The sequence below is a fragment of the Clarias gariepinus genome, chromosome 6 (assembly GCF_024256425.1).
Source record: "Clarias gariepinus isolate MV-2021 ecotype Netherlands chromosome 6, CGAR_prim_01v2, whole genome shotgun sequence".
NCBI classification, from domain to species: Eukaryota; Metazoa; Chordata; class Actinopteri; order Siluriformes; family Clariidae; genus Clarias; species Clarias gariepinus.
The window spans coordinates 19,133,548-19,205,636 of NC_071105.1; the positions used below are offsets into that span (position 1 = coordinate 19,133,548).

The following is a 72,089-nucleotide window of genomic DNA, read 5'->3' on the forward strand; positions in this document are numbered from 1 at the left end:
GGAGCTAAAAGAACCTACACACAAAATACCATTCCATGATTCGATGCAATTTCTGCCAATTTTGTTGTAGATTAGTTACCAAATAATAAAGCTCTTATTATTAACCATAGGTGTTTCTTGTAAATGTAGATGCCTCTAAAAGGTTTGAGGAATGGGCAAGTCTTGAATTCAAATATTGACTGGGGTGGAATTATCTTATTAATAGTCACAACCGTCAAATTAGAAAATACCATCCACATTAAACACACACATCGAACCTCTGTAGTCTATGTAACTATGGACTGTGGTGATTGCCATTGTATTTATTCCCATTTTAGGACCGTTCAACATGCGCCTGTGCATTCACACTCTATGGTCGATTAGCGCAATCTGAGGTGTGAATCCAACCCGTACCCTGGAGGTGTGGATGGCAGTGTTAACCACTAAATCTGTAACAACTATCCCATTCTAACATCAGTGGGATACAAACATCAGCAGGATCAATAATACTACATTTTAGTCAGTAAAACTGGTTGTGTCTTAGAATGAAGTGCTAGTAAAGCTAATCTGACAGGATTTACAAATAGATGTTTAACTATAAAAAAAAAGAGCCCGAAGAGAATCGAGCCCGAACCCTGGAGGTGAAGGCGGCAGTGCTAATCACTACCCCACCATGGAGTTTGTAGATTAATAAAGTATATTTGGAAGATTAAGGCGTTTATTGCTTTTTATGAATATTTAATTTGCTTTGTGATTAAAATGTATAATAACAATTTGGTAGGATAATATCTGGTATATAATAATAATAATAATAATAATAATAATAAAAATCACCCTTGTGGCATTTATATATTTTTTAGGCTAAGAAATATTTAAAGGAGCTTTAACGGAGTATTAAGCTACATGTGCTAACTATCGCCAGTGATTTCTGTGCTCTTGACATCTTAGTCCTGCATGTCACATCTCCTCACTGACGGACTTAAAAAGTAGTAAATTTCCTGCCAGGTCAGACTTTTGCCACTTCCCACTCTTCACCCTAACCCTAACCCTCTCCTCAGTGCGCACAGCTGATTATTTGGCATCTCCTGAGTGAGGAGCGGCTCTCCCGCCTTCAGCGCGTTCACATTCAAGTAGCTTCTGCTCCACTTCGGCTCGAGACACGCACGCGCGCACACACACACACACGAACACGCTCCGTGATGAAGAAGTGGCCGAGTGAAAAGCGACTGTTGGTTTTCCAGGAGATCTGTGTGTCTTTGCTGTGCGACTCGCGGAGCTCTGCGGTGTGCTGAGAAAGAGAGAGCAGAAGTCGTCTCCCAGTCTATATCTATGAAGTGCAGAACTCCAGAGCCAGCGCAACATGAGAAAACCCAAAATCAACAGCATGGTGCTGGCTGTGTGCCTGGGCTCCTTCATTATGCTCATCTTTTATTTTCAAAGTCACGTGAAACCAGGTGAGTGCTTCTGCCAACTGATTAGTTCTGATTCTGTCCTGTATCAATTAGATTTTTTTTGGGGTTCGGATCCCATTCTGTTCTGTTCTGATTCTGTTCTGTTCTCTGCTGTATTGATTCCGTTTTGTTCAGATTTTATTCAGTTCTGGTTCTGTTCTGTTCCTTATTGGGGTCCGTTTTGTTCTGATTCTATTCTGTTCTACTTTTCCTCTGTATCAATTTAGTTTTCTTTAGATTCTGTTCTGTTCTGTATGGATTCCGTTTTGTTTAGATTCTATACAGTTCTGAATCTGTCCTGTTCTCTGCTGCATTGATTCCATTTTGTTCAGATTTTATTCAGTTCTGATTCTATTCTGTTCTATGCTGTATCGATTCTGTTTTATTCAGATTCTATTCAGTTCTGATTTGGTTCTGTTCTGTGCTCTATTGATTTTGATTTGTTCAGATTCTATTCAGTTCTGATTCTGTTCTGTTCTGTATTGATTCCATTTTGTTCAGATTCTATTCAGTTCTGATTCTGTTCTGTGCTGTATTAATTCCGTTTTGTTCAGATTCTTTTCAGTTTTTATTCTGTTATGTTTTATATATAGATTCCAATTTGTTCAAAATCTATTCAGTTCTGTTCTGATTCTGTTCTAACCCTGAGCCAGTTCTGTTCTGTTCTGGGGGCCTGGTAAGACCATATTTTACCATTGATGGCCCTTCCATGAACATTTCTCTTCTCTGTCACCTGTATTGGAACAATTGAATATATTGAATTTGCATTAGAGTATGTTTTAGTCTGTTGAACTAAACCCTTCATTCTGTATATGTTTTTTTTATTATTCTTAAGTAAAAATAAATTAAAATAGGCTAAGATTATGTGGCACTGAACATTAATTGGGCATTTATTAGACTAGACACACAACACATCACTAGATTCTAACATGGAAACTTCTGGGGTTGAAGCCTGCTGTTTGCTTGTGTGTGTGTGTGTGTGTGTGTGTGTGTGTGTGTGTGTGTGTGTGTGTGTGTGTGTGTGTGTGTGTATATACAACATTAATATACATGATATATACTGTAATTCCTTTATTTCAAGTTGGCCTCTCTCAACTCTTCTGTCAACGCTTTCCCTTTCCCGTCTCTCAACTCTCACCCTTCTGCAGCCTTTTTACAATGAGAGCTTTCAGACAGGACTAAACATTTTCAAATTAGCCAGCATCACGGCTGTGCATGTGGACTCATTATGATCCAGCTGCCTGTAAAGACAAATGGTTTTCAGATGCTTATTGCTGATTAAAAATTATTTCAAATTGTTCGTAATAGTTGCTGGATTTAACTCCTTTAAATTATTAGAAATAAAGATTAGTTAGCTTTTATTTAATTTTATTTTGCCACCGCTGAGTCTGATCTCAATCCGCCTTCGCTTTCAGTGAACTCCTGATTCTGGTGCCAAAGATTTCAACTTGTGTTGCTTGCTTTTAAAATCCCAAAGTTTTGTGAGTGTTTTCCCGTCACCACTGCACCAAGACTAATTATTTCATTCAAAACAACAATGGATCAACATAATGGTATTGTGCTACCAAAACCTCATGCTGTTTGAAGCAAGTCATGGTGAACATCTGGATGGTTTCTCATTTATTGCTGATTTTTTTTGTACTGTTATGTACAGTATGCACTAGCTTCTTTTTTCTACTAATCTGTTTTTATCTCAGTCTTTATCTCTGATATCCTATAGCCACAATGAAATGTTTATTGTCATTAGTGTTATTAAAGACATGCTATTCTAAAAATTTAAAATGCAAACTATTTTTCTTGGTCAATGTATTTATGCAATACAATATTTAAAAAGAGAAATAAAACATACAGGATCCAAAGATCTATGTGACCAAATCAGTTAACTCACACGTAGGCAGCCAGCACCAACTGATCTGCCAGCGTTACCTCGGGCCAAAGCCCTTGGCCAATCTAGGCAACCAGATCCATTTAATTTGACCTACAGCAGCTGATTACTACGTAGGCAGATCAAGCTAAATGTATACAAAATTCCCATGCTCTTCAAACCATTCAGACAGCCATCATGTCATATGGGGCATGGCCATTCTGGAAGAGACACTTTTCATCAAGATGGAAAGGTTAACTAAAACAAAAATATATTTAAAAGATAAGTTAATTGAATCTATGGTGTATGGATTCGGGTGGCACTGTGGCCTCGGACATCCAGCGTGCCCTGTGATTGATTGGCATCCCATCCAGGGTGTACCCTGCCTCGTGCCCTAAGTCAGGACAAAGTTGTATAGACCATAAGTAAGTGTATGGATTCATATACAACTGAAAAAATTACTGTTAACATAATTACTACATAATTTTTGGAGCAAACAAAATCAAACAATAACGATTGTATTTTTCTTATGTTTTATGTATAGGCTCTTACTATTCAGCGGCCACAGTTAACTGTTTACAATATTAACTATATAAGCTCAAAGCTAATGGTTAAAATATAAATAATTTTCAATAACGATTTCCTCAATTTGACGAAACGACAAAGAAAATGTGCAGAATATAATTTCCATTATATATTACATTTCAAATTTAATTAGTTAGACAGCAGATATCCAACAGCAACAATGTGTTCTTAATAACTGATTATATCACATCTACCATCACATCTATTCTCCAGAGAGGGCTAAAGCTAACATGTAGTACCTCCAAGGTACACAAAGCCTTCTCATCTTTTTAACCTTCTGCTTGTGCAAACATCAGAACTCGCTTAAATGAGAACTAGTTCTCGGCCTCCATCTCTACTGCACTATTATGGAACTCACTGTCTAGTTGTGTAGATGACTGACTAAAACTTGTGCCGCTTATTATCCCAGTTAATAAAGAAACTTTTCAGCATGTCAGTAATTACATTCGCAATACAACAACACTGCTTTGTCCATGGCCATCTAACCAAGTTATATTGTCCGAAAATGCACATGGACGGTCGTAAGCTGACTATGTGACATGAAGGGAGTCCGTGAAGCTGTAATTCCAGAGTACTCTGTACACGTCTGCTTTGTGCTACATAGCCTGACCTCTCAATAAAGACCGTTAGATGAAGAGATGAATGGTACTGTAGGGAGGACACATGGAGGTGTTTAGTGTGGAAACTTAATCACTAGTAAACAAAGAGAAACTTGGAAATGTATTCCCTCTACTCTGCAAAAATATTTACATATTAGCAAGTGACAGAATCTTGAACAAGGTCAGATTTATCAAGTATGTCCTAGTATTATATTAAAAATATTTATAGTCATAACTACAGGATAAACTATAAAAAAAGATATATTGTCTGTTAGCAGGTAATGTTCTTAATTTCTTTTTCTTAAAAATGAGCAAAAGGTATTTGCCAATAGAATAAAAATATACTGAAACTACTAAAAGAATATGTGGGTTTAAAAGTCATACCAACTGGTACTAGGAAGTACTAGATAAAGTTGACTATATTAGGACTTCACTTTTTGCCTATCTCTATTGAATTCTAGATAGACCAACACACCTGAAATTTGCATTCTATCTTTCATAAGAGCATGATACATCCTGTGAAATATAAGTTTCTATACACTATGCTGCACTATACACATATAACACTTTGGAGTACTCTAAGTGCTTCAGATCTGAACTCTGTTCGAGCATGACTGGCCTTTTTATCCTCCTTCTTTCCCTGAACTAGGGCACTTTGTGGTGGGGGATGTTATTATTAGTCTTTGCTGTCTAACGCGTTGTGCACCTTCTGGTTCACTGAAGACGATTTGAAATATAGATGTATTTCTGTTTTTTTCAACTGTTCCTTAGTGTTGTAAATAGGTGTTGCTAAAAGCTTTTTTTTTTTGCATAATGTCTCATATGTGACATATGTGATATACACACACCGATCAGTCATAACATTATGACAACTAATGTAATAAGTATGTCTCACCTTTTTTGCTAAAACAGTAGTGCACTTTGTGTTCTGACGCCTTTTTATTGAAACCAGCATTCTATTGAATCAGACTACACACCACAAGTCCTTTGCTCCCCATGTGCATCAAACCTTGGTTTGGGCCAGCCCATGACCCTGTAGCCGGTTCACCAGTTTTTCTTCATTGGGCCACTTTTGGTAGGTCCTGACCTCTGCAGACCTGAAATGCCCCACAAGAGGTGCAGTTCAGCACTTTTAAAAAAATAAGTCGCTTTGACCCAGTCATCTAGCCATCACAATATGGACCTTGTCTCAGAAGCTACAGTTACAATATCTCATTACAATGACACGTGGAAGAAATTAGGGTATATAAGGCAGCAAGTAAAGCCTCTTGTCCATGATGTTGATGTAGAAGTAAAAATATGGGAAAATATAAGGGTTTGAGTGACTTTGAAAAGGGCCAAATTGTGATGGCTAGACGGCAGCAACTCAAAAACTGCAGACCTTGTGGGATGTTTCCAGTCTGCAGTGGTCAGGACCTACCAAACCTACCAGTGAATTGACAATAAACTCATGGACGGCCAAGGATCACTGATGCACATGCGGAGTAAAGGCTAGTGCCCATGTAGTCCGAACCATTAGAAGAGTTACTATACCTCAAATTGCTAGAAAGGCTAATGCTGGTTCTTATAGAAAGGTGTCAGAACACAGAGTGAATTATTGTGTTCCTTGGCTGATCGGTGTGTGTAATATCTTTAGCTAAATTTAAAAAAATGTAAAAATCTGTTAAGAGTTACATGCTTTTTGGTTTACCAACTTTTTTCTTTGTTTGGAATGGCCATTATAAAATAAACTAACATCCAAAAAAAATAAAAAATCCCTGGCATTCCTTACTGGATATAGAGCAGCCCTCAGGCCTCTATTAGCTGTACACGTCTGCAGAGGTCCTTCATTCCCTAAAGGTCTCTATAAAGAACGCCCTTCATAGCTAGCACAGGGACCCACATTATCCTTCTCAAACTCCCTGAAGAAACAGAGAGAGAGAGAGAGAGAGGTGGGGGAAGAGGCAGGATGTTGGTGGAGGGAGGCCACAGTGAAGCTGAATCTAGAATTCTCTCTGTGTGAAAAAGGTGGGCAAAATTTTTTAACAACAACTAAAACATGCAGCCATATCAAGTGCCATGTACATGTGTAGAGGAATGTTGTTTCAGCTAAAGTGAAATTCTCAAGGGACATAATGCTGCAGCAGTTAGCTCTTTCTCTCTCTCTCTCTCTCTCTCTCTCTCCTGCACACACTGCTGCTATTCAGCATCAAAAACACTGGTTTGTGTTTTTGCTCCTCTGCCGCAGTGCTGGATACTGTGTGATCAGGGGATTTATATATAGTGCTGACACTGATGTATAAAATCTTCTTGTGGAAAAGTTTAGAAAAACATGGTACACACAACTTCCACTTTGTGTGAGAAAAAAATTGCACAATGCACACAGTCAAGGTCCCTGGTGACACAGAGGGTTTGGCAGCAAAGAGTTAAATGATCTGATCCCAGGAAAGTGCCACAGGTCAAAAGCATGGTGTTGAACAGTGTACAGGCCTGTGATGGATTTAGGGGAAGTGGAGCTGACAGCCTGATACTCTAAAATGTTGAGCTGGTTATCAGTAGACCATGTTCTGCAGTAAGGGCATACATATCGTGGATTACTTTATGGTTGGAATACTATGAAATAAAAAAAGCCAAAGCAGCAATAAAGAGCTTGTATTTGCAAATTATATCTGTAACCCAAACCAACCTGCTTTTACAAAACCCATGAGACTTTACTTATAATGTATTATAGATTTAAAGATACATATTAACAAGCTTAGAGGCATCACTTTTACCTCTGTTGCTACTCATACAAAGTCAAGCTGATTTTTGCTTGAACCAATCCCATACTTGTTTCAGCTTTTTGCTTTTATTTTCTCATTTTCATTTCTGTCACGTCTGACCTGCTCCTGTTTTGCATCGCCCTAAGCCCAGAAATGTTACACAATGCTGTTATACACACTATTTGCTGGTACATCATGTCCCAAGGTGACAATCCAGTGCGCTACTCTGAGTTCAATGAAGATTTTTTGCTAATTTAACATGCAGCATGAACGCAGCAGTAATGAATTCTCACCCTTTCTCTGTCTCATGTGCAGTAACTGTCTTGTAAACTTTGACCACTAGTGCAACATGGCTTTATTCTAACCGAGTCTTTAATTAGAAATTCAGAGGCTATGATTATGAGCTTGTAGGTCCTTTATAAGTATGCTTTGTGCAATGTTGTGCTCTTTAATTGTTTGCCTCACAGAATAACATAACACGTTCCAGATGTTCAGACTCTGTGCACTTTTGGGCGGAGGCTGCTCTTTCAGACTGTGCTAAGAGCTGATCATTTTTATGTGAAGTACATGCATCAGGCGCTCTATTAAGAACAGCTGTGCAGTTATCCAACCTGCCAATCATGTGCAAAGGATCATGCAGATAGAGGTCAAGAACTTCGGTTCTTTTTTATATCAAACATCAAAATAGTGAAGGAGGAGCGGAGTAAATGTGATCTCAGTGACTTTGAATGTAGCATGGTTGTTGGTACCAGATGGGCTAGTTTGAGCTTTTCAAAAACTGTCAACAGCTCACGCTGATGGTGGTGTAATGGTGTAGGGAATGTTTTCTTGGCACAGATTTCGCCTCTTTAAAACATTGAGCCTAGTTTGAATCTCACAGCCTACATAAGGATTTTCGCTGACCACATGCATCCCTTTATTGCCACAAGTTACTGTATTTGCAGGTGCTAAAGTAGGTGTGGTGTGTTTATTTGGAGCTGTAAATATCATTTCTAAATGACATCTCAAGAGTCTTTACTTGTTGTGTGTTTCAGGCCTTCATTGGCGTGGACAGGGTGAGTGGGTTCAGTGTTCACAGACAAGTGCAGTCCTACTTTGCCAAGTCTCACTGGAACGTGGACACACACAAGCGCACACACGCATACCTACAGAGAGACAGAGAGAGAGGAAGAAAAGACTTTTCTCCTAAGCTACTTTCCTAACTTTGACATACTTTTGGCCACTTCACAGTTTCTCACACTCAGCCATTTTCCAGAAAGTCATTCATTATGTTGAATTATTTAGTACTTACCATACATAAACTGTATAATGATTTATATAGTGATAAGTATATTAATACATTTTTCAAAGTAGAAAAATGAAAAAAAAGTTAGTATAAGGTTGAATTATCACTGTGGAAGCCTGAAATTCTTCATGATCATTATTAATACTCCTTGAACCTTTTTGACTTTAATACATTGGCTAGGTGGTTTACAGAAGGTCCATATAAATTTGGTAGGTATTGCTTTGCTATAACCATCTGTTTGTTCCCACACTCACACAAACGTGTGTCCGTGGCATAGGTGTATATCTCACTGGCTTATCAACCTAGCAAATTTATGAGGGCTACACCGAATGCAATGTAAAGGTGGGCATAACTATTTCATGAACTAACATTGGTCATTCAATTTGCACATGTTGGTGGAGTAACTTTTTCACCATACAAAAGTACTACTTGATCACAAGCGAGGCATTTGTGTCATTGTTGAACCTAACTCTCGAATCCTCCTCGAAAATTCCCTTTGTCGCAGTTGATGATACCTTCACATCTACACTACATGTTTACGTTTACATTCTGCACAAAGACACTTTAATAACCATTGCACAAAGTCACTTTTTTTCTATGCGTATTTGCATACCATCTTTCTCCCAAAAATATAAAAATTTTACACTTTCTTAAATGTTCTTGTACAGTATATTTTTTATTTGTACAGTATATTTCTATTTTCGTACAGCATATTTCTATTTTTAGTTCTATTTTCCTAGTTTAATTTTATTTTTATTTTTTATTAAATTTTTCTATCATATTTCTTTTATTCATATTTGTTACTTATTATAAGCTTTAATTCTCTTTTTAAGGTCACTGGTGGTCGTGTAAGCATTTCACTACATTTTGTACTGTGTATGACTGTGTATGTGACAAATAAAATTAAAATTTGAATTTGATACTGTGCTACAGAATGTTAACAGACATGACACTATTGACGAAAGCAATGTGCAAAGATGGATAAAAAAGTTTAAAGAAGAGGAAACCAGTATTGAAAAAAAAAGCAGACAGTGGGAGACCACCAACTGTGACAAAGGGGATTTTCAAAGAGGATTCGAGAGTTTTGCAAATGCACATTTTTGCATTGCTTTGTTATAGCCCTTGTAATAGATTTGCATGACTACTGCAAAATCGTAAGTTGCACTTTGACTCATTTACAAAAAAGATACAAGTTGAGAGGGCTTATCATTTATATTATTAAAAGAATAGATGCTCTAAAGTTTTTATGTGTCTGGTAAATGTGTTGAACTGAGGAATCTTATTTAATAGCAGTGCCTGTAGGTACAATAACTATAACAATAACCATTACTACTACAGTATACCAGACTTACTCACTCACTCATCTTCTATACCTTGTATATCCTGTATTCAGGGTCGCAGGGGGTCAGGGCATAAGGCAGGGTACAACCTGGACAGGGTGCCAATCCCTTGCAGGGCACACACACATGCACACACTTACACACTATGGGCAATTTGGAAACGGGAATCGAGCCTGGCTGGGAATCGAAACCGGACTCAATCAATCTTGAGATACTTTTATGGTTTACTGATATTTATTTACTTTTTTACATTTTAGAGAGAATATTAACAATATAAATATGTGGGTGTGGGTGGTAAACTTACAATGGGATTTAAAAAGAGAAAAATAATCAGCCATGTTAAACATAGTGTTTAATAGTGAAGCATTGTTATTAGCTTATAAACACGAAAAGAAAAGAGCTTCCTTTCTCCATTTTTACCATTTTCCAACCCTGTTCAATGTCACATTAATGAGAAATCCAGAATTTTCAGAATGCACTGCAGCTATGTTGTGCAGGGACTTGGGTTAGCTGGTTAGTGATCCATGAAGTGCTGCCAGTGGTATTAGCATTAGCGATAATGCTTTAAAATCTCACCTGCGTAAACAAAATATATAGATAATAAGGTGAGAAAGCTGGACAGACTGAAGAACTAAAGTTGTTATAAGTCTTTTTAAGGTTGGGATAAAGCACAAGCTAAAAAAGACAGCAACATTAAGTTTTCACGAAAAAATTATTAACTTACAAAATAAATATACCACTAACGATTACATTAATGCTAAAGATTCATGGTTTAAGAAAGATTTTCTCAGGCTTGTCAAACTTTGTTGTAGATTTGACTTTTGCACAGCAAAGTTTGTCTAAGATGATGCTGAATATTTTCGCATCAGAGACCTCCAGCTGAGTTCATGAGTATGGTATGTGTGCTCAGTATGAGAGGGGTGTATACAGGGTCGAGGTAGAGCAAAGCCAGAAAAGGAATCCATTTACCCTGCAATCCATCAAATTTCAATTTACTCTCTGCTCCATGAAATACTCCCTTCAAGCAGTACAGTGCCTGGCACAGGCTCAAAAACAGGCTGGTATGGGAGGAATGTAGGCAGTGTTTCATTTTGAAAAGTCGCTGGTTAAAATTGATACTAAGTGGCCAGTCAAGCTAAACTTTCCCAGAATACATATTGTTTCAGGTTCAGGTCACACTGGTGTCTGTATGATTGAAGTCTCTGAACAATGAAACACTAATATTAGGTCAGCACCTAGACGTTTCTATGAATACAGACCTTGTTTTCCTCTTTTATCTTTTCTCAGTTCTTAATTTGATCTTAATAGACTTGTGCTTTACTCAGTTACTGTATTTGACCTTAAACACAGCTTTGCACTGTTTAAGTAAGGGGCCAGGGGTAGCTCAGTGGTTAAGGCATTGGATTACGGTTCGGAAGATCCCAGGTTCAAACCCCACAACCACCAAGTTGCCACTGTTGGGCCCTTGAGCAAGGCCCTTAACCCTCAATTGCTCAGATGTGTAATGAGATAAAAATGTAAGTCGCTCTGGATAAGAGCGTCTGCCAAATGCCTAAATGTAAGTTTACAGACAGTTTACAGAAAGACAGTTCCCACAGCTAATCCCGTTATAAATATTGGTAGGTTTGATCTGAGCAGTTTGAAATTTTCAACACAATGAAATATGCCCAGCCAAAAATAAATAAATAAATAAAAGCACTATTTTAATTTAAATCAGTGAATACTTAAAAGCCTTGATTACTTCAGCCATTAATATGTTTTAGCTGATAATGATTCTTTTACCCATAACAGCCTCTCTTTTCCAAAACAGCCATGACAGAAGATGTATCCCCTGGTCATTGAAAAGATGTGTTATTTGTTAAAATATTTAGAAGGTCAAATAATTGTCCTGCGTCAAGCAAAGAAAACAACTAAGGAGATTGCAGAAATTACAGGAATTACAGGTGTTATTAACTGTCCAATGCATTACTAAAATGTGGAAGGATAGTGCTGAACTGTCAAATATAGAAATATAGTAAAAAAAAAAAAAAAAATCTTAAATGCTTTGCAAAGTTGAACTGTGAAAATCACAGCTGTGTTTGATAGTGAAAGTATAAGCAAATTGTGATGAGAACTCTCAGGATTGGGTCTTAACAGCTGTGTGATCATAAACCAGTTCTAGTACAGTTAATTGAACAAAAAAAGCTGTAATGTGCTATGAAGCGTAGAAATTGGATTTTGGATGGTAAAAGGTCATGTGGTCTAATAAGTCCAGATTGACCTTAAACCAGAGCAAGGACCAGGGCAACAAGAAACAGCATTTAAAGTGATTCACTCATTATGCATACAGTACATGCACAGTACATGTACACACAGGAACTGTTCTATGAATAGTACACAGTATATGTCGCTGGAGGCAGTGTTATGATCTTGGGTTGCTTCATTTGGTCAGGTCGAGGCTCAGCTGATGACCTGAATGGTATCACATCAATGGATTTTTATTTTCTGATGGCACAGGCATATTCCAGGACAACAATTCTAAGATTACCTATTTGCCAAGATTCATCAAATAGTGAAAAAGCATCGCAATTCAATGACTTATACATTTTATACAGTAAGACATGAAAGATTTTGTTTACTTTGTTTTTTAGATTAATTTCAGTGAATCATGTGAGCCGGTTAACAGCTCAAATCACGACTGTAATAACCAGTGCAAGTGTAACCCACATGTACAGTAGCTCAAATCCGTATCGGTGGGTTTGGACATTTGTATTAAATAAATACATTTACAAAAAGTATCGCTACATATACAATTCTTTTTGTACAACTGAATATGTGTGTATGCATAGGGTGTATGTATGTATGTATGTACTATACACACATGTAACTATAAATATTTGCATGGAACATCTAAAGGTTTTGCAATTATTCTTGGGTTCATATTGACAATTACAGAAATATTTACAGCATTAAGCAGATGCCCTTATTCTCAGCGACTTACAAAAGTGCTTTGTAGTCTCCATAAAAATGCTCATGCTAGTTCAGTAGAGGGCTAATTTGAATTCATCTTAATCTCAGAATTCATAACCTCCAACTAGAAAAACAACAACAAAAAAATGCCTCAATGGAGTTCCTACTCAGAGGTCAGTATATGAGGCCGTGTAAACATGGTGACCTTTAATTTCCCAAAAGTCTTCATATACAGGGAAAAAGAATACTATTTAGAAAAATCTCTTCAAAAATGTTTTATACTTATTTATAGTATATATACTTAATATTAAGTGTCTTCCTGTAACCATGCTTTGAAATCGTTCTTATAGCTAGATTGGAAGTCATCGCATTTACAATGCATTTAAAGTGCAACTACAGTATGTGTGGAACACCAGATGTGTTAACACGAGCTCATCATGAGTGAGAGAGATGACTTCATGCATGTGTTTACAAAGAAGTGTCAATCATGTAGCAGACATTTTGTAAATAACATAAATGAGACAACTTGTGCGTGTGATTATTGTAGTATTTATTTTAGATCAGTCAAGACATACCAATTAATTGGTTAATTCATGTTGATATGCTTCAGGATTTTAGTTCAAAAAAAGGATAGTCCTTAATGTTTAAACCATCTGCTTTCCATAAACCCATTGTTAAAGCTGGATTATGGTGCGTAGGAAAGTTGTGGGGTTGTAAATTAAAGATAGAAATATTTATGGGCTGTTGCAGATGTTGACACATTAAAACTGAGAAATAAAAACCTTCTCTTCCTTACCCAAATGCACTGATATGGTTAACCATGATATCTGTCACAAGGGGAAAATCATTCTTGACAACTAAAATGGTATAAAGAAGTTTTATTTGCATGGTATTAAGTTTGTAAGGCTTTGCTCCTACAGTACTGGTGGAAAATTTTCTACATTTTGTTGTTTCACACTCAACTTAAAATGGATCCAAATCCTTTTTTCTCCAAGACTTCAACATCCCATTCACATAAGTAATCAGACCCACCACTTAGTATTTGGTTAAAGGACCTTTAGCAGCAAATGACAGCGCAAATCTGCTTGTAAATGATGCTATAAGCTTGGAATATCTTTCTTTTGGAAGTTTCTGCCATTCTTTTTGGCAGAATCATTTGAGCATAACAAGGTTGGATGGGAACAGCTATTTTCAATTCTCTCCAGAGATGCTCTGTGGGTTCAGGTCCAGACTCTGGATGGGCCGTTCCAGGACTTTTACAGAGTTGTTCTACTTCAGGTCATTGTCTGATTACAAGGTAAACCATCACCCCAGGATCAGATCCTGAGCTTTTCAGAGAAGGTTTTTACTCAGAGTTTTTACTGATTAGTCCCTCAGTGTCTTTTGCAAGAAAAAAGAAAAAATCTAAACAGTAAGATGCTGTCATCATCATCACCATCTTGTTTGACTGTAGAGTTAGTTTTAATAGGGTGATACAGAGTGCCTGCTTTCCTCCACTCATGGCATGGGAAATTGATCACACCAGAGAATTTTGCTTCTCGTAGCCTAGAAGTGCTTCAGGTGCTTTTTTTTTTTTTTTTGGCAAACTCCCGGCCAGCTGGCATGTGTCTTATAGTGAGACATGGCTTCTGTCAGGCTGCTCTACAATAGAGGCCGGATTAATAGAGTTTTGCAGTAATGGTTGTCCTTCTGTAAGCCTTTGCAATCTCCACAAGGGAACTCTAGATCTCTTTTACAGTGATCCTTGGGTTCTGAGTTACCTGTCTGTCCGAGGCCTTTGCTCAGTATGGCTAGGTGTCCACATCTTTGCAAGAATTAACACCTATGTAAATGCCAACCAAAAACATTTTTATTAATTTATTGTGGAGTATTGTGTATAGAATTTGAATCCATTGAACAACGAGTGTGGAACAAAACAAAAAATGAAAAACTTGATAGTGTCTGAAAACTCTTTTGGCACTGTAGGTTGTGCTAAAACTGGTTTGGGGATCTTGTTTGGGAATCTTGTACATGTGATTATTCTAGTATTGAATTTGGATCAATTACTGTAACTTGTACACATTAATTGGTTAATTTTTGTTGGCATGCTACTGTAGAAGAATACAGTTGAAATCTAAAAGCATCTGCTTCCCCTGTATTTAATTGGATTATGGGGCATAGGAAAATTGTGGCATTTTAAATTCAAGGTACAAATATTTATGGGCTGCTGCAGATGTTCACAAATGAAAAAAGGGAGAGGAAATGTATTGAACACATGCTTGTGAATAAAGTTTGTGTATTGACCAAAGAGCGTAATTAGTACAGTATCATTGTTTCCATGACTCCATTCTCTCCAGCACCAAGGTAACTAACCTTTTTCAAATTAATACCTCTCGCATGCATGTGTATGTGTGCTGACGTGGATATGTGTGTGTGTTTAAGTGTAGAAAACACACGCATTCTTAATGGCCACATCTGTATGAGTGTGTTGACGTGGTTTTGAGACTAACACAGTCTGAGAGTGACTGATTATCTGTGTTCAGTCTAAGGGATAGTATCCTCTTACATACAAAGCACACGTTCAGACAGTGTTAGTTATTGTAGCATGTTAAGGGACAAACAGAATTGCTTATTGTTAAGAGAATGTTTATATAATTTGTAAGCCAGTCTCCGGATGAGCAATTTTAAATGAGGATGGGTTTATTTTTGTGTACGTCTTTCCATTCCGATCGTTAATTTCTTCAGCTCTCTGGTCTACTTTAGCTATTTGTTTATAAAGTCTTGCTTTTCTTTCTTTCTTTGATATTAGCACAGGACAGTGGGCAAGCCAGAGGACCCAGAAAGTCAGTGAGGAGTCCACTCGAAGCTCTCTATACTACTGACCCTGTGAGTATCAATCACACAACACAGCTGACTGACATGGCGCTTTATCGTCTGCCACAGAGAAATTTAAATTAAAATCCAGAAGGGATAAAAGCACATCTGTTAAAGCTTCTGCTATCTAAATTGGGCAGATGAAAAATGTATTTGCTTTTCTAATACAAAGTACATGAAGAGAGATCTGTCCGGGATCAGGGATCAATCATATATTTTTTCATGATTATTTCCAATGAACCAGACTTCATGTAGTATTTGTGCATTTTTAGTGTTTCTTATTTAATAATATTATTAATTCAATCCAATAAAAAAATGAGCGAAACCAAACACCATTGATTCTTCTATCAACAATATTTAATTATAGAGACTAGAGAACCAAGCAGTAATGTGCCGATTCCAAGATCCACAAACATTATAAACACCAAGGCTGACTACACAATCATGCAAGAAGTACAAGGGATGTTCAAGTCAAACTGGCACTTTTGATTGTACAGTGTAACAGACCTACTGTGGTAGTAAAACTACCTTGATTTCTCAGTAGCTACACTGATTTCTACACTAGTGCTTGGATACCATCAAGTTAGAAAGTTTTCTCAGTATTCCAGAGCCATGATCGGGCTGCCTATTTCACGTCTAAAACTCCAATAATGGCCCAAACATGTGGAAATGACTTGGTGTAAGGTCAGGGTTGTTTGTGGATGTGGAGTAAGGTCAGGATTTTATGTGGAAGTGAAATTGTAACCAGCTGAGTTCCTGTAATGTGCAAGTGGTGCGGTAGGCAGTATGAGGATCTGCATTGTCCTGCTAAAACAGAACGCCTTTGGTTGTTTTTTCCTGAGACACTAGCTGAATTTTCATGGCAATGACTACACATGTACAGCTTTCTTTAAATGTTTAAAACATTCAAATGTTTTACTAAGTCTTTCATACAGTAACTGTGCTGTGCTTGAAATTTCCTGTAAATGTCAGTTGGTTTTACACCTTATTCACAAGAAATTTCATCAGTGACCAGTTACTCGAATTAATTTTCCACTTGATAATTTGTTCTACTAGTGACGTGACTTGAATGCCCTTGTACTGTAAATAGACACCCTTTGGGTAAAATGTATTCAACAAAAAACATGGCACATACCTCTTTTGGTATTTTTTGTGCAAGTAGGATTAAGCTACATGGATTAGGGATACATTATGAAAAATTTGTTGATGTTTTCTTAGAGGCTTTAAGAGCAACATCTTACTTTGGCATAGAATGAGATGGTTGTTCTCGGTAAAGACATCTTTCAGACCTCCCAAGTTGACCACCGAAAGTTGACGTTTTACCTTTTTCTTCAAATTAAACTTTTGTGTTAACAGTTGGAATGGGTATTTCAGGATTCTAATGTCTGGGACAGCTACGTCTGTTTTAAAATAAAAATGTCTTTGTTTATGATACACAGTAAAAATAAATAGAATTAAAAGAATTTTAGTTTTGGACATGGTTCAGATAAAAAGTTTATTAATAGGCCTTGGGAAATTATTGCACAAATGCCTTAAAGATGATATGTACACACTATGAATCAGCTTACACACACATACTAGGATACAGGAATAGAATTCAGCAAATGCAGAAGATTTACAATGCTGTAGTCAAAATGTAATTCATCAAATTTTATGTTTGATTAATAGAAATGTGCCATTCAAGGAAATCAGGAAATCGATTCGAATTTCCTATAACTAACAGATATCACTAAACATGATAAATGCAACGGGATGATGAACAAAACATGCATATTGTGTTAAGTTCTTGTTGCTCTACTTTGGGGCATCAGGAGCCCAGCAGGTTACGGCTCTGGATTACTGGTCAGTGGTTCAAGCCCAGATTTCACCAGACTGCAATTGTAAGCCCTTGAGCAAGGCCCTTAACCCTGTCTGCAAAGTTTAATGTATATTTTACAAATACAGGTTCAACATAGAGTATATTAAATTATTTTGAAAGTAACAGGAACATAATAATTACATGGGAATGTACTGTATAGCAGAGACATTTAGTGACACTTATTTTACATGCTTATGATATTTATACATTAAGGATACACTCACATTACATTTTAACGTTTTTTAAAAAGCTTTAATGTGCAAGTTTTTTCATGCCTGCTACCTTTGTAATACACTGGCCTAAACCTGACAAAACCACGTGTGTATATAATATATACACTAACATACTAATATATATATATATATATATTAGTAAAATATAATTATCATCTACATGTCATTTGCAATTGCCAAAGCTGGCATGGCCCGTTCCCTCCTCTTTCTTTATTGAAGCTGCTTCATTTGAGTGGGAGCTGTGCTGCATTCTCAGGTTTCACACTAAACCTTAATAAACGTCTTTTAACAGCAAGCTCATCTGTGTGTTCAGGCCAGACGGCGCGTGAGGGAAATGCTTTTTCCACGTGGCCACATTTTTTTCCTCCACCTTTATGTAGGGAATGAACAGCTCTTTCACATCATAGCACACGCTGTTGAGAGGCAAAAAAAATAAAATAAAACAGACACATGGATGTGTGCGAGGGTCACTGAAACAGCATTGGTGTGTTGGGATTCAGTAGGCTCCAAATAGCCACAAAGAAAAAAAGAGCAAGACTGAAGAAGAAAGTGAGCATAAACCTTTTAAACCCACCAATTTAAGATATATAAACCCACCAATTCAAATAATGAAGCACATCTCACATATAATGAAAGACACTGTTTAATTTTGACTTAGGTGCTGTTATTCTGTAAAGTGTATAGATTGGTTTCCTATAAAAAGCCCTGTGGTGAAATTGTAACTGGGAAAAAGGTAATATTGCTGCTAACCTAGGCATTTCCTAACAATTATGACTGTCACCACATTTTAAATGTGAAATGTTTTCAGTTTACTGCAACCCAGACAGCTGCACAGTAAATAACAGCCTTGGGTTAGTTTTCCTGTCTTTGCTTAGAACAGGCAGGTAAATACGTGCTCCCAGTGTGCATCTGGTAATGAGGAAAAACACATCTGACTCAGTGGGTAAATGGAAAATTACTCAGCGCATGAGTTTAATATTGCAACACCATTGAGAGAAAGAAGGCTTTCTCTCCTGTCTTCTGTGCTGCTTCAGAATTAAATTTCAAAGAAATTTCATTTCTTCTAAACACTTAATGGCACGACTATATGGATTTACTGTTGCTTTTTTATGTAGAATACTTAAAATGCTACAATAAAGATTTAACATATCACAAGTTTACATATGATTTATTAAATCTGCATGATTTGCAAACAAATAATCGGTTATTTAATTCAATTCAATTCAATTTTATTTATATAGTGCTTTTAACAATGGTCATTGCCTCAAGGCAGCTTCACAAAAATAAAAGAAATTCATTTAAAAAAAAAAATAAATAAATAAATATATATATATATATATATATATATATATATATAATTGTGTATGTGTGAGAAAATTGTGTCTAGATAATAATGAAATGAATGAATGAAATGTCTCTGATGAACAAGCCAAGGGTGACGGCGACAGTGGCAAGGAAAAACTCCCTGAGATGGCAATAGGAAGAAACCTTGAGAGGAACCAGACTCAATCAGGGAACCCATCCTCATTTGGGTGATAACAGATAGAGATGATATAACACCATGTGTGTTATGCAGCTGAAAGTACAATATAACAGAAATTCTTTAAATTAACATGAAGTCCAGTTCAACATAGGGATGAGTCAGTAGGCGCTACAAAAACCCTTTTGTAGTTTTTAATATTCTGGGAAATTACAAGAAGTCCAGAGTTTTGTGATCTTAAGGAGCGTGGCAGATTCTAGCGTTTCAGAAGACTGGTTAGGTATGTGGGAGCTAAACCATTTAAAGCCTTGTATGTAAGTAATACTATTTTGTAATTAATTCTAAACTGAACATGTAGCCAGTGCAGGGACGATAATATTGGGGTTATATGATCATATTTTCTGGATCTGGTGAGAACCCTGGCGGCTGCATTTCGGACCTACTGAAGCTTGTTTATTGAGGATGCAGGACAACCACCTAGTAATGCATTACAATAGTCCAGTCTGGAGGTCATAAATGCATGAACTAGCTTTTCTGCATCAGATACGGATAAGATGCTCCTAAGTTTGGCAATATTTCTAAGATGGAAAAAGGCTGTTTTTGTGATATTGAAAATTACAGTACAGTAGTACTGAGTTCAGTAGTTACAGAGTAATAATGAATAATGTACTGTATACCCAGTAGTTCGAGGACAACTGACCATCAAACTCATATGTGATGTCTGAACATCCTATTCTAGACTTATTATTGCTGTTATAATAATCTGTACTCTTCTGGGAAGCCTTTGCCCATTTTAATGTGGCTGTTGGGATTCAGTTACCAGAGCTTTAGTGAGATCAGACACTGATTGGTTGAGGTGGCCTGAGGTGCAGTCTGTGTTCTAGTGCTAAGTGGGGTTGTTGCGTGTGAAGAAACTCAGGTTGTTTTGTGAACATGGGCATTGTAAAGCTGGAACATGTTTTGGCCTATTCACTCTGTAGACATTCTATATAATTGTGTGCTTTCAACTTTATGGCAGCAGTTTAGGAAAGTACCACATAGACGTTGTATGGTGAGGTGTCCACATAGTTTTGGACATACTGTTTATGATTTGATTTGTTATTGCTTTAAAATGTAATGAATTGATAGAAATCTTTATAAATGTGATTATGGAAACATCATCTGTTCCTCTCTCTCTTTCAGACGGAGTTGTCTCCACTTCAGCTAATGCATCAAAGTCGCCGTGACCTCCTGGAGGATGTGTGCCACTCTTACACTCACAAACGTCGCGTCCTGGTCCCAGAGGACCTCAAGCACCTGATCGTGGATGATCGCCATAGCTTGCTTTACTGCTACGTTCCCAAAGTTGCCTGCACAAATTGGAAACGTGTCCTGATGGTCCTGACAGGTGATTCCCAAAAAGAGCCCCTTCAGATACCTGCCAATGAAGCACATATCCCAGGCACCCTGCGTACTCTGTCTGAGTACTCAATTTCTGAAATCAATCAGCGTCTACGAACCTACCTGAAGTTTGTGTTTGTGCGTGAACCTTTTGAGCGGCTTGTCTCAGCGTACCGCAACAAGTTCACGCTCAGCTACAACACAGCTTTCCATAAGCGTTACGGCACTAAAATAATCCAGCGGCATCGTGCTGAGGCGAGCCCCGAGGCACTGGAGCATGGAAATGATGTCTCATTCTCTGAGTTTGTGCGCTATCTGGTGGACCCAGGCACACAATATGAAGAACCTTTCAACGAGCATTGGGAGCGTGTGCACTCTCTATGTCACCCTTGCCTCATACATTATAACATTCTTGGCAAGTACGAGACGCTGCAGCAGGACTCCAGCTACGTTCTCAAACTGGCTGGTGTAGATGGCGAGGTCACGTTTCCCAGCTCGGCCAAAAGTACACGCACGACAGCAGACATGGTCGCCAGTCACTTTAAGGATATCAGCTCGACCTATCAGAAAAAGCTGTTCAACCTGTACAAGATGGACTTTCTGCTTTTTAATTATTCCATGCCTGCCTACCTGAATTTCACATAAGGCCTGGTGCCTTTTGCTAATATTTAGAGACAAAAAATATATACAGAGTTCTATTTTTGTTCGCACAACTTCATCTGTAAGTACTGAAACTGTTTCGGTGGTTACCGTATGGTATTTTTATTGACAAATGCAGTGGAACTGCATTTTTTTTTCACATGAAGAACATCTCATTTTTGATGGTCTGGAAGTTTTTGTTTTCTCAAGCTGGGGTTTCATCTCTGTTTGTCTGTTTGTTTTCTTTGGATCTTTTAATTTAATTAAGGTTGCATTGAGAGAACACATTAAAGTTCTGCCATTTGAGTTGCAGATAAAAAAAGGTTCATGTTAGGGCCAGGATGATGGATCTCAAAAAAGGCTATGGTCTGTTCCTTCTTGCTACCTAGTAAACTCTGACCTTGCCTTACCATGTGTCCGTCATGTATAGCGAAGAGTTCAGAACTTACCATCGGAGACGAAGGAGATGCACGCTTCCTTCTCTGTTACCAATATTAGACATTATGGACACAGTGTACTGCTTTCTGCTTGTGCCTTGGAAAACTATGCAGGACAAGAGTTACTGTCTGACAGAACAGCTTTACAAACATTTCATGTTAACTAGGAAACAAAACATGAAAATTACAGTTATTTATTATGGCTTTTAATGTTGGAGAATCCATCCATTTCACCTAGTTTAGACTCAACTTTTAACAGTTCTGCTATTACAAATAAACTCAAATAAAGCAGAAAAACTGACTTCTCTTTGCTCACTAAACATTTTGTGTGTGCTGTGTTATGAATGTTATGTTATTTTGTTATAGAAAAATATTTCATATATGCTATATTTAAACATATTCTATGCAGATTAGTTTGATTCAAGAAAAACGAAAAACTTTAGACAAAATAAATAGTATACTGTATATAGGAGAGGGGTTGAAAGCTGCGGATTTGTGCATCAGATTGTGTCGGTGTGTCACAGTAGCAGTGTCTGGGCTCCGACTCTGGTTTCTGACTATGTGAAGTTTAACATGTTTTTCCGAAAGTGTGTCTCTAATTTTCTCCCTCCTACCAAAAACCTACGAGTATGCAACTCTAAATAGCCCATACGTGTAAAATGTGTAATGTCCTGTAAAGTCTACATTCTGACTTGCACCTTGTTTTCATGGGGAAAAAAACCCACAACCTGTATTCATTATATACAATAATATAATAGTTGTTTTGCTCTAAAATAGAGCAAGACAGATCGGGATCTTTTAAAAGTTTTAAAGTATTTGATACAATAGTACAACTATGTGCAAACTATGTGTAACCCAAGGCAAACTTCAAGCTTTCACCAGTGAAAAATCATATCAGTGCAGCTGTTGGCTATGATTCCCAGAATATTACAAAGCCAGCTGAGCTCATGATTTGTTTGAATACCATTTCAGTACACTTAAGACTGATAATACAGCTTTTATTAGATGGCTACACTCTAAGGCTATGCCTTTTTGAGACTGTGGAAGACATTGCAGCATATAGGACAAATACATGTATGTTTTAAAAAAAATAATACAATATAATTTCTTTTGCATAGTCTATGACAGGCAACTTAATTTGTACAATTAAGAAATACATCACAGTGCACAGAAATAGCTTGTTTTTTTAAATCACAAAGTTAATACTAAAGGCCATATTAATTACAGACATTTAAAATTACACTGCAGTGTTTAATCATAAATTATCATTCTACATCCTCACAAGAATATAGTTCTATCTTCTATAGAAGAACAGGTACTGTATAGAAGACAGAATAAGTTTGCTCACAATGTAGCCTGGAAGGTTTTGTTTAGATGTAACGACCATAACATCATATGATGCCTTTACTGCCTTTAATGTTATGCAGTACATGGTCTAAATGAAACACAGCACGTGACAATAATACAATGCAGTCCATAAATCACAGTTTGAGACAGATCATCTCACTTAATTTATAACTAAAACAATGATATTGAAGTTAATGTACAGACATTTCGCTATAATTAGGTCTCAAACTTTTTTGCAGCCAGAGATTCTTTAATCATGAAATCATGGATATTATGTAAAATAATATGTTTGGGTGTATACACTTTGGCCTCTTTTTTATATAGTCTAATAAATGACTTTGACATTGACATTTTAAACCACATTTTGTATGGAAGTCAAGAGACAAACCATCATGTCCTCTAAGTCTGGACTGTTTAATTAGGAAAAACTCTCCACTAAGGCAATCAAATATGAAAATAAATTTGTATCATTGAACTGGAGAGAAAGAATTCGCCATAAAATATCACTGTGGTCTATGGGAGGAGACAAACCATTTAATCACTTAAAAATAATAATAAAAAAAACTTCTTCTTTAAAATGATTTCTGTTTCTCTTTAGCTTGCATATGTTAAAGACATCATAATCAGAATCTGAATAGAACCAGGGAACGGATCGGATCTCAGGCTATTCTGAATGTGAGGGCGAGGAGGCTGGTGCCCAGCAGATCCCCCAGTGCAGTCAGGTAGGGGATGGAGTAATTATCAGGGTCTAGACCACGTTGCCAGATCAGCCACACCAACACATCTGCCACGTACAACAGTATTACTACCTGCAGTAAAAAGGAATGAGAAAGAGGAGAGGTGTGTGCTCCAAGTTTTTTTTGTTATGGCTCAGACACAAATATGCTAATTATGAGCCTGCCTTTTTTTTTCCAGGTACAGTATAATAATATATACTATAAGTAGTATGTATTACACAAGCTAATAATTTTAAAGGGAACTTCACTTTCCTCATAATCATCAAAATCTAAATATTAATCATCTTTCTAGCTGCGCTCTGATGTTCATCCAAAAAGATAAACCAGTACATGCTGCTATAGTTTTTTTTTTTTTTTTAGCTAAGTAATGCACACTTATTTGATTCTTCCATTTTCCCCCACTAGCTAACTTACATCACATCACATTGCTGCATTATTTTCAATTGCTGTTGATAGATCAGTGTAACCCTTGTGCCCTAAGCCTCCTGGGATATAGAATACAGAATATCCTGAATACAGAATAAAGGTATAAAAGATGAGTGAGAGTGAGTGAGATCAGTGTAACAAACACTAAAGAATGTGTCATCGCTACTGTTTTGCATGTACAGTATGAGCACACAGACACCTGTGCTTAGTCTGATTAGTGTACAACCAGATTTTTTCTCTTGACTCATAACCATAGAAGACTTTGGCATCTTCAGAATTTGAATTTCCCATCTCTTGACGATAGTCTGACATTAGACTCTTTTGTTAATTTGTGTATAACTAACACAATTGCACAATGACATAAAAACAAAAGAAAAATCTAATCATTAAAAAATAAAAAAAATACAAAGTTAAAAAACATGTACAGGGTGGGTGAAAAGTAGCTATGCATTAATAATTGGTAATAAATTCCATTCTAATACAAATTTATTGAAACAAATTGTACTTGTACTTTATTACATAGGAAAATAAAGGAAAAATTTTTAAAAATTTCCAACCAATTTCCTTAAACTGCTGGGGATGGAATGCACATCCCTCTTCTAAAGGAAGTTGTTGAAAAAGTGTTTAGACCCTTCTAAATCTATGTCTCCATGTCCTCCAGTGTTGCTAGGCTTTGTCATATACAAAAAATCACATGGAGAAAGATTTGGACTTGGAGGCCATTCATGAGGTCCGTGTCATCCCAGCCAACGTCCTAGAAAATGCTGGTCTAACCACACAGGCACAGTAATAGCAAAATAGGGTGGTGCACTATGGGGTGGTTCTTCAGTTACACTACAAATTCTTAGCCATTAAATAATGCTTAGTTAATTTTCATCCAGCCTGTATATGGTGCTTTGGGCATGTTGTTCAGAACAAACTATAACTTTGTTAAAACCTTAATTAACCTTAAAGTGTTAACTAAAGAAGCAAACTTTAGACATTAATTATGGAGAACACAAATTTTAAACTAAAAGCAATTATCTTGGTAACCATTAAATTTTCTTCATGGTTCAATGGTACTCTTAGCTGAGTGTGTATTAGAAGTTTGTGTTTGCTAGTGGCCCCAGACCTGCAAAAGTGCAGCACACAGGTAGCAGCAGACGAAAGCAGGTGTCATGGCAGTGTGTCCACCCTGTAGCAGCTGGACTGTGTAAAGGAAGAGCAGTTGGCCTGGAACCACTATCAGCAAAAGAACTCTAGCAGATCTGGAGTTTACTGCTAAACACAGATGCAGAGACATACTGTACAGTACAATGGGCACCTTTAATATTTCTGCTTTTTGACTTCACTAGCTTGTGATTAAGACCAGAGCTTTTTAAACCCTAGGTTAGACATTTGACTGGCTTCTGACCTGAGGTGCAAAAGGTCATGCCGGGATGAGGACAACATGTTTTAATGTTTTGGGATGTGACTCCAGGAAGACTGATGCAGTGCAGGTAGGTGGAGATACGGCTAGCCTGAATGCCTACCAGGTTCCCACCTACACCTAAGACAGAGGGAAAAATGATTGTCCAATGGTGGATAAACTGTAAACGAGGCAAGGGATTAATAAAAAATAACTGATTTGTTATCTGACACTAGATCCTGCTGGTTCCAAATCAACTTTTGTTTTTCCTGGTGCAATACACATAATCCATCTAATCTGCTTATTAACAAGCTCTCACTTCACAAGGGAAAAAGGGAAAATATGCAAGACTTAAACAGATTTGAACAAATCATTACCTTCATTAATCATGGGACATCATGTTTTTATGTGAACTCCAAGCTAATCTGTGGATCTGCGCTAATCTAAGTGGCTATAAATGCCATTCATTTAACTTCATGATTTAAAGCATGTCTAATTGCAAGCATAAAAAAGTGTATTTATTTCTGAAGATGATATTGAAGAATGAAGTGGATCAAGTGCAGAGTAAGGAAAGCAGATGGAGTGATGCACACATTATGCATAGTGCTCACTGTACAAGCCTCTGGAGGCAGTGTTATGATCTGGGGGCGCATGCATGGCAAAAAAATCAAGTCAGCTGATGACCTTAGTGTACCGATTGCCATCATCTGGTATCCATCATGATTTACAAAACTTGCACAGTAATAAAAGGAAAACAATAATAATCCAGAACCTGAGAAAGTTTCCAAGATCTATACCTACTGAGTGTTAACTTAAAAGACATACTGTATAAACCGTCATTGAGAGTCTATTCTCATTATTATTAATAGTTGTCTTCAGAATTGTCTAGTGTAGAATTTAGGTGACAGGATGCATCCTTAATTACCTGATCTCCTTTTACATTAACTGGGCTTTGCTTAAGCATGCTCATTTGTTTTCCTACATAATCATGCTTATAATACAGTGCTTATGGGAAAAACTACCTACCATTAATGATGGGCGTGAACACAGCCATGCCTTCAAACTGAGGGTCGCTTACAGTCTTATCCAGAATCAATCCTCCAGCGCTGTAAACACAACAGAAGTTAACCATGCAACCTAGTTTCTGAGTTAATTACCAATGCACTGGTGGCTTATGGATAATCATTAGCTTCATTAGGCCACCTTCTAGGTATTGTATATTTAAAAAAAAATAAAGCGCAAAGTGGATAAAAATTACAACAAAAAATTACTTTAAACTACACATTTAATTTATACTTAGGTTTGTGTAAAAAAAAGAAAAATACAATCACCCTTGAAGAGCAATGTATATGAAGACCACGGCTTTTTTTAATTTACTGCTGCCCATGTGCAGATGTGCAAGTTATTTTGATGTATTTCTAATTGAAAAAATATATATATATATTAAGCATTATAGAAAAAACTAAATCTGGAGACAAGTTATAAAAAATCTGAAATATGATTTTATTTTAGAAAAAAAAAAAAGGTTTGAGATGAAACTTCTACAGTATGTTTAATTGTTTTGGGTGCCTTTAGGTTTTTGATCTCTTGCACTAACATGATCTTCAGTCTCTTTACCACTTCAGCTTATACAGTATAAGGGCTTCTTTTCCTTATTTATTATGTTTCCATTAGTGAGGCTTCTTATATGTAAATCAACCAAAACTGGTGTATTGATAGGATGCTAACTGGAAGTTCATGAATGCCAAATATCTTAAGTTCACCAATAAATAAAAAAATATATAAATTAAAAATATACCTGCTGATAAGCATAGCAGTGATAACAGGTTGCCAGCCTGATTTCAGCACCTCTCTGACTGGTGGACTGCGACGAGCGATGATCACACAGAGAGGGATGAGCAAGAGGAATGCAGCACATATGAGTAGAAGGAAATACCACATATCTGCAAGAAGGGAACAGGAAACTACCAATTACAAGGAGAGTAAACAAAATCAACCGTTATGTTTTATAACTTGAAATGCAATGTGTAAGAGTCTGTGTAGCCATGTCCTACATAATGCAAATGTAAAAAAAAAAATAAAAATCTTTCTTTTTTTTTGTAAACTTCATGTTTGACCAGTATGTTGTAATAGAGTAGGTCACACAGGCTAACCTGTAATATTACTCTGCTGTCCTCTAGTGGTAAATTAGCAGGGATATTGCATGAGTTAATAAAGCTTTACTACGTTTGTCATCTTAATCCCTTAAAGTCATGATATTTTAGTTCATTATTCAGTAACAAAAGCAAAATAACAAAATATTATAACCTTTTTATGTAAGCTAAATGCGTTTGAAGAAGTTGATTTTCTTTTCATTGCTAAAGATCTTCACTAGCTTTCTGACTGACTGTCAGAAAAGCTCTTTAACACACTTTCAGATTTCAGGATGTTGATTATTTTGCCCCACAGAAGACACACCAGCATTGTGATGCATTAGCTGTGCCACGCACTGTGCCAAAACCCAAATGATACCCTGGTAGGAAAGTGTTGAGAGATAGCAGATACCTCTGAACTGGAAGAAGAATCTGCCGATCCCTGCCAGAAGTGAGAGCGTGATGAGGTCACCGAGGCTGGCAGCTATGGGAGTCGCTACATTATCAGGGTTAATGCCCAACTTTCGAGCTCCAACGGTCACCCCCACCATCAGCAACCCTAAACACACAGGCATGAAACTGCGTCTCTGTTCTATACAGAGGTATCAAGTAACGAAGCACAAATACTTCCTTACCTTACTTAAGTAGAAATTTTGGGTAGCGATACTTTACTGGAGTAATTATTTTTCAGCCGACTTTTTACTTCTACTCCTTACATTTTCACGCAATTATCTGTACTTTCTACTCCTTACATTTTAAAAATAGCCTCATTAGTCCTATTTTATTTCAGTTGAAAATTTTATTTTAAAAACATCCGGATAAATCGCACCATCCGGATGGAGCGAATTTGATTGTGGTTGGATGAGAAGTATAAACATACCATTCCGACACCCTATTGGTTGGTACGCGATCCAACCATGGATATATATATATATACAATGTTTTTTTTTATTAATCACTTGGATTAATCATTCATTCTGACAGCACTAATGTTTATTGTAAACAACCATACAAGGATAATTTATACTAAGCCTGCCCTGGGTACACTAATTTTCTTGTATGTTGCCCTCACAGATTCCTGCAGCTAAGCTTGGATGTACATTTACATTCCAATAAAGGTTACAGATGACATGCCTCTGAAGTTTGACTTTTTGCACCATTAAAATACTTATAGGCAACTAGTTATCATATCTTCTTCTCCATAAAACGTGTTAATGCTCAGTAGTACACATATATGGTTCTTTAATGTATTTGCATTGTACTAAAATGCATTCTTTTTCAATTGCCATATACAGTATCCCAAATCACTATGGCCGGTAAAAAATACTACAAAAAACCAACAACACATTTTTTGTGTTAGTGCAGTATATAAGCCCGTGCCACAGCCTAAGCTTTTATCCGTAATGCTTTTTTCCCCCTTACGTTACTTTTACTTTTATAATTTAAGTACTTTTGAAACCAGTACTTTTACACTTTTCCTTGAGTAAAACACTTGAGTTAATACTTCAACTTCTAAAGAAGTCTTTTTAAACCCTAATATCTATACTTCTACTTAAGTAATGAATGTGAATACTTTTGACACCACTGGTTCTATATAAGGTACACCTTGTAAGCTTTTTACCTGCTAAGCTGAGTGTGTAAAAACATGAGCCTATCTCTTACTGCAGCTACATGGGATCCACCTTGCAAAGAGAAAATGAAAGAAGATTGAAGCACACCGTGTGCTCACCCAAAGTAAGAGCAGAGATGAAGGCTGTGACCATACTGCTAGCAGACAGTACAGCAGCCTGACGAAGGTCCACACTGCCCTTAATCAAGGCCCCTAAACTTATTGCAGCCAATGCAGCCAGAAAACCAACAACTATGGCCTGCACCTGCCGGAGAGAGAGAGAGAGAGAGAGAGAGAGAGGGGATGTCAGTCATACTGTAGATTAAGCTTTTGCTTGAAAACATGTTTGGGTGAATGTCCAGAGAGAAAAACCTGGACTAGAGCTAGATTGGTGTACACCATCAAATTCCGCTGCCTGGGATTGTCGAGCTGACCAGTGTTGGCCTGGATGAGGAGGAAATAAAACAGGAAATAGGAGTTAATTTATAAGGTAATTTATGTTACATTATACACTCGTGAAAGAAAATCTTAAGACCAGGGAAAGTATTCACACTTCATACTGGTGGATCGTAACCAGGTTGTAAGTAATTCTTCAAAATGCCAAAAGAGGAAACAAGAGCAAGGGGAAAAGAGCAGCCTGATTATCAGCTGATCAAAAGTTTAAGACCATAGCCTTTAAAAGTTTGAAATATTTGCAAAAATATGGCTATACTGTCACTGTCCTTCAGACAGTCACATTGTCATGATCTCCTGATGGCAAAAGCAAAAAGATTTTCTGGTTTGGAACAAGCAGGATTGCTGAGCTACACAAGCAAGGGCTCTCGCAACGCACCATTGCTGCCGAGGTTGGACGCAGTAAGACAGTTATTTTAAATTTCTTAAAAAGATCCTGAGAGTCATGGGGGAAAAAAATCAAGTGGTAGACCCAAAAAAATGTCACTTGCAATGAGCCGGAGTATCTGACGGGCTGTCCATGAAACCTTGACCATGATTAAGGCCCTTACAGATGCTGACTGCAGCCCAATAAGATGGCATCTGCGAGAGAAGGGCTTAAAGAACAAAAAAAACATCTTTCAAAGTCACGTCTATTCCCACACCACAAACTTGCTCGTTTGGAATTTGCAAGGCAGCACCAAACATGTGACCATAAGTGACCACGTGTGTGCATGTAAAACATCTTTTATTTTGTGTTTGTATGTGTGTTGGTACAGCGCGCGTATACTGTTTATTATAACACACGTGTGTGCGCGTGTAAAGCAAAAGTCTTGTTAGAGAAGTTAAAGATGCATTTTCTCTCTCCTGCTCTGTATCAGCCTGCATTGTCATTGGACACCATGCCCCTTCACACACACACACCTCCTCTCACCTTCACGCACACCCCCTCCTCCCCTCACTTTTACACAAACACACAAACACACAGACACACACTCTCTCTCTCTCTCCCTAATGGAAACACTGCTCTGTCATGATTCTTTTCAAAGCACAATCAAGTGTCATTAACGTTATTCCTTATTAATTTTTTTGTTAATGCATGTGTGTGTGTGTGTGTGTAAAACTAAAATAAGAAAGGAGGAAGCTTTACCATGTAAAACAAGAAGAGGGAGAGGGGGGGTCTAAATCCTCCTCTCCTCTTACTTTACCTTCACACACATATACAGACACACACACACACACACACCACATACACAGTGCCTGCGCGCATTAACAGAAACACTTATCTGTCTTTTAACAGTAAAGTGCAGGTTAATTAGTTTCATTTTTACTTTAGATTTTGTATTAAGTGTTTTTATGTTTTAATTTATTTTTTGGCGCTGTGGAACTAATAATTTAAGTTTCTATTATTTCTTATGGGAAAAGTATTGGAAAGTGTTGAAATATGAATGAATTATGATCATAATCCAAGGTTCCACTGTACTTGTAATATTTTCCTTGGTCTTAAGATTTTTTTCAGGAGTGTATACCATGAAGTAGCAAATATCTAGTGTGTAAATTTGCATTGAATTCCAGCTTGGGTTGTAAACTGATTGCAGAACTGTTTTTTTTTTTTTTTTACTTTTTTACTGTTTTGGCATGAAATGCATAAATTGTTAATTAATTAATTAATTTAATAAATACAGCATGGCATTATGCAATTTTATAGTTCACAGTTCAGTTTACACTTCATTTATTGTGATATTATTATAGAGCAAGTACACAGTCCAGCCAAAAAAAGTCACACACATTAGTATTTTGTTGGGCCAACTTTTGATTTGATTATGTCATCTATTCACTGTGGAATTGTTTTAATAAGTTTATGCAATGTCACAGCATTTATTTAAATCCAGAGTCTCTCCAAAATCTTATATTGATTATGGGAGAGTCAGACTGCTGTATAAAGTCATCTTGAGCACATTTCAAAGATTGGAAAAAGATCTAAAGGGCTAAACTCTATAGTGGCCAATCCATGTGTGAAAGTGATGTCTAAGCTCCCTAAACCTTACAACCTAAACTTTCACAATTTGATAAATCCTAGCATTGTCATCTTGGAATATGCACGTGCCATCAGGAAAGTAAAAATCCACTGATGGTAAAACCTGGTCATTAAGTATATTCTGGTTGTCAGCTGACCTAATTTTTTGGCACATAACATCATTCAACCTAGACATGACACTGCCTCCAAAGGGTTGTACGGTAGGCACTAGGCATGATGGGTGCATCACTTAATTCACCACTCTTCTTACCCTGATACGACCATCAATTTGTAACAGGGTTAAAATTGTTACAACTTGATGGTCGTATCAGGGTAACAAGAGTAACAGGGGGGCCAGGCGTAGCTCAGTGGTTAAGGCATTGGACTACGGTTCAGAAGATCCCAGGTTCAAACCCCACAACCACCAAGTTGCCAATCCCTTGAGCAGGGCCCTTAACCCTCATCTGCTCAGATGTGTAATGAGATAAAACTGTAAGTCGCTCTGGATAAGAGCGTCTGCCAAATGCCCAAATGCAATCTGAGCTCATCAGACCACATGACATTTTTTTTCTAATACTTTTTTCCCTTCGCCTTTTTCTGATAAGCCTTATTGAGAAGTGGTTTTCTTAAGGCTACACAGCTGTTTAGTTCCAATCACTTGAGTTCTCTTCATATTGTGGGTGTGAAAGTGTTCTTACTATCTGGCTGTGAGTTCTTCTGTTCTAATGCGTTTTATAGTTCTCAACCCAATTTTAGTAGTTTTATCCATCTCCTTTGTTTGTTTTCTTCGCTTGACACTGCAATTTTGTCTTTTTGTCTTCTGACTTATTTAAGAAATAAGAAGCTGCTCACTACATCATTTATACATTTAGACAGACACACTTACACATATTAATCACTACAGTAAATCTTTTTGGCAAGGCAGTATGTCATATTTATGGCTTTTATACACTTTTAAAGCTTAAAATTTTCTTATTCTAATGAAAGATAGTTTGCTTCTTTTGGGAAAATAATGTTTAAAATTAGATAATTATATGCCAGTAAAACAATATTATTTCAAGCTTGAAAATAGTACAAATGTCAGGAAATGGGTATAAAAGTACTACAGTAGATATACTACTTTTGCTCGCTAAGTTCAGTTTGCATTGTAATTGTATTTTTGGTAATTATTAATTTAAAAATATATTAATAATATGATTCTTGTGGTGTGTATGTGCCTGTGCTCACTGCTGTAGAAAGTCTGGAAGCTAAAGTCATCTCCAAATTTCCCTTTAAGCCCACTAGTGCAGGAACCAAGATAAAGACTTCAGAGATTTCTTTAAGCATTTCCCAGTGCTGAAACACACAAAGAAACTCAACATCAGTTAACAAAACGAACAAAATGATTTATCCAATAATTCCATGTATACTGTACATTCAGGCACACACAACCACACTCACACACACTTGAGCTGTATTGATGAACATTCCTGCGACACTGAGTCCTGCCGGAAGGTACAGCAGCAGTACCTGAGCAGTGATACATGGCGAACCCTCTGAAACGTGGCCACTGGATGAACATATCAGCCTCCATTTGAACCCTTGCAGCTTCTGTCCTACAAATGTCAGCTCCAGATGCAGAAAAACCCTCATAAATCCAGTCATGCATGTTGTCCCGAGGCAGAACCAGAGTATATAGTGCATAGTATTGTGTCCTTTTATTCACGTCAAGTTTTATGAAATAAGGTTCTTGAGGCATAAATCATAAAGGACTGTGGTGTCATTACAGATGAAACACATAGTCTTTTGCTGGTGCCATATTTTCACTGATCATCGAAAAGGTTCCTAAACAAATATAGAATTAAAAAAAAAAAGCAGTCCACAAGCTGAAAATGAGACACACTTGTTGATTCCCTGTCCTTTACTCCTATTAACTGTTCTGCTGCTCAGCCATTTTCCATCACTTCCTGTTTCAGTGTCATTATATCGGCAGGACAGATTTTGTCTCGATCCGTAGAGGTCATCTCTACGCGTACAAAATATACAGGGCTAAACTTAGAAATCTCCCTCTGTCCCTTCCTCTCTCATATACAATCACACATACAGTACACACACACACTCTTACACTTCACTCCTCAGCAGCCCTGCTACAGACGAACTCCTGTGGATACCACTGCGTTGTCCGAGTCTAAAGAGCATCCTGGTGCGCTGGGAGAGATTGACCCAGAAAGCAGCCAGCTTCTTCTCGGACCATTGTGTTCTCCTTTGCTCAGTGGTCACATTCTGTAGCAGTAGGTCCCCCCTCATCTTCTCTCTCACACAGACACAAGGTGCTGGCAGCTCACAATACGGCAGATCAGAAATCAGGCTTCTTCTTTAACCCCGTGTGTTCATCTAAAGAGCTTGTCTCTGCAGAGTAGGTATTATCTGATTAGTGCTGTCTGATCTGTGGGATAGTCGTGAGACCTGAAGTGACGCAGGTACGAGAATGCTGGGTCTCTGCAGTCTCTCTCTTTCTCTCTGAGTAATTCCAGCCTGATATGGGTTTTTTTTCTTTTTCTTTTTTTTCTGCAGAATTTATTCAGAGACTCTCCCCCTCCTCCCTTCTAAATCAATTTAATGTCTTCTTGTCCTTCATTCTCCTCCTAATTTTTCCACAGACAGGTGTAAAACTACATTTATTTACACACACACTATTTTCTCAACCATCAATGGCCACATAGAACAGACTTAAGTGCATCGCAAATAGTGATGGTTGTTATCTGTCTCTTAAATTCAGAGGACAACCAGAGGACAGGCAGTGAGTCAGCAAATATATGACTCAGTCATGAGGCCAATAACTGTCAGACTCCCCCCCCCCCCCCCATGCAGACATGATGATGCTGCATTAAAGGACTCTATAAACATTTTCTTTTGATCGTAGAGAAATATGCATTATGTTTGCCTTATCCTTATATTTTCGGACTAGTTACACTTTTAATTTGTCTCATTAAATATGCTCTTTTACATCAAATCTTTGTTTTTGAAGTATAAAGTAGTCTACAAAAATATTTATCAATTAAACAGCCAATGAATAAATAAATGAATCAACTAAGTAATTAGTTAATTAATCCATCTGTCCATCGATCCATCCATTATTTTTGTTGATGTTGGATTTAGATTAGAGTTTAGTAATAGTATGAAATAAGCAGCGCTACCATTTTACAGATAGCTAGCTTAGAGCTAGTTAGCAAACTTATGTTTATTGGCTTGTATTAGCAAACATCATGTATTCAAGCTTAATGCTGCTTGTAAAAAAGGTGGCTTGATAAGTTAATGAGTTGGAAAGGAATTTATATACAATAACAGTTAACCCAGATATATGCCTCTAAACACACCCTGGGTAAAAAAAAAAACAGCTGTCAAAACAGACCAAGCCGGTCAAATTCAATAAACTGAACAATAATTGCTCAAGATTTCCTAATTTGTTTCTCTATCTCTATTAATCTGATGTTGCTACAGTTATACAGTATGTAAAGCTTAGTGCCCCCTCCAATTTTATGTTTTTTATGTAAAATCTGATTGTAGCAGATCTTAGTATTAGGCACCTCATCAAACAACATCTCACACGGTATTTTGCAGCATAGCTCATACATCCTCGCACAAATGCACGCAGACCCGGTATATATATATATATAGACCTCAATGAACTAAACAACTTTCGCATTGCAGATTATGGGGGTTTAAAAGGAAGTTAGTTGTTTTGGGTCATCAGCAAAATGCACCAAAATGAATTTGAGACACTTGTCCTAGGGGACTTCTGGAAAGTGGTTGATAACTTCTGTGTGGAATTATATTGAGTGACATTATATTGAGGGACATCATAATTAGTAACATCATAGTTTGATGCTTTCTTTCCAGCATCTGTGGCTTTTTGGAGGTCTTAACATGAAATTCACCCTATTCTACACATGTAAACATAAATGTTAACACTCACACACTCACATCTCTCTCTCTCTCTTTTTCTCTCTCTCTCTCTCTCTCTCTCACACACACACACACACACACACACATACTAACACAGAGCACAAATGTTAACACATACTCACACACCACACACAGTCATGCACAAACACATTTACTCGTCACACATACACTCAAATATTTAGGGCCCAAGCTGACATCAGCCATACAGACATAGTGTGTGAAGTGTGCAAGTTGTACAGTGCACTGGGGCTTTTTGTAGGTCTTAATGTGCTCAAAAAACACACAGGTTGGCGATAACACAATATGCTTGGGCCCGCTCATCATTGCTTGCAACTAATACTTTTTTCGTATTTCTCTGAACAATGCATCTTGGGGTGAATGTGCTGGGACGTCCACTCCTGGGAAGATTAGAAACGTCTTGAATGCATTTCACTTGTGGATAATCTTTCTCACTGTATACTTTAACTACAAATTCTTTGCAATAGTTTTATAACCCTTTTCAGATTGATGTGTAGCAACTACTGTATTGTTTTTCTAGGACCACTGATTTAGTTTCTCCCTCTTGACATTGTGTTCAAACACACCTGGAAGCAGTAAGGTATGCCCAGATGTTTTTCTCTTTTTGTTTTCATTTTTATTAAATAAATAATTGCAAAGTGTTGTTGTACATCTGAGGTTGTATTTGCCTAATACTACGACCTGCTACAATCACATGATTTTTATTATGCTTTTACACAAAAACACAAAATTAAAATAAGGGGTACTAACTTTTGAACATGACTAAAGTTAATGTTTGGCCTGCTAGCCGTCATTGCTGAGGCCCCCTACCCTCTGGTAACACACATACTTACAGTACACACCTTTACACAACCGTTCATATATTACAGGCACTTTGTTAACACCATTTATCCTACACTGCATCCTTTTTGACTCTGTGTTATTTTCTTTAAAATAGTATTTGTTGTTCAATATCAGATATAAAGATAACATACTTAATATGTTATGGTAGCTGATCAGACCTGTAATATCAGGTCTATCAAAAGGAATGCATATTAACAGGAATAAATTATATTTTTTTAAACATAGACTAATATTTATGAAAGTAACCTATTATTTAGATATTTAACCATACTAACATTTGGAACTATATTTTGCAAGATAAAAAAAAATCTGTAATAAAAGTTCTAATCTAATTTTATGGCACAGTAGGCTGACAGAGTCACAGTAGACTAGGTTACATGTCAGGGTGATCATGACATCCAATGCTGTTAAGCAACACCGTAACACTGACGTGTTGCCCACATAGCTCAACTCAGCCTTTATTTTTATAACTTTATATAAGGTTAAAACAGAATAAAATTCATACTGCAATTCATTTCAACAGCAACAAAAAAATATAAATAAGGAAATATAAATTTGTGTCAGTACTAACCTGTATTTCATCCAGCACCATTCCAGCAGTGACTGTTCCTAGTCCAGCAAGCCAAAACGGAACCAGCACCTGCTGAAAAATGACTGAAGAAGTCTCTGCATTCTTCTTGTCAACACAGTTTTTTATATACATTATGCTTCAGGCTTTAAACCAGCTGTATCCCAAAGTCAAGTTGTATTCAGGTAGTTTTTTGTATTCAGCCATTTTTTCTCAAACTTTTTAAAGGTTAGGATCAAGCATAGACCATGACCATATTGCTTATGTAATTGCTCAGCTTTCCGATAATTTCCACTCAAATCGTATTAGCAAAGTCAGAATCCTATAATCCACTAACATCTGGGCATTAGAACACCCTGAGTGCTTTGCCCATGTGTTTTGGACAGCAGTTTGTGATGCACTGGGAAGGGCTTTGCACATGTCCTGTCCTATTCCATTCTTATTGGTCAATAGTCTTTTTGGCATGATTTATAAACCAGAGCTTACAGATGTAAACGATAACCAACAAATACCTGGATAACACCTAAATGTACAGTATTAAGCACGCTTAAAGAGGATGAGCAAAATAAATAAATAAATAAGTAAATAAATAATAAGAAGAATAATAAGAATCATACTGTAGATAAGTAATTTTTCTCCTCATAACTATTTAAAGAAACAACCTATTATTCTTCTACTTATGCTAATATAACCATTAATTGATTGACTGATTGATTGATTAAGTGTCTGGTTATAAAAGAAAGAAAGAAAGAAAGAAAGAAAGAAAAAGAACTCTTCCAAACTCACTGTCAGAAATTACTGCAGCCCCTAATGAATACTTCATTGATGACCAAACACGTCTTGAATGGTTAAAATTAGACACATAAACATACTGTACATTGTAAATTGAGGAAGAAAAGAAGATAAAAATGACAGAGGCAAAGACGTACAGTTTCAGAACTGAACAGCTGATGGTCTGGTTTCTCAGGTTTCAAAATTAAGACAACATAGCCCATTTAAACAAGTTTTTTTTTGTTGTTGTTGCATTTGTTGCCTTAAAAATCCATACATTTCCTCAGAGAAAGGGTTCAGCAAATTTGAATTAATTAATATGATCAGTTTATATTATATTAGGTATATTATTTATTAAAATATTAAATGTTTTATGGAAAAATATAAGACCTATAAGAAAACATAAAAAAAATGTTTATATGTAATATTGTGTAAAGCCATCGCCTATCTGTAAGCTCAAAACAACACTCACTGCATTTTTTAAATATTCCTTTTTGCTTATTTTCATGACCCAGAGACCAGGTGGATTGTTGCCTAGGGTAACCAATTATGCTTTTATAATGACCTGCCAGTCATTTCTGTAAACTTGCACAGCTTTGTCTGATGGAATTGTTTTGTTCCCGCCCTTCCTACTGTATGTGGAGTGTAGCTTAAACATAATATAGTGTGATATAGTAACCATATTAACACTTATGCCTATGCAAAGAACGTAGTGAGCAGAAGTAAAAAATGTCACATGGAAATACAAGTACATGAAAACATTCAAAAAAAAAGTACGGTACTTTATTATTTGCCGCCTCTATATTGCCTATATATTGCTATATCTGTTATATCTATATTGTTGTTATTGTATTAGCAACAATTAAAACAATAATGATCTTAAAATCAGCACACAAACAAATCTGAGAAAATATTAAATTTAATTTATTTCAGTGTGGGCTATGACAGAAATACATCATTGCATTTTCAAATCGCAATGGTAATTACTCATTCACTCACTATCTACACCTCTTATCCTATACAGGCTAGACTGGACTTGAACCCTTGACTCTGGAGGTGCGAGGTCACTCTGCTAACAGCAATGATATTTATATATTATAAAAATCTACAACATTAATAAAAAAATTTGTGATATACATATGTGAATCTTCTCTTTTCGGGTGTAAATTTAAATTAAATCATTTAATTAAATGATGTTTGAATCAGTATTAAAATAAGTGAAAGGAAACATACAAAAGGTTTCATTTAAACTCAGGTGTAATATTATTTTAAATAGCTACTGATTTTATCTTAAGTCAACACTGTTTATCAGTTCAAAACCAGAAAAATTTGCGGTGCAAATATTTAAGGTCACTATTACAATTTACTGATGTTATTTATTTAATGTTAACTGATGTGATCTAGACGAATCAGTACTCAATTGTTACTGATTTTGTCTTCAAATATTCATTAAGTGCCTCTTGACCTGTTGGGAAGTAAAAAGAAACAGAGATAGCGTAATTTTATGAGATCGTAGCAGAACAGATACTGTACATACAGTACTAATTCGTTCATCTTTGTCAAATGCAAACACATGGACACCCATGTCAGCCTTACCCAGATCTTTGCCGAAACCAGACTGCTTGAAACCACCGAAGGGAACGGCCACGTCTGTCTTGTTGTAAGTGTTGACAAAGACAGTTCCAGCTTGAAGCTTCTCACTTACATACAGAGCCTTACTGATGTCCCTTGTGAACACTCCTGATGCCAAGCCATATTCTGTAGCATTGGCTCTTTGCAGCACCCCATCTATATCACTGAAAGGGAAAGAGATTTATTAGAGATCCAGTCCACGGTGGAAAGATGAGAGCTTTTATGATTAGTACTTACCCTTCCTGGAATCTGGAGATGATCATTACAGGGCCGAACGACTCCTCAATAGCGATATACATGTGGTCCTGCACATCAGTGAACACAGTGGGCTCGAAGAAAAAACCTAAAGGAAGTAAAAAGTCCAAACATTTCTTTATGTTAGTGCCAAACCCACAAAAGTTATTTAAAATTGATCTAAAAGACCACTGTGACCTGATCTCTTCTGTATGACATGAAGACCTCTGCTGGCATTGGACATGAAAGACAAGACTATTTAGGGTGGTCCAAAAGTCTGGATCCACAGGCAATTTTTCTTATATAATATATTTTTATTTTAGATCCAAGATGGCTTTAAACAACAGAAATATTATAAAACAGGACTTGAATTTCATCTTTGAGGACATCTGAAGTAGATAGTCTATCAGAATTGGCCCAGAACAACTACACTACAGAAGATAATCGTGTAACTGATTAGAGCTGTCAGCATTAACACTTTAACACAACATAGCCGCAGATCAGCTTGTACATGTACCTGTACAGTACTATGCAAAAGTCTTCCCTTCATTTCTTCATATTAAATTGTAATAAATTATTTTTAAAAAATACAAATTGGCATTCAGCATCACTGGTATACTAATCACTGGTCTGATCACCTCTCATCATCTGTACCTGTTTCGAGACTGGTCAGGTAAACGGACTAGACTAAAAATGAGAGGGAAAAACTTAGAGCCTAGAGATCTATTCTTCAAGAATACATTAAAAATGCAAGAAAGTTTGGCTCTTTGGAAGCGGAATGCAGTATGAAGGAATGATGGGTGGCTCAAGACTTTTGCATTGTACTGTATGTATAAAATACATGTATTTTACCAAAGGCTATTGGCCGATTTCTTTGTTGGCAATTTTAAGAAACAAATGGATCTCACCTATTCATTCTCCTATTCAGTCTGTTTGGGGTGCCAGCTTGGTCTTAGTGACTAATAAAACACATTCTATGGTCCTGCTGTGCATATTCTATCTGAATGAAAGTGAAGTTTGGTAGCAGAATAGACAAAATACCGGAGCAGACCTAGTCCTACACTAAATACAAGTCAGTCTTACAAAAACCATGGAAAATGTGCAGTTGAATAATTGGATTGCATCAGGATTTCAGACTGACTGTTTAATAAAAGGCAGGAAAACAGCTGTATCTATAAAAGAAAATTGTGCAAACAGTGCCAGTGACTTAAGCCTGAATAAAAAATCTCCTGGGTTTTCCTCCTGGCTCTGCTGTGTTTACCATACTGTATTTATGCCTCAAATAATATTTAACAATAAATAGTTTTGGCTTGGGGTGGACATGTAGGACACTGAACTGGGGCAAATGGACATTTCCCATATGTTGTATAATTGCCTGTGATTGGTATGAGACTCACTTACTCAAACACTTTCATACACTTTCATACACTCTTTACCTGGCCGGTTGACTTGTTTCCCGCCACATACAAGTGTAGCTCCCTCTTTCACTCCTCTCTCACAGTACTCCACCAGTTTGTCCAAATGAGCTTTGTGGTTCTGGGGGCCGTGATCAGTGGAGCGATCTAGAGGATCACCAATCTTCATCTTCTTCACCTCTTCAACCTATAAACATATAGCAATCTGCAGCTTAACCTGATTTAAAACACACATCACTGAATCTCTAAGACAGTGGGGAGCCTCAACTTGCACCAGATTTGTTCCAAATGTATATTGTTTTAGCTACTCAAAGCAAAGCCCTAAAAGGAAATTTGCTTTAAGGCATTGTGATTTTTAAGTGTGAATAAATTGCCTAGAACACAATTCAGAACATGTACCCCAATCAGCCACAAGATTACCACGACATATCATTAACACTGATTATCAATTATGTACCAGTAAACTGGTGACAGGATCATGGGCACCCAAGGCTCATCTACGCCTGTGGGGAGCAAAGGCCAGCCTGTCCAATCCGATCCCACAGTAAAGCTAATGTAGCACAAGTTGCTCATTTAATAAAAAAAAAAAAAAAGAGTTAAAGTTAATGCTGGCTATGATAGAAATATAATAGAACACTTAGTGCATCACAGCTTGCTACATTATGTATGGGGCTTAGTAGACCAAGTGTTCAAGGTTGTTGACTTGGCCTCCAAATTCCCCAGATCTCAATCTGATCGAGCATCCATGGGATCTCTGTACACTGATATAGTATGCCTGGCAACCTGGGAATATTATTGGAGTTTGAATTATGTTAAACAGCCAATCAATCAATAATTCAATCAATCAGATAAAATAAAAATTAGATATGTGCTAAATTAAGATTTTTCTGCATAGGAGATATTCCGACACTACTCACTAATTGATTCATACTGTAAACTGACAGTCTGTGATGTTCCTGAATGAAATGTTTAAATAGTGATTTCTCACTGTACACTTTTCAAGGTTAAACGAGTTTGTATTTAAGGTCAATTCATGACAAATCAACAACCTAACTTAATAATTCTAGAGCTGATCCTACAACATAAATTGTGTAACACATTAAAAAACACTTCTACTGTATCTTACCACTCTTTGGACAAACGTATCATGCAGGGATTCTTCCACAAACAGTCTACCCGCAGCGATGCAGTTCTCCCCCTTATTAAAGAATACTGAACTCATCCCCTATACAGGACAAAATATAATGAATGTGTTATGACTTTTGTTCAACTTTTTGTTCTTTCCAAAAAACATAACTCCTTTTAACCAATCTCATAGATGATAAATGTAAAGAGGCACTCTGACCATTCTGACTGCTTTGTCCAGGTCACAGTCACTAAATATAATCAGAGGAGATTTCCCACCCAGCTCCAGAGAAACCTTCTTCACATTACTGATCGCACAGCTGCAAGACACAAACACACACAAACACACAAAATCATAAGCTTAGCAATGTGAGCCGTGTTATTTTTTGCTGAAGGTCAGGGTTCACTGACCTCTTCATGATCTGTTTGCCGATCTCAGTGGAACCAGTGAAGCCCAGTTTGCGCACGTCAGGGTGGTCTGACAAACGCTGACCAACTAGAGCACCTGAAACATGCATATTCATATTGAGACACATTCTTTAATTACAAATCATTTACATTTAGAATACATGCAATATATTGTACAATACAATATACATGACTCCCAATTCTGTAGCTGGCCTAAAAAATATCAATACTGAATGACAAATTGTGCAACTAATGGCAACAACCGAGGTTCATAAATGACCCAAGTCATGCAAACTTATTACCAAACCGTAACTGAAAAACACTGCTCAGTGATAGCAAAAACAAACATGACTTGCAGTTGTACGTAACACGATGTGTGTTGACATATACTATCAAATCAAGTGGGTTAAGATTGTGGGTGGGGAGAGGCGTTGCACAGACGTGCCCACTGTAGCCGCTCAAACTCCGGCCACAGCTTAGTTAATATGTGATCCATTCAGGAGTTACTCTGAATGCTTGTCCACCATACGGGTGGCTCAAACATCTGGATCCATAAAGAAAACATTCATTTTAAAGTATAAATTACAACAAATGCTTTAACTGATGGCCTCTCACTTCACAGAACTTGTGTGTACTCTGATTTCAAGAACATTAAAAATTTCAGAACTTTTATAATTCTGAAACATTTCTTGTAAAAAATGACTTCACATAACCCCAGGGAAAAAGCTTAGAGGTGTGGTTACCATGGTCTGGTTATATATTCTATTGTTAGACTTAAATATATGTTTGATATGAAATGAAAAAATCAAAAATTTCATATAATGATCCATAACATCAATAGGTCCAGGCCTTGAGGCCTGCGTACAGTAAATACAGTAGATAATCATAGCAAACAGCATAAATCACCATGTACAGACCAAAGTCCAGTGTAAAAAACCAAGCCTGATACACTTTAACTGGCTTAAAATAAGATCTGGCAGCAAGAATATTATATAATTATGAATTGCGGTTATAATCGGAATACAAGTGTATTATATAATAGCTTATCATGATATATAAAGTCCCTTAGCTCATCCAAGTGTCTTTGTCTGAAGCTCTAAATTCCTGAGGACAAACAATAAGCGCAGGTTTAGTTTTTTGTTAGTCTATGAGACTTGTCTTTTAAAATCTCAAGGCCATAAAACTAGTGAAAACCATTTAACAGTCCCACTACATTTTACACTATTTCTAGGGGCTGATTATAACTTTTTTTGAATGGGTGGTGGTTGTTTCTCCTTAAATAAGCATGTCAAATTAATAACAAAAACTCACTACCTGTCTAGAACTGCTCTAGAAGCAGCATGACGCATACCTGATCCAGGCAGGATGTTGATCACTCCTTTAGGGAAGCCTGCCCTTGCACTCAATTCTGCAAACTTCACAGCAGTCAAAGGGGTCACCTAGAGTTCAACAGACACAAATCCATCAAACAAGACATATCTTTAACAAGTTTTGACATACAGATATCAGCTGTTAAAAAACACATGAAGTAAAGTGGTTTGATTTCACAGGCCACCATGAGCTCCTCACCTGTGCTGGTTTCAGTACCACAGTGTTTCCAGCTGCCAGACAAGCTGCGGTTTTCCAGGCCAGCATCATTAGAGGATAGTTCCATGGAATCACAATACCACACACTCTAAACACAAACACAATTTAGCGATCTAATTGTTAAAGCTTCTACTGTATACATGTTTTCTATAATGCAGCACAAATGAAGAATAGTGAAATAGAGGGGCTTCACCCTATTGGCTCTTTCTTAGTAAAGGTGAGGTTGCGATTGGGCCGGGCTTGATTGATTGGAATAGTGCAACCCTACAGAGGAATAAGCAAGATGGTTACAAATAGAGAAAAAAAAAAAAACTTTAGTACTAAGACACCAAACCAGTGGCAGACAGGAATAACTACATGCTAACAGCAATTATTAAGCAGACTAATGCGATTATGTTATTGTTATGATGTTTTCTTGCAAGATGTGCATTTTTGCTTTCTCTCTTTAGCTGCAGAGGCTACGACTGACAGGTCTCAACTGTAAAACACCAGAGTAATACATATAGTTAAATGTCCCAGTGATGTTATCATCCATTATGACCAATCCTGGAATGCCTCTGATTCAATCAGATTACTCAATCGGAACTAACTGTACAGTATAAAACTGCAAAACTGCTGTATTAAAGCTAAATCACACTCGACATGGTGCTGTCTTGCTGGATATAGCATGGCTGTGATGCCAGCAGTACAGTACTCCCTCTTGTGTAATATTGCTTAAATAGCTAGTGCTCTTATAGAACAGTTTTTTAATAATGTGCTATTATCCTATAGCAACACCTCCTGAAGTTTTTTTTCTCCCATAATACCATTATTTTTAGTCATTAAAGAAAAACTTTTTTATTCTCATATAGTTATTGTTGCAAACATAGGCAAATGTGTTTTTATTATCACTTGTGTTAGAACAGTTTTAAATAATTGCTTCTCTGTTTCTCTTATGGTTAATAAAGCAGTCGAAAATGCACTTTGACACATGGTCAAAAAAAAAAGAACAGCTTCACACTGGAGACTAAAGGTCTCCTAACAGAAAACAGCATTCTAGTTGATGACCAGGCATTTTTTGGCATTTAATCTGTGCATTATTAAACTTAATTTATATAAAGTGTGCATCCATACAGGTCCCTGTGAAATACTGAGTAACTATAGGAACAATAACATATTAAAACAAATGCAAATGTATCGAAACAAGCACATTAATTTAATTTTGTGATTTCAATAGAACCAGTGCAGAGCTGATTCATTAGGCTTCTGCTTTAGGAAAATAAATGCCTAAATACAATTATGAGGATAAATACAGTTTTTGTTTTTCTGAAACTTGATGAAGAGGTGGCTCAGTGAAAGCCTTCATTTCTCAGAAAGCAGCACACTGAAATGTGCTGTATGCTGATTATGCATGTTGCTGCCAAAAAAATAAATATTTAATTTTACATATGGGTAGCCCCTGAAATCTATTAAAATTATGGTGCACATGGCCAAAGAAAATCTTGTAATTTTGTGTTCAGTTATGGCTAAGGCACCCATACAAGATTTAAATGAAACACACACACCTGGATCTTGTCACACCAGCCAGCAAAGTATCTAAATGTCTGAATGGACATTCCAACATGGGTTTTCAGGGCCAGTGTGTAAACAGCTCCAGAGTCTATGGCTTCGATTGTGGCCAACTCCTCCTGATGCTGTTCCATCAGATCTGCCAATCTGGAGTAGAAAAACACACATAAATTTGTATCACACAGACACAAACATTATAAATTGTTTCTCTATTTGAGTATTTGGTTTCGTCAACTACCATATCACTCGCAGTTAACACTGAGATTAGAATGCATTCATGGATTTTATGCTTTGCAAGAAAGACTCATTTTAATTGAGAAATTTTCTTACTTGAACATAAGTCTGCCTCTGTCTCTGGGGTTCATTTTGCCCCACTCGCCATTCTCAAATGCATCTTTGGCGGCTGCCACAGCTTTCTCAACATCTGAAATCTGAGCTAGCGATACATCACAGATCGGCTACAGAGAATAAGCAGGAGAGAGACAGAAAAAAAGAGAGGAGCATGTTAAAGAGAAATAAAGAATATGCTGAGTGGAAGTACAAAAGAGTAAGATCATTTCCATACATATAGTATCGATTTAAAATATAGAATTGGTGGCTGAAAAGCTATGGACTTGGACATTGAGCATTGTCTATAATGTCAAAATAGACAAAGGTCAAAGGCCTTTTATTAGCTGTTTATAGCCATATGCTCTGCTCTTCTGCTGAAGACCTTTAATAAACCACAGAACATCTCCACACTCTACTGTACCTGTGCAGTTGTGGGGTTAATGGTCTTGTAGGTTTTTTCTCCTTCAGCATCCACAAACTCTCCATTTATAAAGAGCTGGTGTGGCATTTTAATAGTCATGTTGTTGATATTCATCTCCACCTGCAACAGAATGTTTTAAGTAGAACATTTCAGAGTGTGGCTTTCATAAAAAAAAAATGAAATTTAGCATAATATGAAAACATGAGTGTGTTTAATCTGTGTTTTAAACATCTCTAAAGTGATGTAAAAGCCTCACATGGTCCACAGCTAGTTCTTCCTCAGCATCTTCTCCTCTCAGCTTTCTCACACACATCTGGATGAACTCCTGAAACGTCGTAGCCATGTAAACATCCTCGTTCTGTAGCTGTAGCTGACTCGCCCTCAACTTTACCTCCTCCACCAGTCTGCACGAGGGAAACAGATAAGTAAACAAAGAGAAAAGTTTATTCAGATGGAAAAGTGGGAAATATTAGGTATTAACAACCAATTTTCTCCCTAATTTAGTCGTGTCCAATCCCCCAACCATCCCCCCCTCCCCCCGTCTCTAGGGGGCTCCCACATTAAGGCTACTACTACCACTCAGTCGGGAGGGCCGAAGACTATCACATGTTCCCTCCGAACCACGTTACGCCAGCCGACCGCATCTTTTTAACCCACTCGCTCACGCACCGTTGGGGCGGCGTAACACACCCGGAGGACAGCGCTATATATTACCTGACAACATCCATAGAGGCAGCACCGGACTTAAAGAAGTCAGTAGAGTCATCAATTTTCTCAACATTTGTCAAAATGCTCGTCCAGACAACCTGGTTGAACACACACACAAACAAACAGATAAGCACCGGTTTGCTCAACCTCCATACAGTATATCATCACATCTGTACTTCAAAACAAACTGAATGTTGCAAGCCTATGTTGGTTAATTATATTATATTTTATCCAGGTATCAGACATCTATCATATTTCTATTCTGATAGGGGTGCTTGATAACACGTATTACTGATTAAAGATCATGTTAATACAGTATATAATGTGGAGCATGAAAGGGTATAATTAGAATGCAGAAGCTGATGTACAAGAGATGTGATCAATATCACACAAGAGGGAGTTTCTGTACTGCTAGATACTGTGCTGCTAGATATAGCATTCCTGTCGTAGGCAGGACCGTGCTATATTCAGCAAAACGATACAATGTCAAGTGGGAGATTGCTTTTATGCAGTAGTTCTGAGATATACTGCATACAATAAGATATACTGTATACTGCAGTACAATCTCTTTAATCAGCTTTTCCGAATGAAGTGCCAGTCAATTATTTTTGCACACATGAGAAATGAGTATCTGTACAGCATTTCAGTGTCTCACCCTCATCTGCTCAGCAAAGCTCTTCTCCTCCTCTGTGAGCTCCACTGCAGTGCTGGATGCAGCTTTGAAATACTGAGAAGCTGCAATCATCTTCCCATCATCAAACTGCAGGTTCTTTACCAGCAGCTGCATATATACAGATACACACAACATATTCATACATGATGAGTGCATGACTGTGCAAAGCTCAATGTGCCTTACTGCAAAAGGCATCCGCCTTCTTTAACTCCGTCTTCAGTTTTGCATCTCATTCTTTCTCAAAAAGAATGAGATGCAAGAATGAGATTCTCAATTCAGTACTTTGTTTATTTCTCTCAGTTTTTTCCTTCTCTGATGGTTTCTAACTACAATCACTATTTCTTCCCCTTCTCTCTGCCTGATTTTGTGAGCTAAAACACAAAGAGAAAAAAGCCCAGCTCATGTAGTGGACTCGTTGCAGTCAATATGGTGAGTGCAACTTTATTACGGACTGATAAGCAGAAATAATAGCGCTAAATTGTGCTTTTAGACAGATGCGCATTTAGCCATTTTCTAACTGAGGTTGCATTTTAAAGCATATTTATGGAATATTTATGATGTTAATTTTCCAAATAATGTGTATGTTGCTTTAAAAGAAATCAAACAGTCTTTATAAATGACACCTTGAATGTGAGAAACATCCTTTTGAATCATTTTGAACAAACTACACTATTTTAAATGTAACTAGCGTTTCTCTGCGTGTTCTTACCGCCTTGCCATCGTTGCCAAACAGGATCAGGCCGTTCTTACTGACCAGACCTGGCTGACTGGCTCCAGGGATCTCCAAAGCTTGGCCTTTAGCTGTGGATGCTTTGTCCACTAATGTTGATCCATAGAATGTCACATTCTATAAGGTGAAAGAGAGTAAACGACAATCCTGCTAACTAACCATTACTCATATTTTAAGCAGAATACAAATAATTGATTTTTGGTTGGAGTGTCGGTGGTGTCTTTATTTAGCAAGATATTCTACTATGCTGTATTTTTTTATGTAACACATGATGGACAAAGTCAAGTTTAAAAAGAAATTTCTGGGATATTACTACTAAAGTGTGGCTCAATAAAACCATAAAAACGTGTGTGTGACCTGACAAACCTTTCCATCAACCTCTGCCCAAGCTCCAGGAACCTTATCATTCCCTCTGATCCAGTTATGAATGGCTTCTGCAGGCTGGTTCCAATCAATCTACACACAAGTAAATACCAACACACACACACACATTGGTTTCTTTTTTGAAGAGTATGTTCCATATAATTTAGAAAGGATTCGTTCACAATGCCCACCTTCGCGTTGTCCTTTTTCTGAATGCACTCATACGTTGCTCCTTCCTCTGGCTGCTTAATTTTAGAAGCTTTACCTTCTGCGATTAACTTCACTGCTTCCACCTTAAGACACACACAAGTCACAAATAAGATAACTTTAAAAAAAAGCTGCAAGAGCAAGACTGTATGTTAGTGCAATGCCTGCTGTAAACTATGCACTAATCACAATAAATTGCTATTAATAACAGTATACACTACTTGACCGTGTCCCAATAATTGGACACACTACAATCCTGTTTAACTGCCTTTAGCTTTTGATGCAGCATGCAATGTGGCGGCCACTTCTACTAAGCATTTCAGTGCATGTCTTACTGTGGATGTTTGTGTATGTGACAGATATATTTTAAATTTAAATTCATGTCTAAATAAAGATTTCTCATGCTCCAAGTACCAATCTTTACCAAAGTACCACAATCCAAATCCAAGAATATGCCCGAGCCATTGGGGACCATTAAATCCATTGATGGGATATCTATTCCGTCCATACAGCATGCCTTAGGTCATCAGCTGATTTCATTTTTTTGCCACATAACATTTCTAAGCTAAGCCTGACCAACTGAAGCAACCACAGATCATACTGTACCACTGTCTCCAGAGGCTTGTACAGTGCTTCCTTTCTTACCCTGACAGGTACATCTCTCTGTGTATGGAAATGCTCTTACTTTCAATAGTAAACATAGCTGTGATTTCTACTGACATTTTTAAAATGCAACTTTAAGTGTTTAAGTGGTCTCATCTTTTATGATTCATTTTTCATCTCTTATGATCACATTTCCACCATAAAATTAATAGTTCAGGACTATCCTTTCAGGGTTTAATAATGTGTTAGTGAGTCCCCAATTCTAGAAGTTTTATCTCCTTCATTGTTTTCTTAGCTTGATGCTGGCCAACAATTTCACCCTTCCAAAATGGCAACTTTTTAGCCAGGCAGTGTATATACAAGTAGCCCTGATTTGAATCTTTTTTAATTAATTAAATAATTTATTTATTTTTTTGCTCATAAGTATATTCTTCTGGTTTCACTATTTTGTTGCCGTACTGGTAAAACTGTAGCAAAACTATACACTGTAATGCATGTCTTATTTTACGAAGACAAACAAACAAAAAAAAAGATTTAAAATACGGTAGCAGTAACAACAAACACTGATTCTTACCATTCCTTTGACTCCCTCTGGAAACAGGAAACGCTTATAGATGGTATTTACTGTGTCATCAGGCTCTACATTACACTCTTTTTGCAACAGGATCGGCCCAGTGTCCAGTCCGTCATCCGCCCAAAACACTGTAAACCCACCCTTTTTGTCTCCATGGATGAGGGTCCTATAAACAGTGCAATAATGACTTCTGAATATAGATATAATGGCATACACATTCTCAATAAGCAGAGTGCATAATATTTACAGTGCTATTTGCCAATGAGCATACACACTGCCGCACAGACTGACCAGTTAATGGCGGAGGCCCCTCTGTGGCGGGGCAGCAGTGAGGGGTGGTAGATGATGGAGCCGTGCTTTGGGTGGTCTATCACCTCCATCGGGATGAATTGAGAGCAGAAGGGTAGTACATTGAGTTCAGCTCCCACCGCCTTATACTGTTCCACCACCTCATCAATGGCTTTGCCCTTAACCCGCCAACGTGGAAACTTAAACACAGCCACACCATCTTTTTCTGCTTCAGCTCCTGAGGTATTACACATTCAAATCAGTTTTACGTCATATTTATTTATTTATTTATTTTTACTGCAAAACAAATTTGGAGACAAATCAGCTTGAGGAACTGCACAACTTTTTGCCAAAAACCCTATTAGCAACAGGCCGACAATTGACATAGTACACTTCTAATATTAGAACAACTCTGAAAATTTATTCATTTCTGTCGCACTGATTAATCACTACCATCAAGAGAAAGATTAATTTTTATTTATACTGTTAATTGATTGCCCTAAAACATTTCACTATGTGGAGTACAACAAGCAGCAGTGTTGCTAATCGTTCCTATCATGCCGCTGTGTAGCTACTTTCATTTGCTAGATATGATTTTTAACAACTGGAAAGCTCGTCTCAGCATTAAGTATTGTTATTATTACCAATAGTTAGTTGATGTCATTTTACCCTCCTATAATGACAAAATATATATTTCCTTTCAAATAGTTTGGTGATGACAAAAGTCATATTTGTCATTTGCCCGAAATGCTACCGTATGCTACAAAACATGCGTCTTTTAATTTTTAGTGAATTATGTGCAGAGTGAGATTTTAAGAATCTGTAGTTCTCCAGTCTTTTAGTAGAGCTGTATTTTAAGGTAAGTTCTGGGTCGCCCATGCCAAAATGATATATTATATAACTCTGCTCTTCCCAGTTGTTTTTGCAACCTGCTTTAAACTTTTACTGCAGCTACACTCAGTACACCTGATCCAGCTCCTTAAGGGCTTAATCATTAACTGTTTGGTTAGAAACAACTGCAGGGGGGATTTGGGGTCCAAATGCACAGTTGTCTCAAAAAGCTCCTGCACACACGATGGGAAGAATAATAGAAGTAAGTCTCACCTAGCGGGTCAGCCTTGCCATCTTTGTCAGGTATGGTAAACACCCCAACAATAGTGTGGCCCTCCTTCCTCAGCTCTTTATACACTTCTTGCCCAAAAAGGCTCTGGCCAATCACAGCAATCTTCATCCTGATCCCAAACTAAAACCTGAATAAAGATAGAGAATCAAACTGAACCGGATATTATTCTGAGAAAGATTATGCACCACAATCACTGATGCTGAGCATAAACAAGTAAACACATACAGAAATATGTGCTAAAACTGCTCTGAAATACACCTTTTCCATCAGTCAGCTGATAGAGAAGTACAAATAAGAGGCCAGGTTGGAGATATTAATGTCAAGCACCCCACCTTGATCTCTTTATTTTTTAGAAAAAGGTAAAAGACTAGATGGCGTCATACTTGAGTATTCTTGTTCAACCTGTTAGCTCAGTTATAATTTTGCAGCTATGAAAAATGGCATATGAACTGAATTGACTGCTATTGCAACACTGAGGAAAAAAAAACGAGTGTTAGAGTCTCTTCACATGGACAAAAAAATCTTGAATGAATTGCAAATCTCTCTTGAAAAAATATGTCTTGACTTCATTTGTGCTTTATGCACAAATGATTTTTGTTTAATTGACAGGTTGTTGGCTTTAAACTATGTGATTAATTGTGTGGTTTTTTTTTCAATATTTTCAAGATTTATCCAAAAGATTTTATTAAAAGGATTTTAATATAAGATTAAGAAACTAAAATTAGAACATGGTTTCTTAGTCTTTAGATTTATATAGATATTTATTTTTTTTACCTTTGAATGCATAAATATTCTAAAATGTCCGTTGTTGATGGACAATATTATTTATTATGACTATTGTTACCATGTTAAAAATATTTTGAACGTCCCAAGTGGTCAAACTAAAAATTTAAGTTGAACACCTTTTTTAAACTATAAATGTAATTAATTTATTTAATTTAATACCCTGAATCCTGCTGCATTTTTATTCATTTAGAGTTTTCAAAAACACAAAGCCAAAAGCTGCTCTACAGAAATCTGCAAGCAAGTTAAGTTTTGAAGCGCTTATTGGTGGACTGAAAATTGTGATTTTCCTCTGGGTGACATCATTGGAAATCAAAACTGAATCGAACCTTGAGGTGCCTTAAAAATATCACCCCATACGTAAGGTTGTAACCTCCTAGACAGTTAGCCTACTTGCAGCCAAGATATTTATACCATTCTTTACACTCACTGGCATCAATTCTACCCATCCTTAATAATATTCCCTTTCTCAGTCTAATGAACTAAAAACATGTCCTTTCTTTCATCCTTATAAGTATATGCAGTACCAGTCAAAAGTTTGGACATATCTTCTAAATCATTATTTTTTCTGTTTAATGATTTAATCGTATTATTCTGCAACAATATTAGAGATTTCAAACGCACAAAATATCACTTTTTTAACATCTGTCGTTTATTTGGTTGTTGCTTAAGGGAAAAAGATAACAGCTCGATGCCTAATTGCCATTCACAGACTCTGGTCAAATTGGGAATGCTAATTAGCCTAACCTACATGTACTGTATTTGAACTGTGGAATGAATCTGAAGTACCTGGAAGAAACCATGAAAGCATGAGGAGATTATGCAAACTCCACTCACATGCAACAGTCAGTTGTTATTTTAAGGCATGAGGTTCAGCTGTTCTGGAATAGTTCTTTCAAAAACAATATTATCAAGTGCATTTGCAAAACCTATCACGTACCATGATGAAACTGGCTCTCATGAAGACCATACTAAAAAAAAGCAGGACCAAAACTTATATCTGCTGCAGAGGAGAAGTTCATTTAGTCACCAGCCTGAACAGGCTATCAGTATGTAGACTTAAATGGTGATTATTCTGCATGTTCTCTAGTGGAGTTTGGCGTTCCGCAGGGTTCAGTTTTAGGTCCACTGCTTTTTTCCCTTTACATGCTTCCTCTGGGCAACATAATCCGTAAGCATGGTATTAGTTTTCATTGTTATGCTGACGATACACAGTTATATGTCTCAGCAAAACCTGATGAGAAAAAACAGCTTACTAAAATTGAGCAATGTGTGCAGGACATAAGAAATTGGATGCTAATTAACTTCCTTCTGCTAAATCCGGATAAGACAGAAGTTCTAGTCATAGGACCGCATACAGCTAGGAGTAAAATTTTAGATCACACCGTAACTTTAGATGGCCTTTCTGTTCCATCAAATGCAACAGTGAAAGACCTTGGTGTGATTATTGATTCCAGCCTTTCATTTGAAGCACATGTAGATAATATTACCAGGATAGCATTCTTTCACCTCAGAAATATTGCCAGAATAAGAAATTTATTGTCGCTAAACGACGCAGAAAAACTAGTTCATGCTTTTATCACCTCTAGGTTGGACTATTGTAATGCCTTACTGTCTGGTTGTTCAGCTAGATGCATAAATAAGCTTCAGCTAGTCCAGAATGCAGCAGCGTGAGTCCTCACCAGAACCAGAAGATATGAGCACATCACCCCTATTTTATCTTCACTCCATTGGCTCCCTGTGAAATTTCGCATTGATTTTAAAATACTACTCTTGACATATAAAGCATTAAATGGTCTTGCACCGCAGTACCTGAGCGAAATGCTAGTGTCTTACGATCCGCCACGCCTACTTCGATCGATCAAAGGATGCAGGCTGCTTGTCATGAAAAATACAGCTGGGGGCAGAGCTTTTTCTTATAAAGCCCCAAAGTTATGGAATAGTCTTCCAAATAGTGTTTGGGACTCAGACACAGTCTCGGTGTTTAAGTCCAGGCTAAAAACCTATTTATTTAGCCAAGCATTTTTATAAATAGATTTGCCATAGGTAAAGGAGCAGATCTGGGGGACTCATGGACGTAGAGTATTATGGTGAACTGGTATGTTTGGATGCTGTCTTCCTCACTCTCATTGATCACTCAGGTTTGCTGACGGTGAGGTGATTGTTTGCTTTACATGTCAGGAAGCCCTCATGTTTGTGTTTCCTTCTGGCTCTCCCTTTTAGTTATGCTGTCATAGTTAGTCCTGCCGGAGTCTCTGCTTGCACTCTACAGTTAATATACATTCACATTATACATTGTGTGACTGTGACCATACCTAACTGCCATCTCTCCTGTTCTTCTCTTTCCCCCCTTCTTTCTTTTTCCTCTCTCCTCCTGTCTCCCCCTTTCACTCTTTCTCTCTCTCTGTCGAGCTACACATGTCGTTCCTGAGCTGCCAGTGATCCAGACTCCCTCTGCCCTCCGGACCTGTCTGACCCATCCTGGTGCCCCGCTTCTGGCTAAAGATCTCGTCACATGGATGCCCCGTGTGTCTCTCTGGGATGCGTCTGGTGTCTGGGAATGATTCTCTCTACCTAGAAAATGGTTCTGGCCTTGACTGGTGTTGGCAACTGTTTCTCTGGGGACTTGACAGTTCGATAGTTCATGACTGGAACTTCTTACAAGTCTACCTGGGTCTTCAATAACTACCTGGACTCCATATTAACATCAATTAACATCAGCTATTATAGCTGAACTGCCTCCCACCCTACACACTGTATAAATGCAGATCATTTACTGCTTTCTGTTTCACCCAAATGAGGATGGGTTCCCTGTTGAGTCTGGTTCCTCTCAAGGTTTCTTCCTATTACCATCTCAGGGAGTTTTTCCTTGCCACTGTCGCCCTCGGCTTGCTCAGCAGGGACAAACTGACCATTTTGATTCATACAAATTCACATTTCATACAAACTTAAATAATTCTTTTGACTATGTAAAGCTGCTTTGCGGCAATGAAAATTGCTAAAAGCGCTATACAAATAAAATTGAATTGAATTGAATTGAACCAGCCTCAAAAATCACCAATTAGAAGCACCTCAGATTGGAGCCGTTACGAAGGCTTTACAGAGCATAATTAGCAGAAATATCTGAACATCAACTGTTCAAAGGATATTATTGCATATTTTAGATGCCTTCTAAAAATATGCAAAATATTGTTTTAGTCACAGTGTCAGTTTCAGTATCAGTGTTAGATATATGACAGACATTCAGACTTAAAGTAAATACATAAATCCAAATAAATAAAATAAATTTTTACATTGATCAGAGCTTATTTTTTAATTATATCTTTACGTTTCCTACAGTGGAAAATGGTGAGTAAAAGCGATGTTATGAACAGTTATGTGCCAGATTTAATAATCTACTTTAAAACTAGCTACTAATAAAGTACTTGCTTAATATATAAAAATAAAAAAAATTAAAAAATTTCTACAAATTAGAAAATCAAAACTAGTGGAATAAGTGAATTTTGAATCGTCTTAAACTAAAACGTCCTCTGTATTCGACCTACATTTTTTTATTTCTCACATGTGATTCGCTTAATGATTACTGAACGGAGACGTATTTGGCTGATAAAGAAAGAAGTACAACTTAGCGTTAACAAGGCATAAGATACTCAATCTAACAAAATGTTATTTCTTTGTATTAATAAGTTAGGCAGTGTTTTGACATCAATCTGGAATAATAATATCACTGATTACATTAAAGCTGATCACTTATATTTTTAGCTTTAACCTTTTAGCTCTTTCTATAAACTCATTACATTTTATTTCATTCCTCTGTTGAAGGACAATCTATCTCACTACCTCGACTCATTCTCTATACTACTTATCTTGCCTGTGAAGGGCTGCAGGAAGCCTGGAACCTATCCCAGGGGAGTCGAGGCACTAGGCGTGGTATTCCCTGAAAGGCTGCCCATCCTTCTCAAAACACGCACATACCAACTCTCACACAATATGGGCAAGTGAGATATGCCAATTAGCCTACTCTGAATGTCTTTGAACTGTGGGAAGAAACAGGAATCCCCATGGGAAATCTTCCAGGCATAGGGAGGACAGGGAGTGTTTAAGTGTGCCAAACTCCCCACTTAAACCCTCAACCCTGGAGGTGGGAACGCACAGTGCTAAGCACTACAGCACTGTGCTAAGCACAACAGCAATGTGCCACAATTTTTTAATACAAATATGGAGAAATATAATACATGTATAACTGAATAGATTGAATGGGAGATTTCCTATATTTTGCGTTAGATACCTATAACTGATGGGTAGGGCTTTAGAAAAAAAAACTTTTTCGGCTTAAGTTATCGATTCCGGTTTCACCTGAAATTCCTGTCAGTGACAGATAAGTAATTGAACAGATGCACAAAGACAGCAGCCTTGTGCAAAAGACCTTAAATCTGGTGAAATGTGCAAAACAGGAAGGTTAGTTTTGCCATTTTTTAAAAACAGATACAGTACTATATTGTATTTGGATTTAAATGCATATTTTTGCTTTGTTGATTTATTGACATATAATTCATTCTTGCAAACCCTGTGTTTTATTACAGGTAAAAGATTTATGCAGTTGGTGTTTATTGTAAAGTCAAGGTAAGGAACGCCTGGGGCACGCTCATAGTATGACGTAAAAGTTGATGATGAAGCTACTGTACTTACTGTTACATTCAATATATATATATATATATATATATATATATATATATATATATATATATATATATATATACTGTATGTATATGTGTGTGTGTATATATATGTTGTGTATATACTGTAACTACGAGGAACAATAGAAGATAAAGAGATAAGCCTGAAACACATTACCTCCCACATTTAATGTCACTTAAATTGCATTTCTCCTTTTTTGTTCTTTAACAAAGGACTTAGTTCTTGGCTTATATTAAAAACTATTTTCTATTTTCTTTAAGTTTTTTTTTCTTGCCATGGTTGCTTTTTTACTTTCATTTCATTCAGTGCTCGGCTGTAACAACATACCATAAGCCCCTCTGTAATTAATAAAGGTCTTAGAATCATGAATCAAATCTTGAATATATTCCCCTAACATTCCCACAATATTTACATGCATAAGAATTTAACGACTTTTTATTTTAATGGATCTGTTTCGGTTTCTCTCTCTCTCTCTCTCTCTCTCTCTCTCTCTAATATGAAATTTAAACTGACACTGTAAACCCTAATGGTCAAAGTAATTAAACATATTGAGTACGGTTAACTTAAATAATTACAATTAGTTCGAATTAATAGAACTTTTTGGTATTTATGTGTTTGTAGAAATGACACTGTTCAAGTTAGCTGAACAAATTTGATATTTTTCGCCTGCCATGCGAAAGGCCCGGGTTCGAGTCCCAACAACTGTATGAAGTCCCTGGCCTGTCCCAAGCCCAGATCAAATGGAAAGGTTGTGTCACAAAGGGCATCTGGCGTGAAACCCGTGCCACGCTTGTGTGTGGACTGGATGGTCTGCTGTAGCGACCTGTTGCCAGGAGCAGCCAAAAGACCAACAACAATTTATTTGATTTGCAACAACAACAAAAAATTATAATTGCTATTAAATAGTATGAGTTAGGCATAATATGAATGAGTACAACAAACTCAAAAATCATTGTTCCTTTTACTTAAAACTGAAAACATCAATACTTAAAATTTTTTTATTTAGGTTTATAGTGTGACAGAAATTTAAAAAGCGAGCATACAGTGACAGCTTCTGCCAAGAAGAGCCACAGAGTGGTACAGTGGATACTTTTAAATCAGAGAAGTGTTCACGTGCTGTGGGAGAGAAGGTTCTGGACATCACGTGGGAAAAAATACTTCGCAATACTTCCGGGTATTTAAACGTATATATTTGTGTTTATTTATTTTGTGGCTTTACAGTTATAAAAATCCATTTTATATACATTGTTTAAAAATCGTAGGGATCAAAAGATCGATAAGATGAGCTTGTATTTGACGGTATTTAATAGGTTTATTAAGGTGTAATGTGTGACATTTATTTTGAAAAGTCTTCACGGTGCGTTATGATCACCCCCAAATCAGATCTCATTCTGACACGTGTTATAGGGGTATTAATAATGAAAATGAAAATAGTGAATGAGTAATGAAACCCGTTGCATGTAGAGATAATATACTGTCTTTATATAGGGTAGTTTTAGTTTTTTTAAAGGTTGAGCCGGCCTCACTCTGCAGCAATGGAAATATCAGAGTCTTGACAGTTTAATTAAAGGCACGCTTTGCTCTCTGCACTGTTTTACCGAATCACAGGAAAACTTTCTGAGGAATAAGTTGGATGTCTTCCATTAGCCTCTGCATCACATGATTTAGAGAGTTATTTTAGGGGTGAAGCATTCCGGTCACTGCTCTGCATGCAACACTGTGTGCATGGACTGTTTCATGTATGCACTTTTGGCTATTTTTAAAAAAATCTTTTTCTTTGCTTTTTTTTTCAATCTCCTACCATTACTGCACCTCGACTATTTCCTGACTATTTAGACCTGTCACTCCAGTCTCGCTTTACATTTACTGTTTGTCGTGCAAACCCTTCAAAACTGTTGCTTGAACACAATGCATTCAGCACAATACACCCTCTGCTGCATAATATATATATTAATTTAGCACGGTTTTGTGCAAAACAACAAAAACTTCAGTTTTCGTAGGAACATAAGTACATACCTTAACAAGTCTTAAAGACCCTCCTCGCGTCTGAGACAGCGATCCAATGGGAGTGGTGGAAATCTATTTCTGCGGCGGGGCAGACAGCCCGCACGACCAATCAGGTTAGTGCAAATCCCTCAGCAGCCAATCAATGGAGGAGGGAAGAACACGTCATAACCACCACGCTAACTGTACTGGACAGGTTATGAATAGTGAACGCCTCCACAAGCAGTACAGTATGCGGGCTTAGATGGCGCAGGGTTTCACCTTTAATGCCCCCGCATAGGTGGTGGAGGCATTCTGGGGGGTTGTCAGAGTAATGGTAACAACAAGGTCAAATGTCTGAATATATATATATATAGTCTCAACAGCATCCTTCCTGTTTATACTATAGAGATGTTACTTACTGTACACGCTGATGTTCAGGATCTCAGTGCTCATTTTCTGGCTACCCAAGATTTTTTTTTTTTTTTTTTTTTTTTGCAATCAGTTCATCTGTTTATTAGTTGGATTCATTTTTGGTAGCACAGTATCTAAACAATAAGTGGGTAATTATAGAGATTAAAGATTGAAAGAAAGTAAAGATTGTGTTAATGCTGTGGGCTACTGATTGGAAGGTCGGTGGTTCGAGCCCCAGGGCCTTTGAGCAAGACCCTTAACCCTGCCTGCTCCTGGGGTGCCGTATTATAAAAAAATATTATTAATAATAATAATAATAATTTAACAATAATAATAATAATAATAAAACCTGGGATACTGTATGTGCAATAATAAAGAATTTCACAGTGCAGTTATGTATATGACAAATAACAAATAAAGGCTGAACTAAAGCTGCCTTGCATCTCCAGTGTTATGGGGTTCGAAGCATGCTTCCAGTCTGTGTGCATGGAGTTTGCATGTTTACCCCATGCTTTCTGGGTACTTGATCTCCCCTCTCAGTCCAAAGGCTGACTGGTGTTACCAAATCGCCTATATTGTATGACAGGGTGTGTGTGCAAGGATGAAGTTTGGTGTCCTGTGCCTTGTGTGCTGTGTTCCTAGGTTCGGCCTGAGACCCTTAACAGGATAAGAAAATGAATGAATAAATGAATGATTGTAATATCTGAATGGACTTTTATCACAAGATAAACTGATAATAACACTGATTCAAACATGGTCAATGAACCTTTTCAGAGTATATAAAGCATACAAAATATTTATCCAGAGAGCTAGACTTGGTGGTGGAAGGGACATCGCGGTCAATTTCTGTAAACTCCTACACATTTCTCTTAGTTTTTTTACTTCTCCTGGAAAGAGCATGTTTTGCCGGATTGTATTATTATTTTAGTTATCTTTATTAAAGGGTAATGATTAATTCATTTAAAACATTGATTTGTTAAAAGATGAAAGAAAGAAATAACTTACAGAAAAGAAAAAACGTCTTACCTGCTAGACCTGCACAACCTGTGTTTTGGTAGCTGGTAGCTGGTCAGTCTATACCAGATTTTTCAGCAGAGTTGTTAGACTGGTTATAAGCTACTATCCAAGATGAAAATGGTAATATTTCACCTCTGTATTATTATGATTCTTAAAGTAAGGATAAGCAGCAGGCATTCAAATCTTAAAGTGCCACTGAAATCAATGTTGCCATTTTATAACTTTTTGTGCCTTGGTTGAGAAAAGAATGGCTACATTTTACTGATTTATCATTTTTACATGTATAGCTTATTAAAAGGGGAGGAATTAGTATGAGGTTTGATTATGTGATAGATTTTCTTGGAGGAGTGGTTTATCTTGGGGCTTTTAAATGTGGAATATTTGTAAAAGTTTTATTCCTAACATGGCTAATTTTCTATAAATATTTTTTGCATACAATTTCTCATATGTTTTCTCAAGATCGAGTCATGCAATAACTCCAGGGTCATTTGGTGAGTGACCTCCAGTAACTTACATAATAGCTTAAGTCATACAGGTGAAGACACTGTAGGATTCGGTTTGCTCTGGTGATAACAAGAGAAGATCCAGAACAAATTTTGATATTGCTTAATATTCAAAGAAAATTATACCAAGTTGCTCCACACAGCTCTCTGTGCCAGTGAACTGGGATGACCTGAATACATTTATCCAGTGCTTGATAGTACTCGAGTTACTGCCATCATAAATCAGGTTTAGGATAGGAGATAATGCATTTAATGTTTTGGGAGTGAGAAAGAAAGAGCTCATTGCTCAAGGGTCATGAACCTGACCTGTTTTCTCACTTACAATAAGGAAGAAAGAATACATTTCTCTGTCTCTGTCTCTCTCTCTCTCTCTATGATCTCAATTTTTCCAGCTCCAAAAATGTAAAACAGGCATTCAAGAACCTTAACTACAGACATGGGTGCTTTTTGGGCTTTGGAGTCAAAATATGTGTGACAATGACTGGCTCATGATGCAGAAAATGATGTAAAATATAAAAGCCTTCTCAGTCTTCAATATTTAGTAAGTTCCTGTTTATACCAACAACAAAAGAAGAAAAAAATTGAAGACCAGGTGTACCAAGATGTTATGTTCTATAAAATGCTTAAAGTGATGGTCAGGTAAATAGTTAAGAAATGTTGTCATGAAGTATAAGATATGTCCCAATAGTGGCTGTTAAAAAGTTTCCTTTTCTGAATGTGATTTAAATATTTTTTAATAAACCCTTTCACTTAATACACACTCCATCCAGGTTCTTTCATATTATCTGAGCAGCCTTTGGTTCCTTTCATTTCCAATATTTGACCTCTAGAACCTACCTAACATTTATTTTATCTTATATCTCTGTTCTTACTCTTTCGGATAACTTTGCAAATGGTCAGCCCTTCCTTGTAACGTATTTGTAAAAGAAAATGAAAAAAGCGATATTTCTTACATTTGTTTTTTTTTTGTTGTCCTTGATGCAAGTTAAACCCACTTTTCTTTTTTTTAAACATCATGTAATACATTTAGTGTCCTTTTTTTTTTTTTTTACAAAATATTGTAAGATAAAGGTACATTATGCTTTTTCCATTGTAAAACCTTGAGTGACACAAACATTTGCACTTAGTTGTAAATGACCTTTTTCCCTCTTTACAGATAAACAAATGCAAGTCATTGTGAAAAAAAATATTCTCTCTTACTCCCGCATTTAGTATATTGGTCATTGTTTAATTGAAACAAGGAAAAAAATTGTTAACAAGAAGGAAAAAGAAGCATCTTAATAGTTTTTTCGTTAATCAAAAAAAGGGGGGCTAAGATGACCCTTTCCTACTGCATATTATTTTGTAACTCATATTAGAGAAATCATGCTACTTGTGCCAGTGATGTCTCATATTCAAGGTTTCTGTGGAAAACTGAATTTTAATTGACCTTGACATCTCAGATTAAACATTTCTGATGGACTTTGTCCTTCATCTACACCCGCATTGACTAGAGAAAGATTAACCCTGTAGCACAGCATATTGCAAAAGCTGACCTTAGTATTTATGTTAATCGTTTAGAGACACAGCATTTTTATTTTTTTTTATTATCTCACTAAATACACAGCAGATTTCAGCAGATTTGGTCTAGCTTTAACAAACCGTGAAATGTGTGATTGATTATTTTGTTAAATAATAAGTCAAATGTTCAAACTTGCACTGGGTTCCCCAATGACAAACCTGAATATTAGAGCCAGTTTTCCATAGCTCTGGACTTGCCATGAGTTATTGATTGACAGCTCTGATGTCAGCTGACAATCAGCAGACACACACATTTAGACATCAAACTAATATATGGCATGATTTTTTGGCTCCATGGGCTTGGGCTATACCTAGACAAAGAAGCAGTATGTAAAAGATGTTTAACAAATAGTTTAAAAAATTTAATAAGAGTAACATCAAGTTAGCCCAGTAATCAGCATAACATCTACGGTATAGTAATGTTCTGTTACCTTGTTATTGATGAAGGAGAAGATATGCATTATTTTTTTAGACCACATGTTGGTGCTACTGGTACACAAACAGCAGGAACTCATTCTCACTCCACCCTTACTACTCACAGTGTGAGAGTAATGGACTGCAAGGAACCTATTCAACTTAGTATAATGCTATTTCAGTTATATTTCTATTAACATAATCTTGTATACAAAACAAGCAAGTGCAGATTCAGCACGGACCTGAAGGACTAGAGAATACAGTTCATGCATGTACCTTAATGGTTGTTTAAATTCCAGATACATTTAAATTCCAGATAAGTGGATATACAGTAATTGCTTATTCATCACTACCATGTTTTTGCACAGGGTTTGAAGTACAGTAGGAGCACACCAAGAGAGCAAATCCGATCTCTCCAATCAGCAACCTACCTACTGTCGGTTTTACCTTGTGGTATCAAAACCAGTAATCTGCTATAAAGAACTGAGGTTCATCCTTCAAAGACATGCCAAAAAAGTTTGCTGAGCAATTTCCACCATATGTTTACCCTACTAAATTTTAGATATTTGTCCCTTGTAAGTATTCGTTGCTGTGTAAAATACAGTATATAGTAAGAAAAAAAAAATGCTATAATTTAAAACAGTTGTAGTTAGTGATGATGTAAGTGTTGTAGTATTTATCTTTAAGAAGAAACTTTCACTTTGTATTCTGATGTTGACACACACATACACACCTTCCTTTTACACACTAGTGAAAAATAATGTGGTGTCACGTAATAGATAGTGGTGTCACATGTTGTCAAGTTACATAAAACAAAACATCAAAATAAGAATTACTTAAAAAAGAAAATCCAAAAATAGAGCACAAGGAAATAAAACTAAGAAGCAGTTTCCATCCCGACATTCGACACTTGATTCCTCTGTGCTTTCCATGACTGGTTGGTGCCGGGAAGGCATCACCCGATACAGGGCCCACTGTTGGCAGGGGCAGCGGTGCAGCCTGACGTCTTTACTGGTATAAAAATAATACCACCAGTCATTAGGAATGATCTGAGATCAGAGTCAGAGCAAAACCAAACAAACTGGCTTATGTAAGAGGGTTAACATCAATTACAGAGAAAAGAGGGAAGACAGGGAATATCATTAAAGTCAAAATTCTAACGAAGAAACTGAATAAAACTGAATGTGTATAAAAAAATGACCAGAACTGGAGTTTATATAATAAATATGTATGTGGAATGAAGCATTGATGATCATAACAATAAACGGTTTGGGAAAACCAAAGCAAAACGATCATACACACTCTCTACACACCTCTGAGTGTGCTTCCCAGCATGTCTGTATATTTCTGAATGCTTCTGGTTTACAGACTGAAATAAAACACATCATTACTCCACCACATGTTCAGCCACAATGGGCAGTTCAGAACCAGTTTGTTCTGCCTCGTTCTGCTCTCTGTGTGCTTGCATGTGTATATGTGTGTGGGCATGTTTTTATACCTTGGTGGGGACCAAACTTCTTCATAAGGATAGAAGTTCTGACTTTGTGATGACAGGTACAGTAGCTCTTTCCTACAAGGAAAGCTTTTTTTTTTTTTTTTAGAATTAGAGTTAGATATGGGTGTAGATATAGTTAGCTGAATGAATAACAATGTCATTGGAGGGTCCGCACAGGAAAATTAAGACAAAACGTGTGGCTTAATATTTATGACCTCATATTTGGCTAAACACAAACTCATACACACCCAAACTCTGAGCATGCATGCAGAGTCTTCCATGGTGTGCAATTGGTTTATATAAAACTGAGGCTGAAGAATTTCAAACATGCCCTACATTGTTTTCTGAACACAGTTTTCAACACTTATTTTTTTTTCATCTTTTACATTTCCAGGGTAGCATACTGACTTGGTTTGTTTTTTTTCACCTTCCTCATTCCATCTAGCTGACAGTAGTTTTGGAAATCGGTTCTGACATTAAAACCCTTTGTTTCCCAACTAACTGAAAGGCTTGTTCTCTGGCCAACCTAGGAGTTCACTGCCAAAATTAGGATGAGCTGAACATAGTATGGTTCAGTCTGGAGATGTTTATTTGTGTAAGTGTAAAATGCATAATCCTGGGACAGTGCAAGGACATCTTTGTGACACCACCCTTTACACAGTCTACAAGTGTTACTCATACCCTGAGGCCGGGGAACAAGCACACTTGGTCTATTTAGAGTCTTCTGGTCAGCGTCTGTCCACCTCTGCCCACAGACAGGCTATAAAAGTACTCTTTCCCTTGAATTCTGTCATGCTTGATGTTATGACTGACTATGTCCCAAAACTGCATAATACCATACTAAATAGAAAAGACAAAATAAAGGCAAAATATTGTGACATACAGCATATTTGGACATTGTATTGTGTAGTTTGGCTTTTACATCATATGAAGCACCACGTATGTCCACATACACCATCAATGTAGAGGCATAAACATGCTACTCCTTTATAGCTAAGAGCTGAGCTAACTTGCTACTGTGTGTATAATATTTACACTATTAGCAATTATGTGGCCCGTTTATCTGCCAACTTGATCCATTCTCAATATAACAAGTCTCTAGGAAAGGTCTAACTTTCGACTCTGCTTGAGGACTGTGTGAGAACATTAATCTAATCACACACAGATGTCAGCGCTATATTTAAAGGTTGTCTATCCTCTTTCCCCTGCGATGAAGCTCCTCTGTCATGTCACATATCATCCTGGAGTGTTAAGTTTCAATCTCAAACCACATTGCAACTGAGACACAGCTGTTCCCTATTTTCACATGGATATTTGCGTTTCATTTACATTCGGGTTGAAAATATCAACGGATTTCAGTAATTGTACTATCTCTAGGTTATGAAATCCCATGTGTGTGCTGTTGTTTTGGATTCTTTTCTTTTAACAATTGAATCTAGATAGCAGCACGAGTTTTATTTTTTTTATTGCTTTTCTTGCTGCAAAACATGTGTTCATACTGATTAACTAGCTTTCTAAGATCATGAAGTCACCATATTCTAAATTGAAAGCACATTTCTCTGCACTAATGTCACCAACTCACATGTTCAATGCACTATAAATGTTCAGTATAACAAGGACAGTCTAAGAAATAAGTAATTCTGGTTTAGTTCCACTTTATCACAAGGTTGATAAAAAATAATAAAATGTCTTTAAAATTAATTCGTTTCAATCTTGTCATCGGTTGTGGTTTTTGTATCATGGCTTCATTCAACACTCTGCACAGAAATGAGACATCAGCCATGGTGTAATACAACCTGTTTCAGTTGTTAAGAACTTGGATTGTACATTGATTTATACAGTACACAAAATTGTATGAATTATACAATATGATATGTAATTTTATTTGTGTCTTAAACGGTTTTCTCCCAAGGTTTAAAACGTGCAGAGAAGGCTGATTGGTGTTTCCATAGTGTAAGAGATGGTGTGTGAGAGTTTGTGCCCTGCGATGGATTGGCACCCCATCCAGGTTGTACCCCACTTAGTGCCTCAAGTCCCGTGGGAGAGTCATCAGTCCTCCTGTGAAGAATAAATGGTATAGAGAATGAGTGTATGAATGAGTGAGTGAGTGAGTGAGGATAAAGCGGTATAGACTCGTTTTATCTGTTTAGTCAAGTCAAGACACTGGCACAAGACCGCTTTTACTGTGAACATTTCCTCACACTTTCGTTCTCTGTTCGTACCGTATCTCTTTCTTAATATCATGAGGTGTCAGCAGAAAACATTGCTTCCATTTTTTGTAATGATGTGAAACAGCATAGCATCCTGATTTGTCCCCAGTTTCTCCTAGACACCCAGTCCAGGATGTACACATTGCTGAGTCATTCAGGTTTCCAAACGGCTGGTTGTGCCACAGGGAAAAGGCTGTATGTGGGTCAGAGTATGAAGAACAAACCCCAGGATTGCCTCTTCATTTAAAAAGCCAGAACAGCTGATGTAACCATTTTGCTCTATTAAATAACCTGAGTCTGCATTTAAAGCCATGGTTCAGCTGTGCAAACGCACACACACACACACACACACGCACACACACACACACACACAGTCATGTTCAATTCACACAATAAGGTTTATGTTAATATATAATATGGCAAATTAAACTTTAATATTGTATGTCACATACACAAATATAGAGACCAGACATGATGGAGTAAAACCAGCTTTTTGTAGCATCTCTGGAGTGCAATTAAAACAGTGAAGTCAGCAAATACATATGTTTACATACCACAAATAGATACCACAGAACACTGAATAAGACTCTCTCTCTCTCTCTCTCTCTCTCTTTCTCTCGCTCATTTACATTCTCGCTCTCTGTAGCTATCTCAATCGCTCCCTCTCATCTTCTGAAAGTAGAGAAATACTCCTGGCTCATGTTCTACTGGTGTAAGTTCACTGGCTGTGTTTCTTTGCCTGGCAACAAGCATTACACACACTTCATTCTTGGGTCCTAAATCCTTAACATATGAGCCTCATTTGCTCCAGAAACACACAAACAATCTCTCTCTCTCTCTCTCTCTCTCTCTATATATATATATATATATATATATATATATATATATATATATATATGAATATATATTTCTCTCTTGTTATTATACAACATTGTTACAGATGAACTGAACTATAATATGTATATATGGCATTACAGCAATAAAAATAAAATAGGAAAGAAAAGAGTGGAAAACGAAACATTAAAAAACAAAACAATAAATGCATAAGTGTAAACTGTATATATCTAGAGTGAAGTAAAGGGCTCAGAAAGTCACTTTGGACCTCTAACACCCAAGCCATCTTCTCTTTGAACTTTTGCCATCTGGTCGACACTACAGAGCCCTGAACACCAGGACAGCCAGACATAAGAACGTTTTGTTCTTCCAGGCATTCGACTTCATTAACAGTTAAAAGTTCTCCTCACTGTGCAATAAAAACATTTGCAACATTAATATGTGCAATAAATACAATACTGTGCAATACCACTAACATTTATTTGATAATACTCTATATCCTTATATATTTCATTTCTTGTAAAAAAATTTTTTTTAATGTTGTTGTTGTTGTTGTTTTTGTTTTGTTTTGTTCTGTTCTGTTTTGTGTTGTGTGTGTTGTTGTCATCATTTCTGTAAGCTTCTGTCACGAAAACAAATTCCTTGTTTGTGCAAATGTACTTGGCAATAAAGCTCTTCCTTGCTGGATTTCTTGCTGGATGGAGAGTTTTATCTACATGCACATCAACCGATGGATATATAACATACATCCACAGTTTCTGTGGCAGTTACTCTGTAAACGTATTTGAGCACTTGGGGGTGCAGGACTTTTGATATCTTACTGTATATATACTGTATATCTTTTTTTATTGTGTTTACTTAGAATTATAATAATGATATTAAGTGAATACAAAACCACTTTTAAAACCTTTTTTTTTCCATGTGTCTGTCTGTCTCTTTGTTCATAGAGTTAGATTTTTTTTCCCCCCTCCTCATATTTCTTCATGAAATGTGTGGAAACTCCTGTTTGGGAGCCATTGGTCTGTTCTACTTGAATATATAGGCTGTATTTCCTAACAGGTGCATACATAGTGGTGCATTTAGTGGCATAATAGTATGTTTCTAATTTTGTTGGATGTAAGCCAGTTTATCCTGTTCTTGCTCTTTTGCAGTTTTCGTCAGCAAAAAAGAACACCTGTGAAGCATAATAGAGGATGGAACATGAAAAATCTGCTGCTTCAGTCTGTTTTCAAGTCAGCATAATACAAAACTGTACTTAAATTGTGAGATGCTGCCTGTACAGTATGTAACTACCGTGGCAAAAATGCCAGGCCTTCCTGAATTTTCCTGTTGGAAAATCCTGTTTCTTTTTAAACAACCATATTTTTAAGCCACTATTTTTTTCGTACTTTGTCTCTTCATCCTACTGCTAATGGGCTACAATCAGACACAATATTACATTACACAAGAAATAAGGTATTTATGACATTAACATGGAATGTCTAACTAATTTAAAGAGTTAAAATATTTGTTTTATATATTTACTTTTAGGAACACACACATACACACATTAGCAAATTGACTAATTCTACAACATACTTTCTCTCTCTCTCTCTCTCTCTCTCTCGCTCTCTTTCTCTCTCTAGTTCACTTTCTCGAGAAGAATTTTATGAAGCACGAAAAGGAGCTTGACATTTGTGTTCAATTTAGTCCTGATGGCCTGTCTGAAACCCCAGGCAAGATTTACATCCGACCCCAAAAGGAAGCAATCTGCTTCAGTGTGCATGTGTGTGTGTGTGAAAAACAGGAAGAGAGTAAGGAAAGTGTGAGGGCAGGAGTCTACTTTGCATGTATCCCATATTTCAGTTAAAGGCAGAAATTTGGTAGTTAAAGCTAAAGTGAAAAATGGCAAAAATCTTTCAAAGTACTGAACACACACACACACACACACACACACACACACACAACAGACACATAGTTTCTTACACTGTCATTTCTGTTTTACACTGGAACACTCCTACTTTATGATTTGGCCAAGCAACATCTGCAAAAGAAAGAAGACTATTCAAGGAATTCGCAGAAATGGTTTGTACAGAACTAACTCGTTTCTGTTGATTTAGTCTCAGATTTGTACAGACAGGCACATACATGCAACTGGTTTTAAACTTGGGCAAACCATATAAACATGAGCTTTTTTCTAGGACCTGGCCCCAAAATAAATGGTTTTAGTTTTGATGTACGATCTGTGACAAGACCATGGTGGTCAAAGCTGCTTTGAAATTTTATGGAAGAATAATTTTTCAGTAAATTTGAATGCTCTGTTGGGTCCTATTCTGTGTCTTTGTCTTGTCATATAATAGTCTACAGTATTACTTCAGTGGCAAAAAGCTTACTAAACTTCATTACATTTTATTATGAAATAGCATACTTAATGTTAATGCAGCTTTTCTAACATTAAATACATTTAATCCATTGTTGAAGCTACTTTAACCGTAATGTTTTTTGGTATTTTAACCCCCCCAAAAACATGGTTCAGATCTGAAATTATGCTGACCACTCCATTACAGTCATTACAATTTAACTGTTTGTGAAATAGATAAAATTATTTGTGAATTGCATGAAAAAGTTTTTTCTTTTGAAAACAAATAAATTTGCAAGTAATCCCAAACTTTTGATCGGTATATATATATATATATATATATATATATATATATATATATATATATACAGTATATATTAATTATATGACATTATAAGGACTTACATTATTATAAAGATATACAAAATTGTATGAACAGTGTCTTATTTACTGCACACTGTTTTTAATTACACTACATCTTACATACAGTACATGACCAAACGTATGTGAACATCTGACCATCAGGTCTCCCCCAAGTCTTGTGTAAAGTACCTGAAAATGATACTTGAGTAAAAGGCTCAAAGTTTTGTGATATCTGATATTTTATTGAAATTAAGTATAATAAAAAAATTATGATATTAAATGAACCTAAGTAATAGAGGTAAAAGAAAAGAGAGCAGTTAGAAGTTTGAAAATGAATTTGAATGTGAAACTACACAGTTTGCTTGTTTTGTTGTGATAGTATTTTGTAGTGTGATTGATGTCCACTAAGCCCCCTTCCTCAACATCTCATACTTCAGCATAAAAGACCTTCCCTGTCAGTCTCCTGCCTCATATCAGGCTGCCAACAAGGTTAATTGACCCACATGGTGATCTAAAAAAAAGTTGCTGTTGCATTTTGGTGTAACATTACACATACATGCAAGTGATGTCGCATTTCATTCTGCCTTCATCGAAAGTGAAGAGGCCATACGTTTTCCAGTGTTAGAAGGCTTCAGAACATAAAGCAAGATCGATGAAGACATGGTGTGATAAGGTTGGAGTGGAAGAACTTGAATGACCTACACAGAGCTCAGGCCTTAACCGCATTGAACACCTTTGGGAGGAATTTAAAGGGTAACTGAGCACCAGGCCTCCTCGTCTGACGTCAGTGCTAATGCTAATCCTCTTGTGGCTGTCAGTCCGCAGAAATGCTGCAAATTTAGGTTTAGTAAAGTGTGAAAATATCTTTTATGCTTGTTTTTTTTTTTTTAAGTTTACAATTTTGTATGTAACTTCCCAAATTTTTTTAGAACCACAAAAGGCGGGAAACAGTTGAGGAAACTAGTTACATTATTTTATTATTTTTTACTTCTTATTTTTTGATACTATTAAATTTTACCTTTTGTAACTAACAAAACATTTTTACATTTGTTAAAAGGTCAAAATGTTGAGGACAGTATATTCTCAACAGTCATACTATTACTCATTCTTAACATAATATAATATAAATAATAAAGTTATTTTACATTTCCAAAAAGGTATAAGTGCTTTGCCAGTGGCCTTAATGTTATAGTATATTGCTGTATGTTCACCTGTTCCCAGTTCCCAGGGAAAAAATGCCCCCACAAGAACGAAACTGCAAGCTATTTCTAACCTTTGGTCAAGAACATTTGGTCTCCACCAAGATATAGCACACACACACACACACACACACACACATCAACACACACACCAACACACACACACCAACACACACCAACACACACACACACACAGGGGTAGCCCACAATGCACTTCCTATTCTAACATATAATTGAGTTTGTTTATCATTTTGCAAGGTTACTCTGTGTGTGTGTGGGTGTGTGTGTGAACATTTTTAGCTCCTTGCAACATTGGTATAACAAACATTGTGAGAATATTTTTTATGCCCTGGGCCTCACGTCACATTGTTTTAAATGCAGATTTTATAATGCTATAATTTACT

At 36.8% G+C, this 72,089-nt stretch overlaps 3 protein-coding genes across 6 annotated transcripts; 1 reads left to right on the forward strand and 2 right to left on the reverse strand.

Moving 5' to 3' along the window:
* Positions 1 to 1,022: 1,022 nt before the first annotated feature.
* On the forward strand, positions 1,023 to 21,995 carry LOC128526655 (carbohydrate sulfotransferase 11-like). 2 transcript variants are annotated; one of them, XM_053498739.1, is made up of 4 exons: positions 1,023 to 1,433; positions 8,254 to 8,274; positions 15,582 to 15,658; positions 20,400 to 21,995. In XM_053498739.1, the coding sequence occupies exons 1-4, from the start codon at positions 1,340 to 1,342 to the stop codon at positions 21,240 to 21,242; spliced, it is 1,035 nt and encodes a 344-aa protein (XP_053354714.1). In that variant the 5' UTR covers positions 1,023 to 1,339; the 3' UTR covers positions 21,243 to 21,995. The 2 variants fall into 2 exon arrangements, with proteins under 2 accessions (XP_053354714.1, XP_053354715.1); XM_053498740.1 differs by lacking the exon at positions 8,254 to 8,274 and having other exon boundaries at positions 1,025 to 1,433; positions 20,400 to 21,992.
* A 676-nt stretch (positions 21,996 to 22,671) lies between these two features.
* LOC128526653 (solute carrier family 41 member 1-like) lies at positions 22,672 to 37,489 on the reverse strand. Of its 3 annotated transcripts, none has more exons than XM_053498737.1 (10): positions 37,138 to 37,489; positions 32,988 to 33,095; positions 29,684 to 29,755; positions 29,432 to 29,576; positions 28,115 to 28,261; positions 27,369 to 27,513; positions 26,597 to 26,676; positions 25,577 to 25,711; positions 25,295 to 25,440; positions 22,672 to 23,829 (listed from the first exon to the last, which is right to left on the reverse strand). In XM_053498737.1, the coding sequence occupies exons 1-10, from the start codon at positions 37,267 to 37,269 to the stop codon at positions 23,680 to 23,682; spliced, it is 1,260 nt and encodes a 419-aa protein (XP_053354712.1). In that variant the 5' UTR covers positions 37,270 to 37,489; the 3' UTR covers positions 22,672 to 23,679. The 3 variants fall into 3 exon arrangements, with proteins under 3 accessions (XP_053354712.1, XP_053354711.1, XP_053354713.1); XM_053498736.1 differs by having other exon boundaries at positions 25,295 to 25,443; XM_053498738.1 differs by lacking the exon at positions 37,138 to 37,489 and adding an exon at positions 33,207 to 33,443 and having other exon boundaries at positions 25,295 to 25,443.
* A 1,319-nt stretch (positions 37,490 to 38,808) lies between these two features.
* aldh1l1 (aldehyde dehydrogenase 1 family, member L1) lies at positions 38,809 to 59,509 on the reverse strand. The gene is made up of 23 exons (XM_053498811.1): positions 59,372 to 59,509; positions 51,856 to 52,001; positions 50,755 to 50,989; positions 50,464 to 50,629; positions 49,271 to 49,372; positions 49,083 to 49,172; positions 48,696 to 48,833; positions 47,969 to 48,094; positions 47,320 to 47,411; positions 46,862 to 47,009; positions 46,606 to 46,725; positions 46,185 to 46,312; positions 45,851 to 46,001; positions 44,500 to 44,570; positions 44,289 to 44,394; positions 44,071 to 44,158; positions 42,723 to 42,816; positions 42,532 to 42,631; positions 42,313 to 42,411; positions 41,208 to 41,373; positions 39,775 to 39,880; positions 39,502 to 39,701; positions 38,809 to 39,370 (listed from the first exon to the last, which is right to left on the reverse strand). The coding sequence occupies exons 2-23, from the start codon at positions 51,980 to 51,982 to the stop codon at positions 39,315 to 39,317; spliced, it is 2,709 nt and encodes a 902-aa protein (XP_053354786.1). The 5' UTR covers positions 51,983 to 52,001; positions 59,372 to 59,509; the 3' UTR covers positions 38,809 to 39,314.
* Between the last annotated feature and the right edge of the window lie 12,580 nt (positions 59,510 to 72,089).

Bases quoted from the DNA above. Each gene is read 5' to 3' on its own strand.
- LOC128526655 (XM_053498739.1), top strand. From the start codon at position 1,340: ATGAGAAAACCCAAAATCAACAGCATGGTGCTGGCTGTGTGCCTGGGC. The intron at 1,434-8,253 runs GTGAGTGCTTCT...TGTGTGTTTCAG, and splicing joins TCAAAGTCACGTGAAACCAG to GCCTTCATTGGCGTGGACAG. The intron at 8,275-15,581 runs GTGAGTGGGTTC...CTTTGATATTAG, and splicing joins CCTTCATTGGCGTGGACAGG to CACAGGACAGTGGGCAAGCC.
- LOC128526653 (XM_053498738.1), bottom strand. From the start codon at position 33,443: ATGCACTATATACTCTGGTTCTGCCTCGGGACAACATGCATGACTGGA. The intron at 29,577-29,683 runs GTTTTTCTCTCT...TCTCTCCGGCAG, and splicing joins CCAATCTAGCTCTAGTCCAG to GTGCAGGCCATAGTTGTTGG. The intron at 28,262-29,431 runs GTGAGCACACGG...CTGTGTGTTTAG, and splicing joins CATCTCTGCTCTTACTTTGG to GGTTGCTGATGGTGGGGGTG.
- aldh1l1 (XM_053498811.1), bottom strand. From the start codon at position 51,982: ATGAAGATTGCTGTGATTGGCCAGAGCCTTTTTGGGCAAGAAGTGTAT. The intron at 47,412-47,968 runs GTGAGACACTGA...GTGTTCAACCAG, and splicing joins GCTTTGCTGAGCAGATGAGG to GTTGTCTGGACGAGCATTTT. The intron at 42,632-42,722 runs GTCAGTGAACCC...TGTGTCTTGCAG, and splicing joins GGCAAACAGATCATGAAGAG to CTGTGCGATCAGTAATGTGA.